This window comes from Anastrepha ludens, chromosome X (genome assembly GCF_028408465.1).
Source record: "Anastrepha ludens isolate Willacy chromosome X, idAnaLude1.1, whole genome shotgun sequence".
NCBI lineage: Eukaryota > Metazoa > Arthropoda > Insecta > Diptera > Tephritidae > Anastrepha > Anastrepha ludens.
In genome coordinates this window covers 96827116-96893403 of record NC_071503.1, presented here as the reverse complement: position 1 = coordinate 96893403, position 66288 = coordinate 96827116, and the positions used below count along the sequence as shown (strand labels likewise).

The window sequence follows — 66288 nt, the reverse complement described above, 5'->3', positions numbered from 1 at the left end:
GTCTATATAAACGTATTTATCCATTATGCCTGGAATATGTTGAAGATTTCCAGTTCCACCACCTGCCATGCAGCCCCAAACCATGACGGAGCCACCGCCGTGCTTCATACTGGGAGTTAGGTTTTTCGGCTGAAACTCAGTGTTTTTTTGTCGCCATACCATCTTCTTACCGTCAGAGCCAAATAAGTTAAATTTACTTTCGTCTGTAAAGAGAACCTACAAAAATATTATTATAGCCTCTACGTTGCATTATACCGTTATGAACCTTTTGCCAGAAACTCATATCCTTGTAGACATATTTCAGCGCAAACTCCAACCTTTTTTTTCGATTTTTGCTGCTAATAAATGGCTTGTTTCTGGCCGTACGACCATTATAACCATGCTTTCTGAGAACTCTTCTTACAGTTTCGGGGTAACGTGGATATTTAGCTGCTCCTCAACCATCTTCGTCAATTTCGGAGCACTAAGATGAGGATTTTTCTTCACTTCCCGCAAAATAAATGCCTCGTCCCTTTCTGAAAACGCCTTTTTTTTTGCTTTCTTTCTGCTTCTTTCCTACTCTTCCTCCTCTAGTAAAGCGATGTGTGATGTGCTGGACAGTTCCTCGACTTTTATTCACATATTCCGCAATTTTTCTTTGGGATTTTCCTTTTTTAAAAATATCAATTACTAACTGTCTAATTTCAGCACTTGTTTGTCGACCCATCTTTATAACCCGCTTGATAATAAACAACTAAAACACTAAGAATAAGATGCAAGCGAAAATTAATATCCAAAAATACATATACCGTTATTTTAAAAGAAACAATGTTAGGTGGCTCACTTTGAGTGTGACGTTAGTTTGTGCGTTTGTTTTTGTTCTTCATTATTACTCTTACTTCGGCGGCAAACAAACAGAAAAAATACAGTTAGATTACACAACCATGCTCACTTGATAAAGTTGACAAAAAATAATGGGTGTTTGAAAGTATTTACAAAAATTGTTTAAACAAATATCTTCAAGGAATTGGTGGCTCACTTTGACTGTGACTCACTGTATGTATTTGTGCAAATCGAAGTGTGAAACTAAAGAGAAGTATACCACAATGCAACAAATCTCAAGGCAACAGCATGCTATTGGTTATGGTTACGCCGAAAAACCAAAATTCAATTGGTCTCTATGGCTATGGTTAGAACTACGGAATTATGGCATGGCTCCTCTAATCGATTACAGTGTTGCTCATATCGTCCCCTTAGTATAACAATAGCCTATGTGCTCATAGGCTATTATTTTTTTATTGAATTTTTGGATTCTCCATCGTCGATTTTATATGAGGTCGAAATTGTATCAAATTCTAGTTCCACAAAGTGGGTCAAAACGTCAGTCAAAAAATAATAAATATTTACAGACATAACGAGATTTGAGTGAGAGCTACTCTCGACAAAAAGTTTGAAATTCATTTTCTCAAAACATCAAAAAATTTATAGGCTATTTTAATACTAAGGGGACGATATGTTGGTTAGATCAAGAAATTTATGACACCTCTACTTTGGGCTTAAGATTGAAGAAATCAAATCAAAATAGTCAATACTGGAATATATGTTACAGAAATATTTATCAATATTTGGGGAATCGTGTATTTTTGTCATGTCGAATGGTCGCTGCTCCGTATATGTGTTTGCACCCGTATACATACTATGGACCTTATTATGAGCAACATTCGATCTTCGACTATAGTCGAAAGTGCTGATCGAACGAATTTTCATTTGGTATTATGGTGCTCATTCGTTGAAGAATAGGACTATTGTGAATTTCGATCGCTCAACGCATTTACAATAGATAATTTTTATCAGCTGATGCTTTCCTTTTCAATTCAACCGGGCTATTCGGGTCATGTTCTTCGATTTCGATGTAACTTAAATATGTTGCTCTCTGGTCAAAATAATGAGAGACGTATTTTTTTGTTCGCCCGAAAAAAAATTTTTTCAAGAGTTATCGGCAATTTTGTTTTTCGCCTCAAACTCGATTTTTTTTAATTATATAAGACAATTTTTTTTTAAATTCCCATAACATAGTCAAAAATGAACCGATTTTAATAATTCTGGGTTCAAAATGATCGTAATTACTTACACAAGCGACTTCATGTAGAAACAATTGCAAAAAAGTAGTTGAAAATTTTTTATTTAGCAAAAAAAAAAAAATTGAAATTTTTTCAAAATTCAATATTTCAAAAAGTGTATTTTTTTTTTTTTATAACTTTTTCCAAATCAAAAAAACATCTCAAACTTTAATTGAGCTGCATGCCTAGTAGCTAAAATAAGTTGTTTTTGAGTAATGAATTTTTGAGCAAACACCCTGTTTCGCACTTTTTGTTTTTTGCAAAATAAAAAATTTTCAACTACTTTTTTGCCACTATTTCTAAATGAAGTCGCTCGTGTAAGTAATTACGATTATTTTGAACCCAGAATCATTCAAATCGGCGTATTTTTGACTTAAATATAAATTATTGCTAGAGACCTGTGCAACAATTACAATTTTTGAAAAAATTGATTTCGAAAATTTTTCTGGTACTTAGGAAGCAAAATGTTGGAAAAATTATTTTTCTTTCATGTTTTTTGAAAATATTTTCCACAAAACTAAGTGTTTTTTACTTTTTTTGTGGTCTATAATATTCTTCTCAGTTTCTTTATTGAATTTCATTTGAAAAAAAATTGTCTTAGTCGATAATTTGCGCTTTAGGCATACAGTCATAATACAAAACTTGCGTTTTTTGAGCTTAATATTAATTTATTTCTCATTTTTTATTTACCAATTTTGTTCAGTGTTGGTTTTGAAGAAACATAGAAAAAGAAAATATAAAAATATGGAAAAAAATATAATTTTGAAATGTTAATAATGAAAAGTTTTAAGTAGAAAAATAAAATAAATCAAATTAATAATTTGGCCAGCTGCCGTTTAGCAGACGGCTGTGGATCAACATCACTGCTCTCTCTAATGTCTTGGCCATCGTCATCATCATCAGAGAGATCGATTATTTCGTCCAACAGATATTCTGGATTTTGATCTGTGTCTTCCCCTTCTTCCTCTGTTTCCTCGTCTTCCTCTTCTTCAAAGGTGTTTTTATACCACCAACAAATTTCAGCGAGTATCGCATCTGGAGATTTCTTTCCTCTGTACCTGAAACGAAAATAGTTTTCAATCGTTAACATGTTAAATTGTGCACTCTGACCAAGATATTAGAAAAATCTAGGAATTCAAAATATGCACACTCTATAGTTACCTTATTTCAAATGGAAGCGCAGTTTGGTGATGACGTTCGCCTTGCTCATCAGATTCAGTTGGCAACTGTTGAGCGAGTTTTTCAAGATGCTGATGCAAGAGATGAATTTTGTATGACATATTAACCCCAATTTCAGCGAAAGCTGCCAACATGTTTGCAACAGATTGCCTGTAGTTTTCTTCGCGTTCTTTACCCAAAAGTCCTTTGATGACTGCTTTCAATGCGAGCCATGCATTTAATTCTCGGTCTGTCAGAACTTGCTCAAAATCTTGACGACTCATTAGTTTCCGTATGTCGGGACCATTAACAACCCCTGATTATGATCATGGCAAGGGCAAGTAGTAAACAATTCGCCGAAATACCTGTACCGGACTATTTGGACCCCCTCTCCTGTCGGTATGAATATTGTGTGGGTCATAGTATGGGAAATGGAATTTTGTTTTTTTCAGTTGTCTGCCGACTTTTGCTAAGAGCACTGCGTGCTTCTTTTCTAATACATTATAACCGTTATTTAGTCAATAAATATTACACTTAATTAAACTGTTGTTTTAATCATTGAGATTTCAACACAAATGTTTACAAATATTATTTTAATAGCTATTGATTGTTCCTGGAAATTCCCTTTCTTAATTGTATTCTGGGAATTTCCTTTTCCTTAATTATTTTTGGAACATGCTTTCTTCTCGGAAAATCCCTTTTTTAATCCATACTTAGCATTTCCTTTTCTTTAATTGTTTTTGGAATGTTCCTAATTCTTGAAACTTCCCTTTTTAATTACTTCTGCCGAAATCGATATTTATTTAATGGTTTTGGGGATTTTTAATTACTATGTGTTTACCAGGAATTTTGGGTTTTTTTACATTAGTTTTATGTAATGAATGTGTGTATATCGAACAAATTTTCGACTGATACTATATTTTTTTCCATGATATTTATGTGATGGATTGAAAACTATATTTTAGATAAGAAAAAAAGCGAAAAACAATGAGTTGCTTGCCAGATATTAAGAAATAATAAGGAAAACGTTAATTTTTCGAACATTTTGTGACTTTCGTCTAAGTAGCTGCCAAAGTATTTAAACCCGTAATTTTCTTTTCAAATTACATTTATTTAAGAAACTGAGAAGCATATTATAGACCACACAAAATGCAAAAAAGACTTAGTTTTGTTGAAAATATTTTCAAAAAACATAAAAAAAAAATAATTTTTCCAACATTTTGCTTCATAAGTACCACAAAAATTTTCGAAATCAATTTTTTCGAAAATTGTAATTGTTGCACAGGTCTCTAGCAATAATTTGGCTTTAACAGATTGAAAAAATATCAATTAGTCGACGAGTTATAGCCAAAAAACCATATAAACAATATACTGAAAATCGGCATTTGACTGCAAACTTCGAAGGCCGATTAAAAAAAAATTCGAACTAACATAAACAAACGGCGCGATACGGGTCTTCTAATTTCGCCTCTATTTTCACCCGCCACTCTCAGAATGGACCTATTTTTTGCTCACCCGAATTCATTCCACAGTGTTATTAATGTGTGTGCAGCTTTGCACAACATTTGCTTGTTTTATAATGTTCAACTTCCGGATGAAGAGTTATCCGATGAGACCCTCAACGATGATGCTGAAGATATTGAAGTGGAGCCAAATAACGGAGAAGCAGAAAACATAAGAAATGCAATTCTAAGAATATTATAGAAAAATCTAAAGAGTATTAAATAGAAACCTTTACGCCACAGTTTCTGTTTTATTTTTGTTATAAATTTTCTTTATTCAATTATTCGTCATTCGAAAAAAATATGTATTTCAGTTCCTCTACGTATTTCCTGCCAAGGGAAAATAAAAATGTATTTCTATAAACATCACAAAAAAAACCATTATTAACCTTAATCCATTTTGCTGCCGTCTAACTGGTGGTCCCAAGCAATTCAGCTCCGTTGTAAATTCCTCCCATTTTTTTGCTGCTTGAACTTTGGTGGAAATCCCTTTTGCGAATTGTGAATTCTCTTCCATTAATGAAACTAGCCTTTCTAATTGCTGTTTGGCACTCACGACTTTCGACCTGCATAATATTAACAAAATTAGTATATATTTATTATTTGGTTACTATAAAACAATAAATAATCGCAAACAACTTACATTTTAACAAGTTTTCCCACAATACGCTACACAATCGAAAGCAAAATTGCATTCGACTCTAAATTCGGTATACAACGAAAATTTCGACAGCGTTGCACCGCTCATAATACCAAATTGACATTCGATTTTCGATCTTCGACAACCAACGAATATCGAAGATCGAATGCAACTCATAATAGGGGCCTATGTATGTAAATATTTCTACTAAATACTCGCCGCAACTGCTGTGCGTTAAATGCGCGCATGAGCGTACAGTAAAATGTAGAAAACAGCAACAAGTAGCTTACAAAAAAGCTCTACCCCGGACATTTCGATACTAGAGAACATTTCCAAACAACTAGTTTTTGAAGTGAAAACTTCTTTAGAATCGTTGGAAGTGATATGAGACTCGATGAAACGAAAAAGCGACACTAAAAAGAGACATACATATAGATCTTACAGTATATAGCCTGCGAGAGAATGAGATAGAACACAGTTATACAGCGCTCCCTATTCTCCGTCTCCTCTTTGTGCGGTGCTTCGTAGCCTCCCCACTCTTGGCAACGAAGCGTTATATGTTGATATACGTATATGTGTGTGGCTGCGTACTGCTGAGCCACGCTAGTATAGTGAGTATTGTAGTATGTATACTACACTGCCTATTACTTGCTTTGGTGTTTAGTTCAAGCGTCATACGTATGTATGTTTGTATGTATGCTAGTACGTATGTGTGCGCGCCTGTTTGTTTTACGGAAGGTTTCACTTCTATCGCGCCTAACCGTTAGACTGGTATTTTTTTGTTCTCTGATGGTAGGTAAATAATTATTATTTTACTTCGCGTATGTAGTTCTCCAACTGATAAAAAGTGCACAAAAACGTATGTATATAGCCTCAAGGTTAGAAACTTACTCTGAAATCAGAGTGCGGCTTATTTGGAGGTTACTGTACATACATTCAGCCTTCGAATGAAGCCCAGGGTGCCAAATATTAATATTGAAGCTTCTGTGCGCTGTGCAGAGCTGTTCCTAACAACAGGGACCAAAGCCAAAAATTGTTAACTAATATTTTCCAATCAATATGGACTTTTTGTTTCTGTATTACATACTTTCCTCTTGAACATTAAAACTCACATATTGAATCATAATGTACTATTTCATAGTAAAGACCTAAAAAGTTGCTTAAGTAAATTATGAAACAATTTGGTTGACTCTTCATAATTCATAATTTTTGGCACAATGCTGTGTCTCTGAATGTGCGCTGGCTTTCTTGAGAATATTTAGCGAATTTTTCCTGCGGCAAGTGCACGCAGCCGCATATGTATACAAATTCACATATTTGAAATTGAGATAGCGAGCGGGGAAATGGCGAATAGAAGAGGCCCTATATGTCTGTGGTGAACCACGTGGGCAAAACAAGTACCTCTCACAATTTCATGCGTTCCTGTCATTGAGACTTCTCTACATATACATTAACGTTCTCTGCTGCTACTGCTCTACCGCTGCTACGCTCTTGCTGCCTTCAACTGGATTATTGCTTTCTCCTGTCGGAGAGAACTGAGAAGGAGAGAGTGACAAGCAAATATGAAAAAATGTAGTTCACATTAGCTTACATTTGCTTGCGTACATAATAGATTTCTTCATTTGATATGTCCTTATGCTTAGATATTAGTTTTGTTCTTTTTGGTTTTTTATGAAAATTGCATCAAATATAGGAAAAATGTGTGACTGTATGTACAAATGTTTATATAAATATTAGCATAATTTCATATATAAGATAAATGCTGATTATTTAATTACTTTGAGCAAATCAAAGCCTTTATAGAGAAATGACTCATTACCCGGCACCATTGAATAAGTAAATAATATAGAGTCCCAATCTCGAACAAAATTTATTTTGTTTCGCGGGTGCCAGTATTGGCACCCCCTTTCCACTCAAACATGTTGCGTCACTCGTTTTTGCAAAGTATGACCAAAATTCGGCATCATGTGGAATGATCAGGGAATTGAAAAATATGGCATGTTGTGGTGCAGTTCCAGGATATGCTTTACGGTTGGTGTTTGAGTTCGATATGTGAGTTTGATGTGTAACCTCCTTCTTATACTTGTAGCGCGCTGGTAACTACAATGTTTTCATTGAATTACATAATGATTGCTTTTGCAACTACAGTAGAGCGCCGATTATCCGAAACAATTGGTGCAGAGGGTGTTCGGATAATCGATTTTTCGGATAAACGAACATTTGCGAAATTCCAGTTCTTTGTTGAGGGTAGGGTAATAAAACATGTCACTGGATTAGGAATACATATTATGTATGTAATGCTTTTTAATGATACACTAGAGTACAGTACATATTATGAATAGTCACATTTAAGTAGGGATTGCGCACACGGTACATAAATACATATGTCTAAATATTTTTTAATAGTACAAAACTAATCTAAAAAAAAAGTCGAGCATATTTGTTTGCTTAAGTTTTTAGGCTCGTTTTTTTGCCGCCAAATCTCTTAGGCGTTTTAAAGACTGCACAGAATCGCATTCGCCTTGGTGTCCCAACCATTTAATAGCAGTCTCAAATCATTTAAAGGCTTCTTCATTGGACGGACATTTTTCAGCTGAGACGATGTCATCACTAATTTCGACTTCATCGTCGTCATCTTCAGGAAATTGAACCTGTGCTATTATATCGTCGTCTGTCAACAATTCGTAGCTAGGATCATCCTCGTCAAATTCTAGCCATTCATGTACGTTTTTTTGGTCACATTTTTCAAATCATGAAACATCTTTCATCAACTCAACCATTTCTGAAACAAAGTTTTCATTTGTTGGTTCTTCAGATATAAGGCTAGCTTCGGATTCAACTGCTGGACAAAGCTTATTCCAGGATTTCTTTAGAGTAGTCGCTTTGACATTAGCCCACGCCTCTGCTGCCATGTAAACAGCATCCTTCAAGTTAATACCTTTGTAGATTTCAAGTATTGTTTTATCTTCCTCTTGGCCGATTAGTACACTACGCAGCAACACTTTTCTGTTGTAACGTTGGAAGGCTTCGATCACCCCCTGGTCCATAGGTTGAACGACTGAGGTAACATTGGGTGGCAAAAAAATCGCCTTAAATTTTCCATCTTCTCTCTCAAGTGAGAGGTTTGAGGGATGACTTGGAGAATTATCAATCACTAATAAAACAATTCCAGTGTCTCCAGTTTCTATCTTATGTTTTTTAACCTCTGGAATGAATACAGTGTCATACCACTCGATAAATACTTGAGTGTCCATCCTGAAATTAATGAGAGATTGCCCAAACAAAACTGTCGGCGTCGGATGCGCGTTCGATGCGCGTTCGTTTCGCGGCACTATAACACCACCGACGCTGTTATATTTAGGAACTGCGATACTAACTTAAATTCATAAAGCGCGTGACAGAAAGCAAGTATGTACATATGTACAACGCTGTCAATACCTATAAATCATGTTCTAAATTTAACATGCTATTGATGAAGACACGGAAAATGCCAAAATCATGACGTTCCCTTGCGTCGCTCTCTGAGTCATTTCTATTAAACGTTTCTATTTCATTAGTACATACTTTTTTTATTCTTTAAATCCGAAAAAGGCGACATGTTACCTTTCGGTTAACCGACGTTTCGGAGGTCCTTCCCAATTCTGACGGCGCTGCTGGTGTTGAGCAACGTCATCTTACATAGCCGTATTAGTTTTGCGGGGATACCAAATTCAGACATAGCGGCATACAGGTAACTCCTTTCCGTACTGTCGAATGCAGCTTTGAAGTCGACGAAAAGATGGTGTGTGTCGATTCTCCTTTCGTGGGTCTTTTCCAAGATTTGGCGTATTGTGAATATTTGGTCGATGGTAGACTTTCCAGGTCTGAAGCCACACTGATAAGGTCCAATCAGTTGGTTGACGGTGGGCTTCAGCCTTTCACACAATACGCTCGCTAGAACCTTATAGGCGATATTTAGAAGACTAATCCCGCGGTAATTGGCACAAATTGCAGGATCGCCCTTCTTATGGATTGGGCAGAGCACACTTAAATTCCAATCGCCAGGCATGCTTTCATCCGACCATATTTTGCATAGGAGCTGATGCATGCACCTTACCAGCTCCTCGCCGCCATGTTTGAATAGCTCCGCCGGCAGTCCGTCGGCGCCCGCGGCTTTGTTGTTCTTTAGCCGTGATATTGCTATTCTCACCTCGTCATGGTCGGGTAACGGAACTACAATTCCGTCGTCAACGATTGGGGTATCGGGATCTTCACATTCTCTATGACATGCGCAGCTGTCACTGTTTAACAGGTTCGAGAAGTGTTCCCTCCATAATTTAAGATTGCTCTGTACGTCAGTCACCAGATCGCCGTCTTTGTTCTTACAGGAAAACGCCCCGGTCTTAAAACCTTCTGTAAGCCGCCGAACTTTCTGGTAGAATTTTCGGGCGTTGTTCCTATTGGCCAGCATCTCAAGCTCCTCGCACTCACGTATTTCGGCCTCTCGTTTCTTCTTTCGGATAATACGTCTCTCTTCCTTTTTCAGCTATCTGTAGCGATCCCACATGGCTCGCGTTGCGCCCGATCGCAGCGTGGCTCTATAGGCGGCATCCTTTCTTTCTGCGGCAGCATGACATTCCTCGTCGTACCAATTGTTTTTTCGGGCTCGCCGGAATCCGATTTCTTCTTCGGCGGCGGGACGTAGGGAACGAGAAATGTTGCTCCATTGCTCGCGCATGCCGATTTGTTGGGCAGTGCTTTCGGAGAGCAGGAGTGAGAGTCGAGTGGCGAATCTTCTGGCTGTCTGTTGTGATTGCAGCTTTTCGATGTCGAACATTCTTTGCGTAGGTAGATGTACATTTTTTGCTGCACAGAGGCGGGTGCGCAGTTTGGCTGCAACAACGTAATGATCCGAGTCGACGTTGGGTCCTCGGATCGTGCGTACATCTAATACACTAGAAGCGTGTCTTCCATCTATCACAACATGATCGATCTGGTTTCGCGTTTTTCGATCAGGAGACAGCCAGGTGGCTTGGTGAATCTTTTTATGCTGGAATCTGGTGCTGCAGACTACCATGTTTCGGGCCCCGGCGAAGTCGATCTGCCTCTGTCCGTTACCGGATGTTTCGTTGTGCAGGCTGAATTTTCCGACTGTGGGACCAAAAATTCCCTCCTTGCCCACCCTGGCGTTGAAGTCGCCAAGCACGATTTTTATGTCGTGGCGGGGGCAGCGCTCATAGGAACGTTCCAAGCGCTTATAGAAGGAATCTTTGGTCGCATCGTCCTTCTCTTCCGTCGGGGCGTGGGCGCAAATTAGCGAGATGTTAAAAAATCGCGCTTTGATGCGGATTATTGCGAGACGCTCGTCCACCGGAGTGAACGACAGTACTTGGCGACGAAGTCTCTCTCCCACAACAAATTCAACACCGAATTTGCGTTTCGGATGACCGGCTTTCGGATAATCGACGCTCTACTGTAGTTAGATCCGTAGATGCTTAGCACCAGATTTAAATTCTACAACAGGCAACTGTACATTCACTTTTTATTTTTAATTTTAATTTTATTTGTTTGATAATTACTTTTTCAAAAATCTTCATAAAAAATATAAACGTTGCTTTTAATTATGTTATCAAATTATTTATTAAAATATACGCATTTATGTAGATCACATACATATACGTACACATACAGTGTTATAATACGTTCACATATAAGTATATGATCTACTTTTTCGTAATTAAAAAGCGAGATTTCCCTTACAAAATTAATCTCCCAAAATCTGAGATTATAAAATAATCCTAGATTATAACCATGCTTTTTGACACACAACCGTGTGTTTTCTGTGTAATAGATCGTTATTTTTACGTTCAAAGTAAAAACGAAATAAATTGGATGCCGGCAAAGAAAACAGGTTCGTCGACATAATTCTAATAAAATGTTTGTTAGGTATTATTAACTATGTATTCATATAACAGAAAAAAAAGTGTGTCCATAAAAGAGTTTCCCCTTATTACTTATTATAAAGTTCAATATCGAATTTCGAATGCGTATTGCTACCTTAATTTTTTGAAACCACGGTAAACGTCGTTTACGGATTTCCTACAACTTTTTATTATTAGCATACAATTGCGCAATTTAATTAGCTATTCCTTCTCCTTCTAAAAAAATCAAAATATTCCATCACAATAATTTCTATGAAGAAAAACCTTCCACAACAGTATTGACAGCTGATAGTCAATTTTGCAGGCCATATGTGAACTGGTAGATTAGTTTTGTGGATTTATTGATAATTAATATATATGTGAACGTACTTTTAACTTCGCTATATATTGTAGAATTGTTTCGAATTTGGCAAATGGTGATATTTTTGCTGTGGCGAGTGCGTGCCGTTGTATATACATATATATATGCATGCAGACTTATATGTACAACGTACACATGTATGGATTCGGGATAGGGGAATATTGTCGCAGGGAATAGTGTACGCTTTTCTGTGTGTTTGTTTTTCTACGTTCACATAAGAATAATATTGCGTATGCACGTACATAAATAAACATGTACATATCTATTTATAACGACAATAATGGGAAATGGTGAAAATTATGAATTTTGTTTAAATCTGAACCAAAATAACTTGGAATTAAGAGACTGATAATGATTTACTGGTAAGTGTTCAAAACACAGGATTCAATTATTAGACCTTTTCGTCCTAGTGCTTCTGCGAAAGCACTGCTCCTGGGTCGTTGGAAAGTTCGATGGACCAAGTATTGGATCGTATTTAATTCGTCATATAAAACACATAACAGCCATCAAAATAAACGATACCCAATGGGCAAAAACCAATGAGCAAAAAGCAAATTTATTCGCAGAGAATATTCGTAAAACCTTCTCTGCCAATGATGGATCTGAAGATATTGACATCGCGTCAAATTGGAGTGAAAGTGATGTCAGCATTGAGCCTGTTAGTAGCGAGGAAGTAATGAGCGAAATTTTCAAAATGAAAGCCAAAAAATCACCTGGTTTCGACCTCATAACTGCATAAATTCTTCAGAGATTGCCCAATAATTGTCTGACTTGTCTGTCACAATTGACCGATTTTTGTTTTTTGTTAAAATATGTTCCAATGTACTGGAAGACAGTATAAGTAATTATGATTCTATTTGTTTGCTACCAATGCTATCCAAACTCTTTGAACGACTGTTACTGACTCGAATGTTGCCGTTTATTGAGTTTGCCCAAGAATTATTGCGAAATCCTTTCTTCCTACCTTGATGTCATATACTTTCGTGTTAGACTTGACAACGCCTATTTTTCATTACATTAAGCAAGCGCAGAGGTACCTCAAGGACGCATCGTAGGCCGTCTCCTATACCTCTTGTGTGGCTTACCGGTCCATGAGAAACACGTTACCGCAACCTTTGCTGATGACTATCCTAGCAGTTGGAGAATTAATCGAGACTACAACAACGAAATTACAATCAGCAGTGAATTTGATTGCAACATGCGCCAAAAAATGGCGTATCAAACTAAATAATTCAAAATCGGTGCACATTGTATTCGGCAAATTTACAAGCCAGTCTACAAACTCGTAAACAGCGTAAACAAAGAACGTTAATGTATAGAGAAGTCTCAATGACAGGAGCGTATGGAATTTTGAGGGGTACTCGTCTTGCGAAGACTAACCACCACAGACATATTTTTCACCAAAAGTTAATAGTGAGGGACTGAATTATGTAAATTTAGCAGCAGTCGATTAGAATTTGTTGGTGATTAGAAATAAAGAATGTGAACGTTGTAGGCTAGTAATGACATATGTAAGTATGTATTTACATTTTTTCTAAAACAAGTATGCTAAATTCAAGGGGCAAATCATCCAAAAACATATACATACATATATTATCTCTGAGTTGAATTCCCTTCAACCAAATCAAAAGAAAGAAGAATTTTAAAATTAATTATTTGCTGATACGCAACTTTGCAATGTAATTAATTTCTTTTAGTGACCTAAATTTGGCAGTAGTTTCGAAATTGTCATTTGACACCTTTGTTTACCTGAATTTGGCATATTATATTTAATAAATGCCAAGTCAGAATTAATATTAAATCACTCCACCTTCCTTTTAATTTGTTAACCAAATTATATAAAATAACAATTTTGTAAATTTAGTTTTAGTTTGAAGTTATAACTAAATATAGCTGGTCGTAAAGACCCTTAAAAAAAAACAATTTTTTCTTTAGCCTTTGCAACTTGCAAAAGCTTAACTGGCGCCCGAGCAGTGTAATTAGCCTTTTAAATTCGGTTTCGGTTCCGTAGTAGCGTAAAGCAAAACGGTGGTATTACGAGCCTGCCTTACCGAAGGCTAAAAGTGAAAAAAAGCAAATCCATAAGTTAAAAAAGGAAGCCATAAAAAAAGGACCCTAAATAATTATTTAAAAGTAAGAAGTGACTTTACTTAAGAGAAAAATTTAAGAATGAAGAAAAAGTGACTATATTTGAAAGAAATATTTTTGAAAAAAGGAAAAAAAGTGACTTCACTAAAAAGAAATAGAAATAGCAGAGGCGGTGGCAGTCTCCACCCCACTCAACACATTAAAAGCATCCATTACTTCACACTATCATGCTTTAGCCGAACGAAGATGGAAGCAACTTACTACATGTATAGGGTTTTTCAGTAAGAGCGCTTCAACTTTTGAACTTTTTTGAATAAAACATAAACGGTTTGACTTTTTTAACTAATTTTTTTTTTTATTATCGAGTTTGAACATATACATTTAAGTATGAAATTCGATTTCTTTTGCATGACAACCGCGTGCACGTTTTACGAAGTCCAATCGTTGAACCCAATTTTCGACCACTCTTTTGCATAAATCGGCCAAAATTCCAGCAATTTCGCGTTCAATATTGGCTCTGAGCTCACAAATCGTCGCCGGCTTGTTACTGTAGACCAATGACTTCACATAACCCCAAAACGGGACGGCTTGTTAAATGGACCGTAAAATGGCCGTAATGCTCTTAAAGTAGCACCAACAGAACGATTATTTTCATAAAAAATTTGCACGATTTGCAATCGTTGCTCAAGTGTGTAGCGTTCCATGATGAAATCTATACTAATGAAGTTTACAAATGACAAGGGAAAAATAAAAAATATTGCGTCGTTCGCCCTCCCTATCGGAAAAAAATTGAAGCGCACCTATTGAAAAACCCTATATTACAACAAAAAACACATGACCGTGATACAAAATCCAAAGGACGAATGATCTGTTAGGATGTTCTCGGCCAAACATCTCATGCATCACTGCAACCCTTACAGGCCATTAGAAAGTAGAGGATCATGCAGCTAGACTCAATGTACCCTTCAATACTATCTGCAGAAGCTGTCAAGCGGAAGGAGCGAAGGAAAGTCTTTTCCACTACTTATGTGAATGTCCAGGGCTAGCTAGGGCACGACTCCGCTCCTTTGGTAAGCCTTTCTTCCAGCAAAATATTGAGACCTCAGCCATCGAGATAAAGAATTTGCTGCTATACTTGGACCTCACTAAATGGATTTGACTTAGAACAAAAAATACGAGGACGGTGGTAGTAAAATGGTGCTGGTCACTAATTAGGATTATTTCAGTGGAAATACTCAACCACTTCAACAACAACAACAACAAAAGAAAAATTGACTTTACTTAAAAGAAAAACTGAAGAAAAAAAAAATACTTAAGTTGAAAGAAAATTTAAGAAAGAAGAAGTGACTCATCAAAAATCTACAGGAGCCTTGAAACCTCACCAACAACTTGAGCTAAATACATCCGAAGAAGAAAATCTAAAGTAGTAAAGAAAAAGTAAAGCCAATCAACAGAAATGCTGAAACTTCATCAGCAAACCTAGCCAAAAATATCCTAAAGGAAAAATCTAAGAAGGAAGGAAAAGTAAAAGCCAACCAACAGAAGTCATCAAACTCAATCGACAAAAAAAAATAGGGTAAACCCTAAGATTTATTTCCAAAAATTAAAAACGTTTTTCCCACAAAAGGAAAAAAACACAAGATTTAAAAATTTTCAATAAAATTTATTAGTACGAAGTTTTCGAATAAACCAATCGCCTTTTTAAAATAAAACATTTAAAGTGAAAGAAAAAAAAACAAACAAAAACTTAAAAAATAAAAAATGGCAAATCAAAACAAATTAATTAGGCTGCCTGTGCTCCCTCAGAATCCTAATCCTGGACAGATAAATGGTCAGTTAAGAAATTATTTAATTGGCATGGACAAAGTTCCAGACATAGTATGCTTGAAGAAATTTTCAGGTCAGCCGGGGGAATATAATTCATGGAAGAAAAGAGTGGACAGAATATTCTAAATATACGAACCGAGTATTATTATTATTATTAGAAGGCCATTACGCACTGCGACCAGAGCTGATCTATTGTGAAAGGTCTATTTTGTAACCCTAGAGTTTTAGGCTTCTACTCTGTTTAGTGAGAGAAGTTTGTCAGATATTCCTTTGTTGGGACTTAGGAATAGTTTGGCTTGACGCTGACCGGCACAGTTTAGCCAGTGTGCGGCAAGTTTTCTTTCCTCCCATTTCCTGAGGAATTCATTAAGGTGGCCTTTTGTCAGTCCACAGAAAGGCTCAGGACCAGTAAGTTGCTTATTTGCTCCTTGTTTTGCAAGGTCGTCAGCCATTTCATTTCCCTCATGTCCTTCATGTCCCGGAATCCAACATAGTGTTACTGTGTTGAGGTTTCCTAACGTGTTTAGGAGGTTTAGGCAATCATTTACCAATTTAGAGGTGATAGTTGTTGATAGAAGGGCTTTTAGAGCCGCTTGGCTATCTGAAAGTATGTAGATGTGAGTACCTCTCATTTTCCTTCTAAGGCATTCTCTCTCACATATTTCAATGGCATGTATTTCTTCCTGGAATATTGTTGGGTAGGATCCCATCGGAATCGATTTTTTGAATTTGGGCCCATTGATTCCTGCCCCTGTTCTACCATTTTCCAATTTGGACCCATCAGTAAACCATAGCTGGGAGCCAGGTTTGAAAGTGATAGAGTTAGTCCTCCAGTCTGTTCGTTCATTGATTATAACTTGGAAGTTCCTGAAGAGTATTGGTTTGGGTGATAGTATATCATCCCTATGAAGAATGGGACTATGTAGGAAGTATTCTAAGATCTTTAAATGTCCTTTCATATCCCCACTTTTAAGTTCAGATATACCTTTTAGTCTTAAGGCACTCGAGCGAGCTTCCCTTTCAATTAGAATTGGAAGCGGTGGTATGTTCAGGAGCACACCCAATGCATCCGTGGGACATGTTTTCATAGCCCCTGTAATACCAACACATACCAGGCGATGCAGTTTGCTTAATTCGTTTGCCGCCTTTCTTTGCTTGATGTTTTACAACTGTGGTGAATGTCCAGAAGGTCATTCTAGGGCTTAGTCCCCATGTCTTACCAAAAAGCCTTGTACAGGCAAAGAATGCCCTTGTGGCTTTTGAAGTAACTCTCTCAATATGGGAATTCCACGTAAGCGTTTTGAAAAGGTGGTTAGTGTCGTGCGGGGTGCCTTCACATGCCGGACACATGTTTGGTATGTCAGGCTCGATTCTGGATAGGTAGGAGTTTAACCTGCTACAATATCCAGCACGTAATTGTGCCAGTGTTACACGAGTCTCACGAGGAAGCTGGAGCTCTTTATCTGCTGTAGGTGGTGGTTGGACTCCGATTACGGCATTCACAGGACGGGAGCTTAAGAAGGTGGTGACGGTCTCCCGGTGAATGTCGTTTATTGACTGTCTAAATAATGTCAGGTCCAGTAGATTGCGGTCAGTTTTGTCCTGGATTTCGTCAGCGTAGTCTAAGAGATGTCTCCTGACGTGCCTGGAAGGCGGCTCAGGCTCAAGCAGGTGTCTGCAGGGGTGAAACCTGCGGTAACATCCCAGCAAGAACTGCTTGCTGAGCAGTTTGTTATGCTCCATTACTGGGAGCATTTGTGCCTCGTTGTGTAGGTGTTGAACCGAAGGCAACCGGTCGCTGTCCGAATGACAGTATTTTGGCATGTCTGAAGCTTTGTCCACTGCATGCCACTAGTTCCAGGCGACCAGACAGGCGCTGCATAATTTAGAACCGGCCGACCAATTGCCTTAAATGTCGATAGCAACAGTTCCTTGTCTTTGCCCAAGTGCTGCCGGCAAGCCATTTGAGGACCTTGTTGGAACACAGGTCATCCATGTCATTGCCCGACGCCATTATCGTACAGCCGTCAACGTCAGGTCCAAGTCCAGGGAAACTCCCGCTGGTGGTTGGGGGAGCTTCGATATATAGAAGTTGAACAGCAAGGGAGAAAGGACACTACCCTGCGGTACACCTTGCCTTATCTTGCTCTGCTTTGAGTTTGATCTCGAAAAGTCACTGACGAGTGACGACCGCTCAGATAGTTTACGGACCACCTCTTCAGCCCTGGCGGGAGTGTCGACTGATAAATATCATCTAGTGGCGTGGAATGGCTGACTGTGTTGAAAGCCTTCCTCAGGTCCAACGGTACTAGGACAGTCCTCTCGCAGGGGCGGTTTTGGTTAAGCCCGCGATTTATCTGGGCGTTTATGGCGGTGAGTGCGGTGAGTGCGGTGGGGGTGATATGCACTCGTCGGAAGCCGTGCTGATGTGGGGCTGGGGTCAGGTGTTTCGTGAAGAGTGGGAGTAGGAGTAGGAGGCCTTCAAGTGTCTTCACTACTGGGGAAAGGAGAGTTATCGGACGATAAGATTCCCCTTGGTTGGCGGGTTTCCCAGGTTTCAGTAGTGGGACCATTCTCCCTGCTTTCCACTTGTCAGGGATGATGAGAGTGGCCAGGGGCAGATTGAAGACCCTTGTGAAAAATCCTCCTCCCAAAGGTCCCAAGTGCTTCAGCATCAGCGCGTTTAGTCCGTCAGGGCCAATGGCTTTTGTTGATGGCCCCTGAACCTCATCGCCGGAGAAAGTAAGTGGCGCACTGTCGCTCGTCAGTTTGTGCAGCCTTCTGGTAGCACGACGCTTGGATCTGTCGGCCGGAGGATGCAGTATAAAAAGCCGGCTAAAATAGCTCGCGCATCTATTCGGGTCCACCGAAGTACAACCGTTGAAGGTGATGGCCACCTTGTCGTTGTGCTTCGTCGGGTTCGACAGGGACCTAACGGTGGACCAGAGCTTACTCACCCCAGAGGTGAGATTACGGGTCTTCAAGTGCTCAACCCATTTAGTCCGCTTGTGTTGGTCTACCAGTTGGCGGATCTCCAAATTGAGATCCCTTATGCGGGGATCCCCGGGATCGGTCTGGCGTAGGTGGTCACGCTCGTTTACCAAGCTGGCTGCTTCGGCTGGGAAATGAGGACGGATGTCTTTAAAGCTTCAAGCTGAGATGAAGCGAGTCGCAGCAGCTGTGAGCACCTTGCGGAATGCGCACATCGGTGGGGATGGGAAGAGCGGCGATGGTGTCCTGGGTGAATTCCGTGAAGTCGGCCCAATTAGCTTTTTTAAAGTTGAAATAGGACCGGTGGTTCGCGGAAACAAAGTCGGCAGGTCTCTCAATCGAGACGATGATGGGCAAGTGGTCTGATGCAAGCGATAGCATAGGTCGCCACGTTATGCTGTTCATCAGACCCGCGCTAGCTATCTGGTCAGGCGAGCTGCTACAATTGCCCACTACCCTAGTAGGGGCTTCGTCGTTCACAGTGCTGAATGTCGAATCGTCTATTTGCTCTGCCAATTACTGTCCCCTACGATCATTTGGCAGGCTTGAATGCCAAAGATCGTGATGCGCATTAAAGTCACCTACAACCAATCGGTTTTCACCTCTGATGAGCGCACCTATACCAGGGTGATATCCTGCCGGGCAGCAGGTGACAGGGGGTATGTAAACGTTAAAAATTTCGAGCTCGAAATCGCCTGTCCGGACAGCTATGCCTTGATATTCTAAGGTGCTGTCCCTGCGGTCGACTCTTTCATCAATGAGACGATACTGCACTGTGTGGTGGACTATAAATGCTAGGCCACCACCATTGTCTCGCTCGCGATCATGTCTGTGCACATTATAGCCATCCCTGGTGATCAGAGAAGACCTAGCGTGCAGCTTGGTTTCCTGGACCGCAGCTATCTTGATACTGTGCCGGCTCATGAAGTCAACTATCTCGTCGACCTTGCTCGTGAGTCTTCTTCTTCTTAATTGGCGCTATAACCGCTTACGCGATTTTGGCCGAGTTTAACAAAGCGCGCCAGTCGTTTCTTTCTCGTGCTAACCGGCGCCAGTTGGACACACCAAGTGAAGCCAAGTCCTTCTCCACCTGATCTTTCCAACGCAGAGGAGGCCGCCCTCTTCCTCTGCTACCACCAGCTGGTACCGCATCGAATACTTTCAAAGCCGGAGCGTTTGTATCCATTCGGACGACATGACCCAGCCAACGTAGCCGCTGGATCTTTATTCGCTGCGCTATGTCTATGTCGTCGTAAAGCTCATACAGCTCATCGTTCCATCGTCTGCGATATTCGCTGTTGCCAACGTGCAAAGGTCCAAAAATCTTACGCAGAATCTTTCTCTCGAACACTCCAAGCGTCGCTTCATCGGATGTTGTCATCGTCCAAGCTTCTGCGCCATACGTTAGGACGGGCATGATGAGAGTCTTGTAGAGTGTTAGTTTGGTTCGTCGAGAGAGGACTTTACTACTCAATTGCCTACTTAGTCCAAAGTAGCACTTGTTGGCAAGAGAGATTCTACGTTGGATTTCAAGGCTGACATTGTTATCGGTGTTAATGCTGGTTCCTAAATAGACGAAGTCTTTTACAACCTCAAAATTATAACTGTCAACAGTGACGTGGGTGCCGATACGCGAGTGCGCCGACTGCTCGTGAGTCCGTTGCAGTTAAATTTAAGAAGCTTAAAGCTTCTGGGTGATGTCGTTGTAACTCGGGGGGTGAGGGACGCATGGGGTTGCCTACGTTGGGCCTGCTGTGCAATCCGCTGTTGTTGTTGCGGCCTGATGATGGTGGGCGGCCGCGCCATGGGTGGCGGTTGCGGGTGTAGGGCTCAACAGCAAGGGGCAACGTAGCCAGTTGTCCACTCATGAGTGGTGCGCAGGCCGGAACATCTCCGAAAATGGCACCAGGCATTGCAAGAATTGCACTTGACTGATGCCAGATTCCGAGGTATTACGGCCTGACACACGGAACAGACTGTGCGGGGACCGGGAGCTGCTGGTGTGTCCCCGCACTGGGGTTGGAGCAGGAGGGAAGGGGATAGGTTAAGTCAGGGGAGTGGTGTTGCTCCGATAGGCTCCTTACCGTAGAGATACTAGTTGTGGTGACGGTTGGTAGTGCCGGCCTATTAGGGGGGGTAGTAGCCGTGGAGGCATTAGACGCCTGCTGGCGGGAGCAACACGAGGCCACATACCGTGTGGTTCACTCCCTATGTGACTTAAGGCCTGAACAGGTCTCGTGAGGTAGGTCATGGTTGCTTCAGTGCATACATATGCGTTCAACTCTATATTTATTAAAGATGCAATTGAACTTAGTTGCCTCATATGTGCAAATACGTTTCTTTGAATTCTTCTTTTATTTCTTTTAAATTTCAAAGTTTCATACTATCCCTGTAATAAAATTTAAATTGAATAAAATTTTGTTTGCCAAAGGAACAAATAAATGCATATTCAAATGCCGTCGGCAATTTGAGTTTATACAGAAGCGACCATTCACACCAGAGAAAACGAGTCACAAATTAGTTCTTCAGCTAATTATGGCTATCATTACCTACTGTGAGGTGGTATACAGCAAACTTGACTCCACATCTTGCCATAAGCTTTATGCGGCATTTAATAACGCCACGCGGTATGTATGTTGTACGTATATGGAATTGGTAGATATGATCATATCTCTGCCTGGCGAACAAGGTTATTGGGCTTTTGCCTTAACGGTTAATTGTCTGCTAGAAATTGCATATTTATGTGCAAACTTACATTCTTCAAGTCACACCCCTACCTGACAGAGAAGTTTATACCAATAAGGTCTCGCAGACACAACAAATTCATCGTTTCAACACTTAATTATCTAGCATCATCTAGACTATTTTTCATTAACTCTGTTAAAGTGTGGAGCTCATTACCCGACACTGTGAAGACTGGGCTTAACAGATTTAACTACAGGGCACAAGTCTATAATTACTTTAAAAGTGGTTGATTGCATTGAATTAGGGCATTACATTTCTCTCTATATTCTCTAATTACTACTTTTGTTTTATCTTTTCTAAATCCTTATTTTCTTTTCCTACTACCAAGGCCTTATCTTCTTATTATTATATGTATGTAGTTTAGTTAAATATATTAGATTGATTTGCTAAAGTTAAAACCATTCTAGTTGTACCAGAATATACGAATGTTGAAGTACTATTAAGAGACCTTAGTCTTACTCTGTACTATTGATATAAATAAATAAATAAACCCTTGATGCTCAACTGCGTTGGAAGGCGCTTCTCAAGAAAAATCGTAAAGAGCCAGAACTGAAAACAAAAAACCTTCTTTATCTTATTGGCAGACACTATATTCTGTCAACTAACAACAAACTACTGCTATATAACAAGTTTCTTAAACCAGTCTGGACGTATGGCATTCAGCTATGGGGATGCTCAAGCGAATCTTGCATTACTATTATTCAAAGACTCCAAAATAAAGTGTTGCGAAACATATTCAATGCTCAATACTATGTGAGAAATCTCGACCTCCATCGTGATATTGGTATGCTGCTTTTCACTGACGTGGCCCATCAGACTAGATGGACACCCACTAGCAGCCTTATATATTTATACATTCAGAATCATGGCCGGTACGGCTGCGCCTATGAATGCATTTTGTTCTTGTAGTCGCAAGGCTTAGAGTTTTAGCTTTGGACGGCATACGCATTTAGATGAATAAAGTGAGTACCCTGTGTTTGCGTTTATACCTATGTGCATGTATATGTGTACGCTAATAAGCATTACATTTCTGGGAGTTCAGAATACAAATATTTACGACCATATGCTAGAGCATCAAGGGCGCATACGCATATACATATATTTATTGGGTTGGCAACTAAGTAATTGCGGATTTTTTTTTGAAAAATCAAAGACAATTTCCATGAAACTAAATAACTTTATTCTGTAATGTATTGCCTATTTTGATCAATGACATTTTGCCGTCTTTCAGGCAGCATCATAATCCCACGTTCATACAACTTCTGGCTTTTATTAGCAAAAAACTGAACCAGGTACGATTTGGCATTATTGAAATTTTTACCATTCAAGGAGTTTAGTAATGATCGAAACCAAATTATTTTTTAATAATTTTTTCCGAGTGGCCAAAGATGTGAGTGGCCTTGCGTTGTCAGAATGGAATACAATACCTTTTCGATTTGTCGATCCGGGCCACTTTTCTTCAACTCCGTTTAATTTCGTTAGTTATTCAATGTAGACATCAGAATGTATCGTTCGGTTGGGTGGTAAGAGTTCAAAGAAGACAATTCCTTTGTAATCTCACCAAACGGATAACAAAACCTTCTTTTGATGAATATAAGCTTTTGATGTTGCTTGAGTTAGTTCACCTGGCCTGTTGCACGATCTTTTCCGCTTGATATTGTTGTAAGCAACGCATTTTCCATCGCCAGTTATCAGTCGTTTCAAAAATGGATCATTTTCATTACTTTTCTTTAGCCAATCGCATCTCTAATGCGTTGCGTTAAATGCGTTTCTTTCAGTTCGTGAGGAACCCATGTATCGAGTTTTTGAGCATAGCCAAGTTCTTTTAAGCTTCTCTGCAATCTCACGTGTTGTACTGTGACGATCGGAATCGATTATTGCTTTTATTAGGGCGTCATTAACTTCAACTGGACGACCAGAGCGTTTTTCATCTTTGACTGAAAAATCACCAGAACGAAATTTAACAAACCCATTTGGCGGCCGCCGTAGCCGAATGGGTTGGTGCGTGATTACCATTCGGAATTCACCGAGAGGTCGTTAGTTCGAATCTCGGTGAAGGCAAAATTAATAAAAACATTTTTCTAATAGCGGTCGCCCCTCGGCAGGCAATGGCAAACCTCCGAGTGTATTTCTGCCATGAAAAAGCTCCTCATAAAAATATCTGCCGTTCGGAGTCGGCTTGAAACTGTAGGGCCCTCCATTTGTGGAACAACATCAAGACGCACACCACAAATAGGAGGAGGAGCTCGGCCAAACACCTAACAGAAGTGTACACGCCAATTAAAAAAAAAAAAAAAAAAAAAAAAAAAAAAAAATTTTGACACTACCGTTCTTTTAAGGCTTCGTCACCATAAATAGCACATAACTTTTTATGAGCTTGCGACGCTGTTTTTCCTTTGCGGAAATAAAAACGCAAAATACGACGAATAATACTTTTCAAGAACTGTGTTTTACATTTGTACTACGTCTGCAAACCTAAAAATTCAACTGAAGCCATCTATGAGTGAAATCCGAAATTACTTAGTTTGCCAACCTAATATATCCGTTAGCATTTGTTAGCATTTGACATTTAACTTGCCCATTCATTCCTGAGCCTTCATTATGTATCTACGTTCCCTATGTTTTCTACAAAAAAATGACCACTCGCACCAAAACAAATCGCCTCATATCTATTTATTTGGGTTTGAGTCCAACAACACAACAACATTTTAGCACACGTCAGATTTCACCTAGTGTTGCGTGGGTCGCGCAACTGGTTCAAAAATCAAGGACTCATCGAGAGAATCAGGTGAGCACATACTGCTACTCATAGGAGGGCTTATGCTGAAAACAGTGAACACGTAACCGCAATCCCGACTCAGCTGTTCCGATCAAACTAATGAGAACCCCATGTAAACGAAAAGTTCCTTCCTTCCGTATCGTAGCACCGTAGATTTTATTTCACAATTATTAAAAAAATCCCGTAATACCGACCCAGCTGATTGCTCTCTCACCACACAGTGTTGCCAAGCAGTACATTTCGAAATCATTTACAAAATAAACTTAGACAAATGATAATTTTTGTTAAAATAGCTTAAAAATACTGTTGAATAATGTTAAATATAGATAAATGAACTATTTGCATTTGCTGGTTTTTGGCTTTGGTTTATTAAACAATGAAAAATTGTAACTGATAAGCGGATGTGTGAAAAAGTGTGTAGGCAAAAATATCAATGGGAACATTGTGTAGATAAGTTAATAATTAAAATATTCATTTTAATAAAGTTCAATATCCCTTGTCGCAATTCAATTGCTGATACATTTCCGTAGTTAATAATTAATATTGTAAATTTATTTTAATAAAGTTCAATACCCCTTGTCGCAATTCAATTGCTGACACAGTTCCGCTTGTTCCAAATTTAAGTATTTACCTTTCTTACAATATTAACTCAAAGTGCTGACGACCTCAAATAAGCTCACGTTGCATTCAACGTGATGATTGCTGTTCGATAGTTAATATTAAGGGGGGGGGTAGGGTTTAGCGCTAAAAAAAAAACACTTTTTTTTTGAATTTTTTACAGAAATATGGCTTAAGATACTTTAATAAAATCAGTTGCATGTTATTGTACATCTTTTCAATAAGTTTTTAAAAAATATTAATAATAAAATATTGACAAATAAGCCCATGACAGAGTTTTTTTGGAGATATGTTTTTCGAGAGGTGCTCTGCGGTGCCAATCGGCATTCGTCGTAGAATCATCTGAATCTAAAAAAGTCGAATTTTTCAGTTAAAGTATGACGTAATGCTCCCCCCTACATTAATAAAATTTTTTTTTTTTTTCATTTTTGTAGTTTTGGTGGCAAAAAAACGTAAAACGAGCATTTTTGGCGAAAAATTTCGCCATATTTGTAAGTGAAAAACAACCTTAAAAAAAAAAAAATAAAAAAAAAACAGTGTAGGGGGGAGGTATTTTTGATTTAGAAAACGTGTGCCAAATTTGAAAAGAATCGGTTGAATAGTTTCGGAGTTGTGATTGGCACCGACTTTTAAGAAGTCGTTTCGGGAAAAACGCGTTTGAAAAAATGACTCTGAGAAATTATCGATGCTCCGCATTCGAGGTAGAGTGCCTACAAAGGCTATAACTTTGAGAGTTCTGCTCCGATCCACTTAAAATTTTGACACAACATTCTTGAAATGATTTACTATAAGATGAGTGAAGAAAAAAAATTTCGATTTTGTGACCCTACCCCCCCCTTAAGTAGCTAGTAAGAAAACAAAATATTAATAAATCAACAGTCCGACTAAGAAGACATAGTCTTCCAGCAAAAAGATAATAAAAAATAGTTTAAAAAACACGCTTTTATTGCTAATCGAACTAAAAAATAGAAAATAAATTTTAATGACAAAGAGACCTATAATGAAGTAATAGCAAATCGAACGATCAGTCATAGTCAACTACTTCAGAACAGAATTATATTATAACAAAAATTAAGATACAAATAGAATAATAAGCAAAATGCATCCCACGCTTTTAACTGTAATTTGAATTATTCTATTTGTATCTTAGTTTTTGTTATAATTCTGTTCTGAGGTAGTTGACTATGACTGATCGTTCGATTTGCTATTACTTCATTATACATAGGTCTCTTTGTCATTAAAATTTATTTTCTACTTTTTAGTTCGATTAGCAATAAAAGCGTGTTTTTTAGTTTTTTTAAACAATTTTTATTTTCTACTTTTTAGTTCGATTAGCAATAAAAGCGTGTTTTTTAGTTTTTGTTTTAAACAATTTTTTATTATGAATGAAAATTATTGTTATCATTGTAGTCAGTGAATTAATGATTCGATATACTCGAGTTATATTTAATTTCTTTCTTATCGACTGTGAGTCATAAAGAAGTAATCGGGATGAAGAACTTATTTCGTGGAGGGAGCCTGAGAAACTGATTTACAAGAATAAATAAAGATTTTTCATTTTACAACCAAATTCACCTTACTTTTTGCCCACAGGTAAAAAAAGAAAATATTAATCCTGGCAATCCTAATAAGGATAATGGAAAACTTTTATGAAATTATTGCATTGTCATCGGTCCTTGATAGGTGTGCAAAATTCCAAGTCGATCCGATTTTTAGAAGCCAGTGAAAATTAAGCTCGAAGATTCCGTTACATACATACAAACATACAACCCAAGCTAATAAAAGTGTGTTAAAAAGAGATTATATCAAATGAGTTTGCGGCAATCTCTGGTTTTCCTAACGTATTAGGCTGCATTGACGGAACTTACATTTCGATAAGGGCGCCGAAAAAAAAAATTCGTTCAACTTATATAAATTGGCATGACACAATTTCCGTGACTATGCAGGGTATATGTGATTCAAATTTAAAATTTTTAGATGTTTTCACTGGCGTGGCGAGTAAAGTGCATGACTCGCGTGTCTTGAAGTTATCTTTCATTGGTAAAGAACTTCCAAAGCTATGTTTACCAAAATATCATGTGTTAGGGGATTCTGGATATCCGATCCGAAATTATTTGTTAACGCCGTATATGGATTACGGGAATTTAACTGAGCAGAGAGAGATACAATTACAAATTTAGTCAAACACGGGTCCGAATTGAAAACGCCTTTGGGTTCTTAAAATGTCGTTTCCGGCAACTTATGCGATTAGATTTTCATGAAGTTGAGACTACAGCGAAATTTATAGTAGCATGCTGCGTACTTCATAATATTTGCATAGAGAAACAAGATTTTATAGAGAAAAAAGAATACTGCGTTGATCCTGCTTCCGTTCAGGAACAACATTTTCCTTTCGAAGTAAGCGACACTGTTCTTACTGAGCTGGACGAAATAAAAAGAAGCCAAATAAAGTCACTTTTTTGACATGTTTTTTTTAAGTACCTAAATTTGGAAATTTTCTACTTAGCAACATTGAATAGGTTAGCTCAAAAACAGTAAATGTTCAAAATTAACGTTCCGAGGAAATCAAAAAAATTATTTTTAACTTCGTTTGGCATTTCCCCTTATTTGTACAATATTAACAGCTAAGGAACGTTTTAAGGCCAGTCAATGAAGAGACCAAATATGTAAAATTTTGGACTAGCACAGTTTTCGAACGCACTAATTGCATTAACGAGATGTACCTTGAAAGAAACTTCAATAAATATTAAAAAACTACTTTTTCTTTTGTTTTATATATTGTATTTATTGAAAATAAGGGAGATCATATTTATTTGCTTCAAGCAGGTACAAAGTAAAAAATAAATAGGCGAAACGTTGGACCAGGAACGAAAGGCACTTCCTCCCATTTTATACTAAATTGCAGAAGCCTGCAAAACCAAAATATTTCAATTAACATTTAATGGATCATAAGCAGCATACACAATTCAAACCGGCTTTAATAACTTACCTCACACGCCCACAGCTTCAAGCTGGTTTGTTTTCACTGATGCACTTTTCCAAAAGGCTTTCGATTCTTGCAGCTTTCTCCATTCTTTCCTTGTGTCGCTTCTCTCTGGCACCCTCCTGCCTAGCAGCAATTTCTAACATAGTGTCTGGGAGCGTTTTCCTCTTTCTTTGCTTTTCTTTTGCTGCGACCTCTTTTTTTATCATACATTGGCTACTTATTTTAACTGCCGGCTCAATGGAATCATCTATTTTGCATATTTTTTCGAGCTCTTCTTCAAACTGTAGCTTTTGGGGTTTTGCACCTGAGGTCCTGCTATTTCCCACCGCCACTTTTTTACGTTTCATGATGGTCTTATACCTTTTTTCACACTGCTTCCAACTTTTCCCATTGAACTCTGCGCCAATTTTCATCCACATGTCCTTTTTTGTCTTTAACTGCTTGAAGGGACCAATGCCCGGTAAATAGGAGGCGTATTTATCCAGCAGAAGTCTCGTTTCGCCTTCCGTCCATGCTACCAAAAAAGACCGTTTAAATAATTAGCATTTTCACTTTTTCACAGTTGATAGAAAAGTCAAGACATTCTCATTTTACCTGTAACTGTTTTGCTGCTAATAGGACTTTCTTCATTAGCTAGCATTCTTTTATTTTTTTATTTTAAACTGTCCACCAAAAATTTCTGCAATTCGTTGTCCGATTAGCGCGCGAAAAAACAGCTGATTGCATTTCAGGGTTACAGTTTGTGTTCTTTTATAAATGTGAAGGGCTGCACTGAACCTTAAAAATGGTTGCAGTTTCACAGGCTGAAGTGCGACATTGAATAACTTTTGTACGTCGGCATGGCAACATTTTTGTGTAGAAACGAAAACGCTATAAGTTTTCGGGTCGAAATTAATTTTAAATGAGAATTCATACAGCATACATAAGAGTGTTGCTCAATATATACATATGTATGTATGTATGTATATTATTAGAGTTATGTTTGTGGAAAAGTTCGATTGCATCTTCAATTCTTATAATGTTACATAGTATGTGCACTGCAGCAACGATGCACTATATTTTTTTTCAATCTACATTGTACTACAGAGAATCATATATGTATGCATTTTCTAAATAGTATAAAACTTCAAATTTAATTTAAATAAATAAAAGAAAACTTCAAAGAAACGTATTTGCATATATGGGACAACTAAGTTCAATTGCATCTTTAATAAATATAGTGTTGCATAAATATGTATGTACATATATGCACTGAAGCAACAATGACCTACATACCTCACGAGCTTCGCACTTTTATTCCCGGAGCGGAGAACAACGAAAAAAAATAAAACACATGGGTTTAAGGTTGAATCAATAATGAACTGTCTTTCTTTATTTTACACTTTCTTAAATACTATTGTAAAATTTATGTTTTGATTATTTTATTGTAAGTAACATAATTACATCTTATATGAAAATTAGTTCATCTTATTTATTTGTCAAAGTTCGCGGGATTAAAATTTCGCTCTAGTTATTTTTTTCATGAGTTGGCAGCACTGTTAATAAGATCTGGGCCTACTTTCATGTGAATGTCATTATCAGTAATATATTTACGCTTGTGTTTACCAAACGACCAAGAGTGCATTTTTCGATTTTTACAATGCCTGATTTGATTGAGCAGAGAAGTGCCATCAAATTTTGTTTGCGGAATGAAATTTCGGCTGCGGAAATGTTTAGAACGTTGCAGAAGGCATTTGGTGATTCGACCATGTTGCAGAAAAATGTTTATAAGTGGTACAAGGACTTCAAAGAGGGTCGAGAACGTGTTGATGACTTGGAGCGCTCCGGACGACCATCGACGTCAACAGATGACCAACACGTCAATAAAGTGAAGGAGTTAGTGCTCAAAAATCGTCGGTTAACTGTTAAAGACCTTACTGATATGATCGGAATATCAGAAGAATCTGTGAAAACCATTTTGAAAGACCATTTGGGCCTACGAAAAGTCAAATCTCGTTTGGTACCGAAAACTCTCAATTTCTTGGAAAAAGTCGTCGCGTTGATGTGTGTGAAACAATGCTTGCAGACTATCAGGACAAGCTCAAATGCATCATTACGGGAGATGAGACTTGGATTTATGCTTACGACCCTGAAACAACCGACCAATCAAGTGAATATCGTGCTAGAGGCGAGGCCAGACCGAAAAGAGCACGTCAAAGTCGTTAAAAAATAAAGGTCATTATGACAGTTTTTTTCGATTTTCGTGGTATGGTGCACTATGAATTCCTTCCACCTGGCCAAACTGTTAATAAGGAATATTATTTGAGCGTTATGCTTCGTTTACGTGAAGCAATTCGTCTAAAAAGACCAGAATTATGGGCCAACAACTCTTGGTTTTTGCATCACGATAATGCACCGTCTCACACTGCACTCGTTCTTCGCAACCACCGCAACCACCGTATTCGCCTGATTTGGCTCCGTGTGACTTCTGGCAATTCCCAAAACTCAAGAAACCACTCCGGGGAACGCGTTTCGAGTCGATTGAGGAGATAAAAGCTGAATCGAAGAAGGTGTTGATGGCTATACCGGAAATGGACTATTTGGCATGTTCCGGGGATTGGAAAAATCGTTGGTGTATTTCATCAAGAGGGGATTATTTTGAATGGGACGAAATTGATTTACACGAATAAATAAAGATTTTTCATTTTACAACCAAATTCCCCTTACTTTTTGCCCACAATAAAAAAAAGAGAATATTAATCCTGGCAATCCTAATTAGGATCGCAATCCCTTACCGTGCACAAAAACTCACCCCCGAGAACAACTGCTTTCTTTTAATTACATATTTACACAATACATCGGTTTGCGTGTGTATGTGTTTGGTTGTATCTACACAATTTTGCCATTGATATTTTTGCTTACACACTTTTTCACACATCCGCTTTATCAGTTACAATTTTTCATTGTTTAATAAACCAAAGCCAAAAACCAACAAATGCAAATAATTCATTTATCTATATTTAACATTATTCAACAGTATTTTTAAGCTATTTTAACAAAAATTATAATTTTTCTAAGTTTATTTTGTAAATGGTTTCGAAATGTGCTGCTTGGCAACACTGTGTGGTGAGAGAGCAATCAGCTGAGTCGGTATCACGGGAATTTTTGAAATATCGTGAAATAAAATCTACGGTACTACCATACGGAAGGAAGGAACTTTTCATTTACATGGGGTTCTCATTAGTTTGATCGGAACAACTGAGTCGGGATTGCGTTTGCGGTGTTCACTGTTTTCAGCATTAAATCTCTTCAAGAAAGAGTAGAGACAATGAAACGTGACTGTGCCGAATTAGAGAAGTTGCACAATGACGTTTGTGTTCTTAAAACGAAGATATGCGTTGAAGTCTGCTCACTGTGAAGCCAGCTTAATCCCAGAGCTGAAATGGCCTCTGATACTTGTTTACACGGCATACCAGCATAAAAGGGAGAAGATTTAAGGTGAACGCTGAACAATATCTGCAGCTCAACTACCTACAGTGCTATAGTACTACGTTACCTGAGGTCAAGAGCCTTTTTCGAATGCACAAATCTACCAGCACAAAAAACTGACGCTTCGATTATTGTAAAGTTCAGCTCTCCTAAGAAGAAGGCAGCATTTCTCAAATCGATTTTTTCAATCGCAACAACCACAAATTGTGCCTAAGGCCTGCAGGCTTCAACTCCAATATGTTAGTTTATGCAAATGAATGCTTGACTAAAGCAAATCCTACATTGCTGAAAACTGCGTTGCGCTTATAAAAACAGAAACAAATTTTGTCAGATTTCACAAGGCACGGGAACATTTTTGTGAAGCGCTCTCTTAGCGACGCACCTGTTTGTGTGCCATCTATGCAAACACTGAGAAACTTAGTGGGAACCGACGAAGAGTATTTTCTTTTTCGTGGCGATTCTTAGATTGATGATACTTCAAATTGTAAATATCTCTTTTGTTGTGCAATTTAAATGTGTTAATGTTACTTTTAGATCTATTAATGATTTTACTTTTCATTTCAATGACACTTTTGACTGAGTTTGTCATTGAAGGGAATAGTCAAAGTATAAATCACTGAGCAATATTACGGGTGCTTTGTAAGAGAAGAAAAGGGCTAAAAATACACCATATAAATGCGCAGAGCATTGTCTGTAATAATTTTGAAGTTCTTATTGGTATTGTGTTTCGTTTCCTGCAATGTCCTTATATCCGTGTACCCAATAGATATGCAACCGTCTGTCTGCGACTAATCTCTCTATGGCTTTCCTGATTTTTAGAGCATTTTGAGATGATATTTCATATGAGTTTATTGCTTTTATTGCAGCTTGGCTGTGAACGTATATATTTATTTTGGAGTTGCTTGATGTCTTTGCGGAAGCTATATCCGCAGTTTTACCTACAGCAAAGGCTTCTGCTTGAAAGATACTGCAGCGATCAGGAAGCTTAAATGCGCAAGAGATCCCTGCCCCTACTCCGTCTAGCATTTTCGAGCCATCAGTAAATATATCAAGAGTATTTGGGTTAGGTTTCATTCCTTTTTTCCATCCCTCTTCTTCTATTGTTGTTCGGAATTTCTTCACCCAATTGCATTTCGGAGACATATAGTCTGTTTGGACCCTGTAACTTATGCCTATTGAGCTATGTCCGAATGTTTTACAGGTAAATTCGCCTGTCGCGCTGAATCTTACGGCGGATTTAGCTGCTAAACACATTCCGCCGCAATATCAATCGGTGACAAGCTCAGTATTCTTTCAAGCGCTGCCGTTGGAGTAGTTCTCAATGCACCTGTTGTGCAGAGTGCACCAGGACGTTGAATACTTTCCATAGGCTTTATATATGTCGGTTTTCTGAGCGCAGTCCACCACACCAGAGCACCGTATAGTAATATTGGCTTTACTATAGCTGAATAGCACCAATACATTATAGCAGGAGATAGACCCCATGCAACTCCCAGCATCTTTTTACATGCGTATAGTGCGTTGCTGGCCTTTTTCTTCCTCTCTAATATATTGTACTTCCATGATAGATTACTATGAGAAACTACTCCAAGGTTCTTTGTATGCTTTTTAAGAGTTAGTTCCTTGTCGTTTAGCTTCGGGGGTTGCCAATAGGGGATCTTGTACCTTCTAGCAAAAAGTATCATATCCGTTTTATCAGCATTTATGCCAGCCTGTGTTGTCCATTGGTGCACTGCTGCGAGTGTGTTATTCATTATGTCACTCATGGTGCGTAGGTATTTGCCTGTCACTACTATGGCTATGTCATCTGCGTATGCTACTAGTTTCGATGCCCTTACCTTCAAATTTCTTTAGTAGGTCATTAACTGCGAGTAGCCAGAGTATTCGTTTTATTTAAGCCCCTTAAAATGGCTTCTCTCGACGCATTGTTGAATGCACCACTAATGTCTAGAAATACTCCAAAAGCATATTCCTTGTACTCTAGAGATTTCTCTATAACTAATATTCGTGAGCGTAACGCAATCTCTGTGGGTTTGCCTTTAGTATATGCGTGTTGTGCCTTAGCCATAAAGTCTGACATCCTATTTTCTCTGATGTGTGCGTCAAGGATTTTCTCAAGCGTTTTCAGAAGAAATGAGGTTAAACTAATGGGCCTCTCCATTGAGAGTATCGGGTTGTTCTTACCCGCTTTCGGTATAAATACAACCCTTGCTTCTCTCCAGATAACAGGTATGTAGTTAAGCCTCAAACATCCTGTGTAGATTGCTTTTAGCCATGGTACCAAAAGATAGCTCATTATTTGGAGCATGGCTGGGAAAATTCCGTCTATGCCTGGCGATTTAAATGGGTCAAAAGCGTTTAATGGCCATTCTATTTTTTGGATTGTAATAAACTCTTCTGTGATGTTTACTACGTTATCGCTCAAGGGATCGTGATTCTTCACAACTATCAGACCAGTCTCCGTTAGTTTTGCGAATTAAATTGGGCGTGGTGGAATGTTTCGATAACTGTTTCCTGAGCCAAGCCGCTTCGTTTATACTTTCTATACTGCCACAGAAGTCTTTAAATGATTCTCTTTTGGCCCTACGTATCTCTTTCTTATATGTTCGTCATAAATCGTTATATTCCTCACAGTAGGATTCATTGTCGGCTGCCCGTGCCAACTTAGAGAATTCTAATACACTTCGCCTTTTTGATTCCAGCTCCTTGTTTCACCAAGGTGTCTTTGATCTGCGTTTTAAGCGTAGGGGAGTGCATGCTGCGTGATATGCTATTCTAACACTCTCTTCCAGTTCAACACTAGAGCTAAACCTGCGAGGTCTCACAGGTTTTTACATTAGCAATTTTCTAAACAGATCCCAGTTTTTATATCTAAGATTTCCAAAGGTATTGCCCTTTAGCTTAAAAGGTATTGCCCTTTTGCAGTCCTGGATTGTCACCAGGTTTCCCGAACCAATCCATTTTTCTTGTGTCAGAGCCTCATCGTTGGCTCCTCTCCTAGATTCTGAAGGAGCTCAACTGAGGCTTTCTTTACTCGCGAAGATTTATTTGAAGGACCGTCTGCCTCAGGCTTTGGTTCCTTCACGGTGGATGCCTCACCCTCCTTCACTTCTTGTAGATTTAGGGCGGTTTCCAGCGTGTTTTGATAAATATCTGTTGAGATGCGTTTTTTTGCGTAGGTACACGCTACCAATACTCCACGCCATTTCCCTAAACCTTGCATATAAGATGTTCTCCGCTGATTAATTAATTTGGATGATGTAGTTTTGGCCTCCATGCTCACTTGCTGATTTAGCCACCTTCAACACCTTCCAATTATCGGAAGAAACATCCATATTTTGTCGTTGCAGGATCTTCAAAGCATACTCTTTATTGACCGTGCGTGGTTTCAGCAACTTAGCTTTCGGTATCGTTGGTATGCAACTCCGATCCACGGTTTCGAGAGATGCCCTTCCCATAGGTTTTGGAGTTTTTTCACTGCTTCCTTAACCCATGTGAGAGTGGGATCGTCTTTACATTTTATTATCTTGACGCCACTTAACCAATCTGCTCGATCAAATGTAGGCATTGTTGCTCTCGTATCAGAGTCAATATTTTCGAACAGAGCCTCCAGTAGTTTCATCTCAACTACCTTCTATTGCTCCTGCGTTATTCGTCCCAACGGATTACTGCGATCAGTAAGCGCCACGGTCAAGTGCTTCTGGGCTCACTGACTGCCGCCGCTGCTTTAGATGTGGATGGTTTTTCACCGTCTCTCGTTGAGTGCTTTGCGATTGGCTTTATAGCGTCGCCTTTACACCTTCTTTTTGTGTTAGGCATCTTCCCTTCACTTTCTGTAGATCGCTGCCTCTTTACGGCCATTTGCTCCTCTAACTTGTTGGCGGATTTTGGGTTCGATGCGGCACATCCAGCACGTGTTCCAAAATATGCGCGGTCTTTTTCTACTTCCTCCGTAGCCCATGCCAGTCTTTCCGCTTCTGCTTGCGTCAGATTGGCGTTGCCAACAACTCGGTCGCCAATCTTGACCGCTGCTTTGTATCGCGACTTAGCTTTCAACCCCTTCTACTTGGCTTTACTCTAGGCATTTTCGTACTGCCCGAAATGGCACCATGGAGTTGTACTGGAGAGTTTAGTAAAGCATCTTAAAACGAATTTTATTATATGACCAATTTCTATGCCTTTTTTTCCAAAACATGACTTAATTTTCGTGACGTTTGACTTCTGTGTCACTACAACTGGTGACGTTCAGTACTTTAGCTTAAGGGATTTTAAAAATATAGACTATGTTAAGCTTAACAATGACGTAAATAAATCTTAGTGGCACTCTGTAATGAACATGTTATCAACCGACGACCAAATTCAATATTTGCAGAAGAACTTAGTAAATAAATTTAACACTTACGTCCCAATCAAGACAATGACTAAGCGAGATTATGCCATTATTTGGTTCAATTCAGAAATTAAAAAAGCTATCAACCAAAATTTATGCCACATAAACTAATCTGACAATGCACTAACTCTCTTCCCTAAGAAGTCTCAAGTGCTTGTTATCTCGAGAAAGCCCCTCGACACATCAACTTTTCTAATCTGAGTCTTCTTCAACCAGAGATTAACTTGAGATAGTCACGTAAATTTACATAGTTGTAGGTAAAATGTACGGAATGCGCATTCGCATCTTAATTGTTAAAACATATGCCATCATTATTTTATGATTGTCTTTGTAAATTGTGGCTATCCGTGTAAACATAAACTAAATGGATTGTTCAATAATATTACTCGTTATGTGTTCGGCATCAAGGCAAGAAAAACCACGTTTATCATCTTTCTGACACAATCTTTCTCCATGTCATTGGAGAAGCTTTTTCAGTTCACTTACTTTTTTCACAAAATCTACTATTTGAGAGTACCTGGGTACCTCGCCCTCGGAAAAACTGCCACGAAGTCAATGAGAAACTCAAAATTTCTTGCTGCAAGTGTTATCTATCGCTACCGAGAGATTTTTTATGGCTGGAATTGGATGGTATTGATCTGGAGAACGTTTATTTTCAACAAAACGGCGCTACGAGCCAAACAAGCAACGAAACCATTGATCTTTTACGGGAAAAGTTTCCGGACCGTGCTATCTCTCGAACAGATGATCACAATTGGCCACCGAGATCTTGTGATTTAACACCTTGTGACTTTTTTCTTTAGGGCCACGTGAAAGAGAAATCTACGCCAACAGCTCAGGGTCGATTCAAGACGTCGTGAGGCTATCGAGGACGAGGACATATGGCAGCCACTTTACAATTCGGTTATGGAAAATTTTATGAAAAGGATATTGTCCTGTAAGCGTGGTCGAGGTGGTCATTTGCCTCATGTTATTTTTCACTATTCACGGCATACCTTCCTCTTTATAATGAAATAAACATCCGATCATTTATATTAAAAAATAGCATTTTTCTTTGAATATCAAAATAAAACCTCTGATTGGAAAACCCTATACATACAAAACACAAGCGTCGGAAAGACAGTTCTTGGTGCATTTGGCTTGACTTGTTTTTCTGTTGTTCTATTGCTGTTCCTCTCGAACTAATTCTTAATAAATCTCTATCTTTTGGTGTTTTTATCAACGATCGGAAAATCACAATTATCACCCCTATTTTTAAAAGTACAGGGTGGCTGATGAAAGCCGCTACCAAAAAAAAATTGAATAACTTTTTTTCTTTTTAAGTTATCTGTTCCATTTTTGTTTTAGTTTGCAGATTGATCTTTAAAATTTGTTAAAATGGATAACTGGGACACGCAAACAAGAATTTGGATAGTCCGCCGCTATCACGCACTGGAGTCCGTAGTTTTGGTACAGAGAGAGTACAGGCGGATGTTTGGCGGCGATCCCCCGAGCAGATGGACCATAATGAGACAGATACTCCACGAGACGGAATTGCATCCTCTTCGCGTGACAGTGTGGTGTGCGGTTTCTTCACGCTGTATTGTCGGACCTTATTTTTTTGAAGAAAATGGTCACACCGTTACGGTTACTGGAGACCGTTATTTGAAAATGCTGAAAGAATTTTTCTATCCAGAACTACGCCGAAAGAGAATTCCTTTCAACTCTGTGTGGTTTCAACAAGATGGGGCAACGTCTCACATAGCCCAGACTGTTATGACAGAGTTGCGACGAAAATTTCCCAATAAACTGATTTCAAGAAACTCCGAATTTCGTTGGCCCCCCAGGTCGCCTGACCTTACTGCACCTGACTTTTTCTTGTGGGGTTTATGTAAACAAGAAGTTTATAAAACAAAGCCAACAAATTTGGATGAACTAAAACAATCCATTCGGGCAACAATTGCGGCTATTCCTGTCGCAACTCTCAAAGCAGCAATGAACAACTTTTTACTAAGATGCCGCACTTGTGTCAACGAGCATGGGGGGCATTTAAATTCAATTATTTCTAAAACTAGTTAAGCTACATTTAATAAAATTTAATGACCTTCAACTTGAGAAAAAAATAAATGAATTCCATACACTAAAAAAAAAGTTATTTGAGTTTCATAATGTAGCAAAATTCATCAGCCACACTGTAGCAAAAAGAAAATTATGTGCGCAACTATAGGCCGATCTTGAAGCTTTCTATTATATCCAAACTTTTCGAAGGAATTGTAAAAGAAAAAGTGTACTTTGCGGACACGAGCTTAATCTCGCCCAATTAGCATGGATTTATCTCGGGTAGGTCTAGAGTTTCCAACCTGGCTGCTTTGGTGGATATTGATTTTCAACTTTTGAAGGTCTTTAAGTCGATTGTGGACTTTTCTAAAGCATTTGATAGAGTTTCTCATACAATTCTATTACCCTCGCTTGGTTTTCATTGTGTTTGTTTTTTCAATGGTTGAAATCGTATTTAACCAATAAACGATGTGCAACGATTGAGGGAAATATTCGGGGCCTTTCATTACAACTTCAGATGTGCCACAGGCAGTATTTTAGGGCCTCTTCTATTCGTTCTATTTATTAATGATATTAGTACCTGCTTCTCATTTGTCACCTCTTTTCTGTATGTTGATGATTTGAAAATTTGTGGAACAACGTCAAAGTGCATGCCGGTTTGTTGGGCAGTGCTCTCTGAGAGCAGGAGTGAGAGTCGAGTGGCGAATCTTCTGGCTAACTGTTGTAATTGCAGCTTTTCGATGTTGAACATTCTTTGCGTAGGTAGATGTACGTTGTTTGCTGTACAGAGGCGTGGGCGCAGTTTGGCTGCAACAATGTAGTGAACCGTGTCGATGTTGGGTCCTCGGATCGTACGTACATCTAATAAACTAGAAGCGGGTCTTCCATCTATCACAAAATGATCGATCTGGTTTCGTGTTTTTCGATCAGGAGACAGCCAGGTGGCTTGGTGAATGATCTTATGCTGGAATATGGAGACTACCATGTTTTTAACCCCGACGTAGTCAATCCGCCCCTGTCCGTTACCGGATGTTTCATTGTGTAGGCTGAATTTGTGGGACCGAAAATTCCCTCCTTGCCCACCCTGGCGTTGAAGTCGGATAGCACGATTTGTTGTTGGTGTTTAAGTGGCGGGTCCTAAACCCAGCGCACAACCAGCTATCCTGGAATGTTTCGCCTTCTCACGTTAGCTCACTCCCGAACGGTTGTTCGGAAGCTACCCAGAGGATACGTGGGCTAATCCCGGACGGTGTGCTTGAACCATATGCAGAAAAATCGTCCTGGCCACTCCCAAGTGAATGGCGATCATAACTTTCCCCACTTACGTGGACCTCTACATATGGAACCATCCTCCATGTTTTGATGTCACTTTTGCCAAAACTAAAAATGTTTTCCAGTCATCTTATGGCATTGATAAGACTTTACTTCAATCTGTTCATGAATTCAAAGATCTAGGTATGATCATTGACTTACATTTTTTATTCAATAGTTATATTAACTTTATTGTATCCACATGCTACTCAATCTTAGGTTTTATATGACGTAATAGTACAATGTTCTCGGAGTATGCAGCATTTATCTGGAGGCCTTGCCACCAATTTGCAATTGAGAGAATTGAACGTGTATAGTAGGTGTTCCTTAAATATGCTCTCAGGTCGTTAAAATTCTCAAATCCTATCCCTTGCTATAATTATCGTTTGTTTCATTTTAATTTATTTAAAGTCTCTAGAGAGGAGAAAGTCTTTTGTTTTTAGTGTAATTAAAGGTGCAGTCGATTGTTTATCCCTATTACGTAGCATTCACTTTCATATCCCTACTAGATCTCTACGCAATACTTACCCATTTAATCTTAAATTTCTAAACACGAATTAATGGTCCTATTGCCCGCGATCTAAGAGAATTCAATGAGATCTCGAATTCTATTCCGCTTGACTTTTTGGTTTCAAAGGATGAATTTTATATTATATAAATTTTATAATTCATTCTTGTTTTTTAAATTTATTTAGTATTATAATTATCTGTAGTAATTTAGCAGCTTTATTCGCTCTAATGCATTTGCTTACTGATGTTAGTGAAATTGACGGTGGAAACATGGTAAAAGATCGGCACCTTATTTCTTAAAACACTGTAAGCTGCTGAAAGGTGGAAAGCTCATCACTGAGGAGTGATAGCTTTCGCTATTTCCTTGTGCCAGTATATTCACTAGTTCGTGTGACCAATGAATCGTCCCAAAACTTAACTGGACGACCCAGGCAGGTCTAATGCTTCGTTGTAATTGGCGTCATAGATCTTTGAGCCGTTTTTGAAGTGAAAACTTTTTTAGAATCGTTGGGAGTGATTTGAGACTCGATGAAACGAAAAAGCGACTCTACGAAGCGTTATATGTTGATATACGTATATGTGTGTGACTGCGTACTGCTGAGCCACGCTAGTATAGCGAGTATTGTAGTATGTATACTACACTGCCTATTACTTGCTTTGGTGTTTAGTTCAAGCGTCATACGTATGTATGTTTATATGTATGCTAGTACGTATGTGTGCGCGCCTGCGTATTACGGAGCCACAGTGAGCGAGAAGGCATTATGTATACCTATACTACACTACCTAATACTTGCTTAGACCAAGCGTCCTACGAATGTTTGTGTGTATGTTAGTACGTCTGTGTAATATACGCGTTACGACGCTCATAATAGCAACCGCGTGTGCTGTATTGCGTCCGTATTTTTATATTCGTAAATATTTTCATTTTTAAATATTTACCGCAATTGCAGGCGGTGTTGCAATATACCACAATCAAAATGCCGGTGCTCGTATTGTAACTCCACAGAGAGATCTAAATGCACAGCAACTAGAATCACTGTCTGTTCAGCTCTCTAAAGTGGGAGAAATATGTGCATGCGAAACCAGATTGAGCAATGGAAAAACAGTTTTAATTGTGGCAATTTATATTTCACCGAATCAATCGATAAATAGCATCACGGAATTCATTCCCGAAAATTTAATAAAGTATCAGTATCAGAAGTATCGCGGATTACGATTCTCATTCATTTTTCGAAAGTGATGTACAATTGCACCTAGTAAAATATTGGGTATGGGAATAAGTTTCAGTTCTTTCTTAGCAAAAGGTACGATACACAATTAAATAATGAATATTTTTTTTCGCTGTCGATAGACCAGGTTCACCTAGCAGAATCCAACATTTTCGACGATTAGGGTTATCATAGTAGATCCACTTTTCATCTCCAGTGACGATGCGATGCACAAAACCTTCTCCTTTCTGCCATTCAAGAAGCATCTCACACGTCACGAAACGTCTCTCGATATCCCTCGACTTCAATTGATGTGGCCCAGTTACCTACTTTCTAGACCATTCCCATCGCGTGCAAACGTTTACCGACCGTTAATCTGTCAACATCTAACTCTTTCACTCACGTCGAAATTCCGACTTTGGAAGCATTGAAACCACTTTTTGCTACTTGTATTTGATGGAGCGTGATTACCATAAATATTGATCAATATTCGTCTCGTATCAGCGGCACTTTTCTTTAAAAGGTAGTAATGAAGCATGACTTCCCGCAAATGCTGTATTTTTGGGACGAACGTTAACATTTTTGACGTCAGATGAAAAGGATCTTAACGCTTCAAACGAAGGTCAACTACTAAGATCGATACCTCACATATATACCTTCAATCAGTATATTACTAGAGCGAACACAAAAATAAAATCAGCAGCGACACCTCTTTTACGATGACGGAAACTTATTTCCATACCCCATATAGTATATAAAAAGATACTAATAACCAACTTGTTTTAAGAAGAATTTTACGATAAAATTCCTATTCTCTATTCACGCTATTTGTTATTGCGTAGATATTGCAGCACCTTTTCCGTCCGACCAAGCAACATTGACGGCCACTAACGAGGAGAAAGCGTAGTAGATACTTTTCTCACTTCATAAAATCACCAGAAAATGTTGGTAGCTTTATCTTCGGTAATCGTGTGGCAAGCCGCTCCGAGCGATATTTCCGAAATTCGGCAAAGCTGTGAAGTACATACCACGTTCCGGGCTGAATACAGTCATTATCTACTACCTCAGCATTGTCTCATTCACAAGAAATTTTAACAGGAATTTAGACAAATGCGACATCACAACCATCATCGTTCTTTATATGTGCTGCTGTGGCAGTTACCTCAACTTAATTAACTGAATTGAAAAGAATTAAAAATAAAAAATTGAATACATTAAATACGAGTATCTACCACTGCTGTTAATCGAATATAATTCCGTATGGTAATATAGAAAATATGTAAAAAGTTTTCTCTGTATTAAAAAAATCTCCAAAGTTTTTCAAAGTCAGAACGTACAATTATGATTTCAATATTTCTTCTATTTCTATTTCACTATTTGGAAATGGTGCTTACAATATTTTAATTTCGCACTGAGTATGATTTCTCACATAAACGTATTGAATGCAAGAAAAAAAACTTGCTGAAATGAACATTTTTAACATTGAATAGACATTCATTCAATCAATCTTAATCATTCAGTACAAAATGATTAATATCACACTCAAACTTACGGATTTCGGGTGCATGGTGTCTCAAAGCATATAGACCAAAACGATGTTTTATTATCTACGGCAATTAATTTTTTCATTATATTGATTTATACAGCATTAGTAGGTAGGTAGGTAGGTGAAATGGTTGAAGTGCACCTGGCACTCCTCAAGTAGCACTAAAACACCGTTTTGATACCATTATGAGATCTCCAACAGATATCTTGGCAGATATCTACAGCCAACCAGAGCTGTTGATATAATGGAGAAGATTGATTGGATTTAGGTTGGCGCACTGCCACAGGCTGTCGAAGAAAGGAGCTCCCAGTTAGTCTTCTAGCTGCCAAACTCGGACATTAACAGCGAAAATTCTCTACAGTCTCCTTCTCTGAAAGGTCCCCACAGCTTCTGCAATGAGGGTTAAATGGTTACCCTAGCTTTTCCGAGTGTGTGCCAATCATCCAGTGACCGGTAAACACAGCTACGAGTTTGGAAATTGAACGGCGAGGAGTCCAAAGGATTTTCTGAGTCCTTCGTATATCGTATTGGGGCAAAAAGGTTTACGAAATAGCACATGAAGAAATGGAGCTCCATCTTTTCTGCGTTTTCCTGAGAAATAATTTGTGCAGTTCCCCTTAAACAACTGTCAAGGGGATGCCGATGACCGGGTAGGAGGTCTCTGAGGCCAATTCAGTCCCCTTCCTGGCAAGCTCATCAGCAATTTCATTTCCCTTTATGTTCCTATGTCCTGGAACCCAGATCAGAGAAATGTTACCTGCACACCCAAGAGATTTGATCTCTACTTTACATGAGTTTACTAATTTCGTTCTGCACCATGGTGTCGTAAGAGCCTTAATCGCGGCTTGACTATCGGAGAAAATGTTAATATCTCCTCCGCTCCCGCGTTCCTCAAGCATTTTGCATGCCTGCAAGATCGCAAAGACTTCTGCTTGAAAAACCCTAGCAGTGTTCGGCAGTTTAAAGGGGATAGATAAATTGGCTGATTTAGGGAAAACCCCGGCTCCGACTCCTGATTCCATTTGAGAACTGTCAGTGAAGACAGAGGTGCAAGCTTCGGTGCAGATTTTCCCCTCGATCCAATCTTGCCTATTTGGAAAGATTGTTCTAGCACGATCCTCAAACTCTAGTTTGCGGATAGAGAGATCTGTTCGAAGTTCGGAGAAATACGGTGTTAACTGCCCGAAAATGCTACCATGTCCCTTGAGAGTTTGTCTCCAGAGGCCAAACTCCTTTAACCTCATTGCACTTTGAGCTGCGATGGAAATGATGGAAAAATCGATGCGAAGTAAGTTCAAAAAGAGATTCAGTTCAAGTTTTACATGCTCCGGTGATGCCAATGCATGCAGTCCTCTGCACCCTCCCCGTTTTAGTGATATCATAGCCCTTCCGAAGAACTTCCCACCAAACCAGGCACCCATACGTTAAAATTGGCAAACCCCTGCGTTGTGCATCCACAGCACGACCTGTGGCTTGAGTCGCCATTTTTTACCGAACATAGATTTGCAGAAGTAGAAGGCTATACTGGCTTTGTTTACCCGATTTTCAATGTGTAGCCTCCAATGGAGGTGGAGTCAAGTATCACTCCAAGATACCTAACTTCCGATCAGAGCAGGAGAATGTGGTTGTTTTATTTGGGAAGTCAAAAGGGTGGAGGTTTATATTTTCTGGTAAATCGCACCAGCTCCGTTTTGTCAGAGTTGACTCGGAGGCCACAAGTGGCAGCCCAGTGACTGAGTACAGCCAGTGACCTTTCCAAAATCTTAGTCATGACTGAGGGAAACGGTCCCGATACCATCAGGGCCAAGTCATCGGCGGGAACTTCCTATTACCTCCCACCCCTATTTACCATTTTCAGAACGTCGTCAATTACAACTAGCCATAGTAGGGGCGAAAGGACACCTCCCTGCTGCGTCCTCCTGTGAACGAATCTAGTCACTTTAGCCCCTCTTGCGACCCCATTATTTCCCTGCATCCAAGCAGGGAGGAGATCCAGAGGCAGATAGGTCTTTCCACCTCTAGTCTATCTAACGCAGTGATAATCGACTCCGCCCTGATGTTATTAAAAGCACCTTCTATATCTATGAAGGCCATAGGACAGGAACCACCGAGATACTTGTTTATTGAAGCATCACAGCCAAGATATCGTCAGAACCAGGATATTTAAAGGGGGGGATAACTATTAATTGCGCAAGGGATTCTGTCAACTGACAGAATAGATTCCAGGGAAACATCGAGTAGCCCTTCCTGTCGACTCGTGTCGACAATGTCACGTGGGGTAATAGAATTTTCCGGTATTTTCCGGAAAGTGATTATTCACAAGGATAGTCAAAGATTCTTCTGTAGATTCAGCCCACTCCCCGTCCTCTCTTTTACAAGAGTTCTGCAGAAGGGGTCTCTCGATTCACGGATTCAATAGACTCGTAGTACTCCTTCCAGGAGTTGCGTTTCGCATATTTAATGGCTTTTTTGTATTCATTGAAAATTACACGGTAATTTTTAAAGTTTTTAGTTTGGTAGCATACGTTAAAAACCCTCCTAACCTACTTTTTCAAGTCAGTCAGCGTCTTGCTCCACCAGGGAGGAAAGTCTTTCATGATACTGGACAAGTCACTTTATAGGTGGTCTGATAGAATCGCTGCGAGTGTTTCACCTACTTGTCCAGTTGATCAATGGATGATGGAAAAATTTCGCCTGTTCAATTTATTATTGAAAACCCTACTGAACAGAGATCAGTCAGTTCTTTTAGGAGGAGATATGGTTTCCCGTGCGAAATTCATTGCGAAAAGGATCAACCTGTGATCCGAAAAGGAATTTCTCTGAGAAACCTTGCAATTATCCATCCTAATGGCCGGCGAATTAGTCGAAAGAGTGATATCAAGAACCTCCTCCCAACCGTTTGATGTTTCTGATGCTGGAAATACAAATAAGGAGATTTCGACTTATAATGAAATCAAAAAGAGACTCACCTCGATCATTTATCTCGCTACTTCCCCAAATGGTATGTCTCGCATTGGCGTCGCTTCCCCAGGAGGTGCTGCACTTTCATGGGTCATGTATGCAGAAATCAAATAGTAGCCGCAGCCACATGACACTCGGCTGAAATGAGAAGTCAGAAAGGCATTAATAGTATTCCTAGCAAGGATACAAGCCCTAGGCTTCACTTCCGACTGGACATAAAAGAGATCATAGTGTCTGCTCTGGAGGCCCATGATCTTAGACTGCCGAACCCTGGGTTTTTGGATCAGCCAGATATCTATGTCTTCCTCACTGTGGATGACACAGAGGTTATCAGTCGCTAAACTAGAGTGGCGAAGGTTAATTTGAGCTACCCTAACATTTCTTTGTTAAAGGATGCTCACCTGAGCCTGTTTTATGGCCGAGCTCCGAGGATTTCATGGAGCTCTTGGCTTCGGGTACATCGTCCGTGGCAGAAGTTCGCCGAGGTGATTTGCTACCTCCCCTATTCCGTCAAGTTCGCCATCGGGAGCACCAGACGCGGGCAAAGTCTTAAGTTTGGCCGTCCTGAGACCAAAGCGCAGTTTGTGCTTCCTTTTCTCGAGTACCTTTAAAGACTATTCAGAAATTAGCAGCAGTGCCGTGGAGCTTGAGGCCTTGGAGGATCTTCGGACCCGCCAGATTGACTCTCGGTAGCCAAATGCGGGCTCTGGGTCTTTTTGGGATATCCGAAGCTAGGATGAGCTTAAGTGAGAGCCCTTCCCATGCATTGCTGACCTCAGCAACGCACTTCTCCAGAAAAACGCTGGAGAACTCATCGGCACACTTTTTTCCCCTACAGCAATGGCAGATGTCTCCCGAGTCGAAAAGAGGTACTTGTCCTCGGTTTGCCACCGACGATAATTTCTGACAGCCGACCCTCAATGACACCCCAATTGGCCAGGACCTCCCTATCGCTATGGAATTTTGCGTCTACTAGGGCAACTTGGCCGCCGTAGCCGAATGGGTTGGTGCGTGATTACCATTCGGAATTCACAGAGACGTCGTTGGTTCGAATCTCGGTGAAAGCAAAATTTATAAAAACATTTTTCTAATAGCGGTCGCCCCTCGGCAGGCAATGGCAAACCTCCGAGTGTATTCCTGCCATGAAAAAGCTCCTCATAAAAATATCTGCCGTTCGGAGTCGGCTTGAAACTGTAGGTCCCTCCATTTGTGGAACAACATCAAAACGCACACCACAAATAGGAGGAGGAGCTCGGCCAAACACCTAACAGAAGTGTACGCGCCAATTATTTATTTTTGTTTTTTTTAGGGCAACTTGGAGGTGATCCGTGGACACCTCCCTATAAGCAACCCTCGTAGGCGCAACCACCGCTCTTGTTGTAGGGTCCTCAACTCCCTTAGTCGAGAAATTTTTGATTTTCTTGGCAGCTTGCTCGCTCACATTTTGTGATCGATTACGCTTAGCCGCTGGTTGGTTCTTAGGATTTTTGTGTGATTGAATGTCGGAAGTGTTCCTAGAGGCCATGGTTTCGTACTCCAAAACTACGGCCTCTTATCTGACTTTGTCCCCTGCGCGCTTTGAGCAGCGACCCAGAGGACTTTTTTTTTTCCTTTTGGCATCCCTACCAGAGGTCACCGGAGAAGAGGATTGCGTTTGTTGGTTTGTTGGCTGTAGTTGTTTTGTTGTTTCCGTAGTGGTTTTTGCTTTATGTACCATAATTCAAATTTTGGTCCCATTAGTATGCAAATAGCATTAGTAGTACGGAATGAAATAAGTGATTGCATTCATCAAATTCGCCTTCATGTATATTATGATTTTCTTTATTCAGTAACAAAAGGGTATTTTATATTTACAATGAAAACAAACATTTTAATTGAAATATTCGTGGCTTATGTAATATCTCCATTTATCGCATTATTTTATAGCTCTGATTACTGGCATATACTTGTACGGTATGTGTAATTGGTGACTACGTCCTCCGATTCAAGAACTGCGCTTTGCCCCACGTTTATGAGAAGCTTTTTATGGCACTACTTGAAAAAACAGACATTAAGGTCAAAAGATTTAGCAAGATTAATTTATATATTATTTAAATATTAAAATAATCTATATATTGTAATATTTTATATAAATGTTAGTATTTTTTATTTTCTGGTTTTTAATAAAATTTCACGTGTTATATACTCGTACATAGGTTAATGTATAGCCACAACGTAACTTGAATTTTCTGCTTGAAAGGGAATAATACCAATCTTGTAAGATACTTCTCAATTATTTAAATCGTGGGGTTATAACTTAATAAAGGGTTAAATTTCAAGGGCCGATGTTGAATGCGAACCACACCTAAACGTCAAGTTTTTTCTGCATTTCATTCGAAATTTTTCAATCTCAGATTAGTTCAATTTGAATCATGGAAAGATACATAATCGAACAACGCGTTGAAGTTATTCAGGCTTATTATGAAAACGGGCGTTCAAATCAAAATGCATATCGCGCATTTCGTGATTTTTTCGGTCAGTTTAATCGTCCAAATGTGCGTACAATTGGAAAAATTGTGGAAAAATTTGAGTAAACCGGGTCTGTAAGAGATGTGAAAGCACCAGTGCATGCTCGTACAGTTCGTACTGCAGAAAATATTGCTGCTGTTCGCGATAGTGTGGTTGAAAAGCCGTCCACCTGAACTCGTCGTCGTGTCCAACAATTGCACCTCTCACGCTCGTCGTTGATGAACATTATGCATAAAAACTTGCATTTATATGCTTACAAGGTGCAATTGACTCAAGAACTAAAGCCTCTTGACCATTTCAAGCGTCGTCAATGGTCAGATTGGTGGCAGGAAATTGCAACAGTGAATGACCAATTTTCGAAGAAAATCATTTTCAGTGATGAAGCACATTTTCCCCTCAGTGGATTCGTCAATAAGCAGAATTGCCACATTTAGGCGAATGATAATCCAAGACTGATTGCCGAAAGAGCAATGCACCCATAAAGAGTGACTGTTTGGTACGGTTTATGGGCCGTATTTTTTCCAAAATGAGGCCGGTCAGGCAGTTACTGTGAATAATGTTCGCTATCGTGAGATGATAACGAACTTTTTATGGCCCGAATTGGAAGATATGGATGTGGACTATATGTGGTTTCAACAGGATGGTGCCACTTGTCACACAGCTAACGAAACAATGGCTCTTTTGCGCGCAAAATTTGATGGCCGAATAATCTCACGTCGCGGCGATGTCAATTGGCCGCCAAGATCATGTGATTTGACAACGTTGGACTTCTTTCTTTGTAGTTATTTGAAAGAAAGGGTGTATGTCGATAAGCCAGCAACAATTCAAGAGCTAAAGGATGAGCTAATTCGGCACATTAACGGCATAGAACATCAATTATGCCTCAGCGTCATCGAAAATTTGGATTATCGGACGGAGGTGTGCCGCCGAGGCCGCGGCGGCTATTTGGCCGATATTATCATAATAAAGAGAAATAACAATAATTTCTTTAAAAAATTGTTTTTTATTCAAAATCAACACCGGCCCTTAAAACTTAACCACCCTTTACAATGTTACGTAGATTAATGTTTCCCTTACATAATGCAAGTATACAATATTTTTCAACTTTTTCTTCTTGATTAGTGTAGTAAACGTCTAAGAAATTTGGACGAGTTTAACAACTTAACCGATATCAATTGAAAGCACCAAGTTAAGCTAAATGCTTTTTTATTTGGCCTTTCCAACACACAGGGGACCATCCTTTTTCTCTACCCTCGCCAGTAGATTTTTATTCGCTGACGTATGCCTACGGCCCTGAAAAGATCATACAGCATATTGGCAAGCCACACTGACCAGGACCAATTTGATCACTGCCATTTTCTGGTTACAAGTTAATACGGGTTGTCCCCGACCCATTTGAATCGTTCAGGTGTCCGTTTAGTTCAAGGTCTTCATCTTCTCTGATTTCAGCTGCTATTAGTTTAAACAGATTCGAAAAATGTTCCCTCCATAATTTAAACGTACTCTAGACATCCAGAAGACCGTTGCCTTTATTCTTACATGAAATCAACCCGGTCGTCGTAAAACTTATTGTAAGTCGCCGAATTTTGGGAAAAACTTTCGAACGTTTTTTTATCGACAAGCAACTCAATATTTTCCCACTTTCGGCCCACCTCTCCTTTCTTTGAATAATATGCCTCTTTTCCTTTCTGAACTCGCGGTAGCGATATTACACGGCTCCTGTGGTCTTTTCGTTCTGCGATTATGTAGCAGTTATACCAAAAACCCGATTGCTTGCGCGGCTTGATTTTCAGCAGAGAGAACTTTGAGCAGAAGCGATTGCAGCTTTTCGACGTCGAGTTATCCTTGTGATTGTAGACACAGAGTTTACGTTATACTAGGCCGTGTGTGAATCTAAGTTGCCGGTTATGAGTCAATGATGGCTCTGGGATTTTACGTACATCTAAACCATTGTAGACGTGCCTTGCGTCTATCGCAAAGCGATTGATTTGTTTTGAGTTTTCGATCAAGAGGCAACCATTTAGCTTAATAGATCTTTTTATACTGAATCCAGGTGCTATTTATGCTTCAGGTAATGCATAGCCTAAAAAAAATATATTATCTGGTTTATATGTATGTCATACAGGTAGGTGAAATATGAACACCCTCAACGTGAGGAATCGCACTTTTAACCAAAGTTCTTTAATGACCTCACCTCGAGGCAGACAAAATAAAAGAAATAAAAAATAGATTTGAGAATACATAAACATTTGCGTTTCCAAACTATCGTTTCCAACAATTATTTGTTGGGAATAATCATCTTGAGAGATGAAGGTGCTTTAAGAATCAGGTGCATAATAAATTCCTTCTCCAATTTGCTTGAAATATGTTTTGAATAATTTAACTTGAACATTCTTATTTATGCACAATTCATACCAAAATTCTATTTCCGCAGATCCTCTCCTGGGTTATCGTTGCACCCTTACAATAATGGTAAGACGTTGCAGAAGGGTATTTTCTTTTAAATATGGCATAATCTATTTTTTCAGTTTATTCGCTTTGTTCAAAAACTAAACCCCCAAATATCGTTAAGTTTTGGCGTGCAAGTACAAAATTTAATTAAAGTACTATTTATCTAACCATGAATTCTACTAATATTTGTTATGGTGATTACAGAAAATTTTTTTTTTCCAAGACTTATGAAAATAATAGAACCAAAACTTTAAATATTAACTCCATTTAGTATAGGCTGTAGTATATTATTTAAAAAAATCAAGTTACTACAACATTTTATAGAGGACTCCACATTTTTCTTAACTAAATCAAATGTTATAATTAAACTTCAATGCTCAAAAATTATTTGGTATTCTTACTAAAATAATTTTGCATTATAAATGCTTAACCACTACCAATATTTTATGTTATCTGATACAAAAACAGGTAAGTGCATATATAACCGACTTTACATACTCCGTGCAAGTTCTAGTGATAAATAATACAGGTAATGTCCAGCTAATCAGCTTCAACAAAAATCATATAACTTATTTTTTTTACATATTGGCTCGTGATATCAAGTTTTATTTATGACGGATAGAGGGACTTAAAATTGCAACTACTCCTTACGTCGAAATATTCGTAATCAATTTTCGGTTGTTTGTTGTAGTTTTCGTTTTTGTTGCATTTCTCTTTTTATAATTTTTTTATACGGGGTAAGCGTACGGTATTTGAGAACAACTTGAAGTAAAACTTCACGTTTTTTGAACATTATTTGCAATAACCTCCGGCGATCCGGGTTCGGAAACGATTGCATGCCCGAAACAAAGGTTCTTTATTCATATTGGCCATAACGGTATTAATTGCAGCTTTCAGATAAGTACTCGTGTTATGAGGATGCTTATTGGTTTCACGCTCGAATATCTGGTTGTGCGCTGTGTTTGGGAAACGCCACGTACAAAGCCGACGTAGTTAAACATGTGCAAGTTATAAGTATTGGTTCACTTTCCCTCTGGAGCAGTGATGATGCCTTGGTCCAGCGGCGGGTGTTGCTGACACGTCTCAGCTACTTCTTGATTCTAATTAGCTTTAGGATGTTTAGGTTGGGAGACTTGACTTCGTCCCCTTTGTTGGACTATTGGCCTTGTGGCTCAACAGTGTAAATCAATACATCAAATATTAACGGCGGCGTGCCGGAGTAAAGTCAATCGTTCTTTATTAAACAATTGTCTGGACAAAACTGATTATAAGAATGGAATGAATAAAAGACTAAAGCTAAGTACATAAATGGAAATATGAATCTAAACCTAAATACATAATAAGTACATAAAGATCATGCCATGGGTTTGTGGTCTGTAAAACCGACTCAGCATATTTCCGATCAGAATTCCAACGCTTGCGACACAACGGAAACGGCTGGCCGTTGCTCCGACTCACATTATTTTGTTTATGTTGCATATGTGGTCGGGTTCAGCGACATTGTTTGCGCGCGGGTTGCTCGGTGAATTCATTGCGAGGGACGTTCGATGATTTGGCTGTTAACTAGCCCCCCTTTAAGATTGTTGCCGTCCTCGGTGACACTTAACTCCTTTACCAGTTCTTGCAATTTGATGGAAGATCTTCTCCGGTACCAACACTGATAGATGATGCCAATACAGCCAAAGGCAAGGCTGAGTGTTACACCAACCATGAACCAGACTCTGGGAGTCCCTCCGGAAAACATATCGTCTCTTAACTTCTGAATTATATGCAGATTGTGCTCATTCATCCTTTGTAACATTGGTAGGCTGAGCACTTGGTTGTGTCCTGTAATATTCAGCAATGGTGACGCCGCGATGCCTGGACTCTTGTTTACAACACCATTGTAGTTAATGTACGTGGTCTCGTTTATAGTCGCAATACGCTCAAATGTGATGAGATGTGTGCCTTCAATTGTCATCACTGGGCCGTCATCTACTCTTACTCTTGCTGATAGTTCGTTGACAACGATTATTCCTTCGTCTAATAGGGTAATCGGTTCCAAGTGGCTTGGCTGTGTGTGGCATAACGCTGAACCTCCGGAATGTAATCCGCTGGCGCATGTGTCATAAGCAGATTTCTTGCAGAACGTCGCAAAGTTGGTTGTAGCGCATTCTGTCACAGCTAGGACTCCATCGTCGCATTCAGCTACTATGTCATCATGTACTTGCAGAATGGTGTTATTGTGGGCAACAGGATATATCATAACCTTCTTACAAATAGTCTTAATATTAGGATATTCAATTATTATGTGGATTACTCTATTTGATTGAAATATTTTTATATTTGATACTGCCATTAAACTAACTATTGGGACCTCTGCGAGCTGTTCGGTAAAAATTGATTTTAAATCTTCGTGGTCGAGAATTGCGGGGTTTATGATGTTAGATTTGGCGAGCGTTATAGTGAGCATAAGGTTTTGGATTTCAGTGGTTAACATTCTATTTCGTGCAAGTAAAGTTTCATACAAATGAGGAGAGTCTACGAACTCGCCTTTTTTTTCTTTAATTAATTTATTTACTGCATCAGTTAAAAGGTTAATTTGTTTCTGTGCTTCAGTGATTACTATTACTTGTCTGTTGTTTGATTCTATGAGCTCGGCTTCGGTAAGTTTAATCTTTTCTAAGTCTGATGCATCAGGCGTACCTGCAACGATTTTTAAAGCTGTTCCTAGAAAGTCTAAACTTCTGGCCATTCTATGGTGTACCGTTAAGCTAGATAAAATATTCTTAATATGGTCGATATCTACATCTAACAATTTTCGCATGTGCGACTGAGGGAAAAGTTTGATAATTTAATTGTATCATCTATAATGCTCACGAAATTAGATAAATTTGTAGAATGTCTCACGTAACTATGTTGTTCCCATACAAAAACGTTTCCGTCCAATATCGGAATGTAGCTTGCGTGCGAGAAATCGGTGATGCGTGCGTGAGTTGTGGATAAGAGTATGAGGGTCACTCCGATGAACCTGTATGAAATGATTAAACTGAATTGTAGTAACTATCTGTAAGAATCTTATGCGTTATGACCTATGTTTACCTCACATTGTCCTTATGGACCACCCTCCCCTTAACAAGTATAGACGTTCCCAGGTCTGCTTGTACGGCGCCCTCTGTGCACAAGGGAGATAGTTTGTTACCTAATCTTTTGTTATTTTTGAGGTAAACTTTTTCTCCTACATCAAACATCCTGTTCTGTCTGTTCGGGTTGCATCTAGCTAATTGATCTTGCTGAGCTTTTATTAGTCGATCTTTGATTTTTTGCTTAATTTCGTCCGGTATAGAGTGAATTACATCGAGTGGTTTTTGTTCTGTTACTGAATGTATGGTTTTATTATATTCTATTGTTGCTCTCATGATAGCCTGAACTGTATCGCTAACTTTTTTATCCAACTTTAAACACCTTGCGATTTCTATTAATGTAGTGTGGAAACGTTCCGCTTGCCCATTGGAACAGCTATGTAATGGGGGGGCGTTTACAACGTCAATGTTAAACTGATTTTTTAACAATGAAGTGATCGTTTCGGAATTAAACGCTGGCTCATTGTCGCAATAAACGGTTTTTGTGTTTGGAAATGTATTAATTATAAGTAAAATGGGGTTAACAATATCGACTATTGATCTAGAAGGTAAGGGCTGGACGACGGTGAATTTGGAAAATTTATCGATGCAAGTCAGGAAAAGTTTCTGATCGGTAGAAAATATGTCAATGTGTAACATTTCTCCGACAAATGAGGGAATTGGCGTCTTCCCGAGTTCTTGTTTTTTGGGGTGTCGGTCGTACTTGGCGATAGCGCAAACTTTGCAATTTAGTACAACCTCGTTAGCCAATTTAGTCATTTTTGGGAAGTAGTAGTCCCGAAGTATCTGTTTTACGTTTTCTTGTGCCGCTCTGTGCGCACGATTATGTTCGGTGTTGACTATTTCTACCTGTTCGTCTTTGTTAGTGATGTCTGACACTATTCTTTTGCAATGCCAAAATTTGGTTGTCGGGAAAATTGAAACCAGCTCATGTTGAAATGCAGCTAAAGTTGTGAGTTCGCAATAAAACGCGTTTACAACATCGGGGTTCACAGCAAGTTTTAATGTTTCTATGAGATTAATTTTATCTGTAAATTGAATTAAGTGACGGGTTTTTTTGCCAAATAGAATAAGTCTTCGATGCAACGAATAACGTGATTCTTCCAAAGTTATCTGATTTCTATAACAATTTGGGGGGTTATCAGTTGTTTGTATAGTTTATGTAAGGGATACCTCACTGTGAATAGTGGCTATGTCTGATTGCGTTTCGTCTTGGAGAGCGTTAAGCTCGTGCCTAGATAAGGCATCTGCGACAAAGTTTTCTTTCCCTGGCTTGTAATGCAATTGGGCGTTATGTTGTTCAATAAACGCCTTCCACCTCTTGATTTTCGCATTCGTATTTTTCTCAGACACTGCGAACGTGAGAGGTTGATGATCTGTAAATATATGTAGCTCTCTTGTACCGTAAAGGTAATTCTGCAGTTTGCCGAGGGCCCATACAATCGCCAACAACTCTCTTTCGTTGGTAGCATAGTGAGTTTCGCACGTTTTTAGCGTTCGGGAGATCATGGTGATGGGTCTACCGCCTTGAGATAATACTGCTCCAATGCCATTTGCAGAAGCATCTGTAGTCAAGTCAAAAGGTCTTTTGAAATCAGGGTACATGAGCATAACATCTTCTGATGCTAGTATGTTTCTCAATCGGTTAAAAGCGTCGCGTTGAGATTCGTCAAATTGGACTGCTACTTTCCTAGACATGTGTTTGCTTACAGTGCCGTTTTCGCCTTTTAGTATATTAGTCAAGGGTCTTGCTATGGCTGCAAAGTCTTTGATAAACACCCTATAGTAGCTGGCTAGGCCTAGAAAAGATCTCAGAGAGTATAATTTTTTTGGTTCAATGTACTCTTGGATCGCCTTGACTTTTTCTGGGTCTGTTTTTGCTCCCTCGCTAGTAACAATGAAGCCTAGATATTCGACACTTTCTTTAAAAAATTTCGACTTTTCCTTGGAGATTCTCATGTTAGCATCGCAAAGTTGCTGAAGTATTATATCGATATGGCGGACGTGGTCTGCGGCATTTTCAGAGAAGATAATTACGTCATCCACATAGACATAACATATCTTTCCGATCTGTTCTCGCAAGATATCGTCGATTGCTCTTTGAAAAATGCTTCCCGCATTTTTTAGACCAAAGGGCAAACGACAGAATTCGTATTTTCCGTCATTTATCGAGAAGGATGTCTTTTCACGATCGTCCTCCGCTAGGTAAATCTGGTGGTATCCGGATTTAAGATCCAGTGTGGTAAAAAACTTAGCCTTTCCGAGGTTAGCTAAGATTACCTGGATACTCGGCATCGGATATCGGTCGGCGATGGTCTTCTCATTTAGTTTTCTAAAGTCAATGACCAGCCGTTTATTCTTATTTCCGTTGGAATCTATTCCTTTCTTATCAACAACCCAGACTGGGCTATTATACGCAGATCTTGATGGCCTTATGATGCCATCTTTCAACAGCTGTGCGACTTCGTTGTTTACAAAATCTGACACGCCTACTGGGTATGGATAGGGCTTTGAATATACCTCCTTATTGTCTACAGTCCGGATCCTGGCGACGACTGAAGTATTGTAAGGCAGTGCCTCGTTAGAGGTCGCGAATGCACTAATTCTCTTCAGTATCATTTTCTTGAATTCGCCTTTTACGGAATTTGGGACTACGATATCATCGACACGTGTAAAGTTCACGTTATCGCACGGATGGTGATTGAGTATTTCCGAAGTATTACCGTAGTTTATGCTGTTTTCCATCAGGTCAATAGTTACCCCCGCCTGCGTGAGCAGATCGAAGCCTATTATAGCATCAAAGGTGTCAAGGGTATCTAATATGAAAAACGTGGCAACTTTCCCAAAAATTACTATTGAACATTTTTTTTGAATTTTACTGGGCCCATGAATGGAGTTCACAGTAAAAGGGGTGTCGACTGGTGTTACGTTTTTTAACTCCTTTACGGGTTTAATGTAACTTTTTGCCGCCCCGGTGTCGATAAGAATCTTTAATGTTTTGCCAGCCAATTGACGCTCGACGAACGGCAATCGGGAACGACCTCTAAAAAATTCAATAAATCGTTGTCCTCGGGTTCGCCACTTTCGTCATCTATTTCAGCACGCGCAGTTTCGGCCATTTCTTCGTATTCTTTCTCGTCTTGGGTAGGCGCTCGTTGCGTAATATTGTTAATCTTTTGGCGCCTATAGCCTGACGTGCGTTCTGAAGTGTTATGCCTTTTCCGAGCCCCGTCTTGTGTAGAATAGCCCTGTGGCTTTCCCCAATTGGTCTGTTGTCTTAACTTGGACATCGAAGGATCAACGTCCATGGGTTGAGCCTGATACTTTGATTGTGGCTCTTTGTGATTCGTTAGCGTTTTAGGGTCAGCTTGCTGTGCCCTGCTTTGGCCTTGATTTCCCACAAAATGTGGATTTCTTTCCTGGCCCCTGCCTTGTCTAGCTTGGTTACGATTGCCAAATCTAGTATTATCGCCGCTATGGTTTCTTTCTTCAATTACTTTAGCATAAGATGCAGCAAATGCGCTTCTTTCGATGCTATTTTCAGCCTCACGGGCCACTGCTAATGCAGATGGCAAATCCTTGGGCTTCGCTGGGATTACTAAAGATTTTAGGGGCCTCCTAAGTCCTGCCATGAAAGCGTGTAGTGCATCGTCTCTAATTTCTGCACAAAGAATGGACGCAGCTTGCTCGTCATGAGTCATTACTATTTTATTTGTGACCAGAGTGAGCTTCTTTTCTACCTCATCGTAATATTCCATTAAGTTTAGGTCACCCTGCCTAACCAGTTCTAGTTGCTGCCTAAGTACGCGCAAGGATGTTTTGTCTGCGTACGAGCAGTCGAGCCTAGCGATAATGGCGTCAAAATTAAGCACTGTATTGCGCGACGTAAGGATGGCACGAGCTGGACCAGTTACTTTGTTTTTTAAAATGGCCACAGCCTCGTAATGCGCCTCGCTGCCTACGTATCTTTTGAAAATCTCATATGCGTCTATAGCCGCCTGTCGCCACGACACGTATTCCTCATGATTTCCATTGAAGCTAGGCACTGATTTTACAATGTCTAACTTCACCTCACATCCCACACTAGGGTCAATTGTTACTCTCTGGTATGTTTCAACTTGTGGGGTCTATATTCTTAACGCATTAACCTGACCTCTAACTGTTTCAAGTTCCGCTCGGAACTCGTCTTTTAGTCTCCTCTCTTGTTCGAGGAGCGCACTGTTTACCGCACCTTCTACTAACGCTTTTAGTAATGCCGGCTCCATTCCTAATTGACCGTTTCTTCCTGGCCTAAATCCTATTTCTTGCTCTTCGTCACTGTCGTACTCTATCTTTATATTTCTATAAGCCCAAGTCATGAGCAGCCAATGAAGCGAAAATATCAACTTGTTTCTCTTTTTTTTTTTCAACAAAAAAACTGCACTTGCACGTCAATAATTTCGCGACTATACCGTAATGCTCACTTTCGCATTGCCAATTTATTCACAATTTTTTTTATTTAAAATAGTTTTTCATCAATACTTTTTCTAATTTTTACCGAACATTCACTTACATGTTCTTGTTTAGGGCCATGGTGTTCCTAACTTAATAGATATCGTAATTCCAGTTTTAACTCTGTTGGGCGCCAGTTATAAGTATTGGTTCACTTTCCCTCTGGAGCAGTGATGATGCCTTGGTCCAGCGGCGGGTGTTGCTGACACGTCTCAGCTACTTCTTGATTCTAATTAGCTTTAGGATGTTTAGGTTGGGAGACTTGACTTCGTCCCCTTTGTTGGACTATTGGCCTTGTGGCTCAACAGTGTAAATCAATGCATCAAATATTAACGGCGGCGTGCCGGAGTAAAGTCAATCGTTCTTTATTAAACAATTGTCTGGACAAAACTGATTATAAGAATGGAATGAATAAAAGACTAAAGCTAAGTACATAAATGGAAATATGAATCTAAACCTAAATACATAATAAGTACATAAAGATCATGCCATGGGTTTGTGGTCTGTAAAATCGACTCAGCATATTTCCGATCAGAGTTCCAACGCTTGCGACACAACGGAAACGGCTGGCCGTTGCTCCGACTCACATTATTTTGTTTATGTTGCATATGTGGTCGGGTTCAGTGACATTGTTTGCGCGCGGGTTGCTCGGTGAATTCATTGCGAGGGACGTTCGATGATTTGGCTGTTAACTTGCATACAGATGTACATATGAGTATTCAAATTAATGGCAAATACATAATAATTGTCAAATCACACATGCTTTAAGCTTTAGTTAAAATATAGGTTAAGCTAGCTAATAACGTATGATATTGTTGCAAGACGTGACTGTACACAAACCAATTGTGGTTATACCGCGCGAATGAGATACCAAAACAATTCAGATAGCGAGACCGTTAACAATTTAGATGGCGAGATACGTAGATGGCTAGACGGTGAGCCCGTGTATGTATGTATATACATAGGTATAGGTGCATGCGCATAAGAAAACAAACAGAAAGCGAAAACCAACAAATTGTTTTTACTAATTAACGAGCGAAATATAATTTTGGGTGCATTTTTACCTGCAGATAATGGATAACTCTTCCGCTTGTTTGTCCGCACACAATGCGACTAGTTATCGTAAAAGTACGAGTTGCCAATGTGTTGAGCGATGGAGAGGAATTTTTTTTGTTGTATTATCTTCTCTATAGGAGGAGAAATAAAAGAAAAAGGAGGCACTGGGTGCATCCGTACATTATGAATAACTCAAACAGCAGATTATTCATTCGAACAAGGGAGTTGATTACAAATACGGGGATGATTACAAATTTCAGACTTTTGGTTACACAAATGATTACAATGATTATACATTTCAGACATTTCACAGAATGTCTAAAAATGCTTTTAAGGAGCTTGAAGAAATGCTTAAACCGACTTACAAAAACAAATATTGACAATCAAAACCAAAATACAATCGAATAGGATATTTGACGGATCTGCTGTATGATAAGCATCATGCTGCATTCTTGGTATTGCTATGACGAGTACGAGTAGCTGACGACTCGGGTGTGGTTTCCCATTTGAACACAAGTGTGCGGCAACGAAGCGCATGCCACGCGTTCGTTTTGTCGCATACGCTATCACCGGATTTACACACGGAGACATCTGGAAGGAAGACACTGGAAATTCTCTTTTCTGGTTTCTTTCGCGGTCACACGGGCAAAATTGTTTTCGGCAACATTTTGACGTTTACAACTTTAGGATCTTCTGTTTCGGATATATTCTACAACGGAGAACGTTCGTCAACAGTTTCTTAAATATTTCAATAAAGAATCCAAGCTGGTTAAATAATAAATATATAATTTTTTTTTTTTTTTATTTACATAGATTTATATGTATATAAATTTTAGTACTTAATTAAAAAAAAATTTAATTAATACCTCATATGTATATAAAAAATATGCATATAAATAATGGGGGGGGAAAATTAGAATTTAGCATAAAAATGTCCCATAATTTTTTTAAATTATACCTAATTTACTAGCAAAAATAATCCTGCATTTCCCAAGCAGCGTTCGGATGTTTGTCACCGTTGATATCTTCCGTTTGATTGAAAACCAACATATAACTCAGAACTTTCTCCCACAAAAGAAGAAAACAAATGAATCAAGTTTTAATTAATTATTAATTTTAATTAATTTTAATTTTATTTGTTTGATAGATATTTTGTATGGATATAGAGAACGTAAAAAATTACGAAACATGTATTAAATTCATGAAAGATATGTCCAATTTCGATTGTGCATCAAACGTTAATAAGTCAACAACACTAAGAGGCCCCATCATCGATTTGACTTTTTCAAGACACATTACACTCGAAACACTCCCTTTCATTTCCTACTTTTCCTATCATCGTCCTATTCTCAACAGAGAAATGGTTCATTACCATGCACACAGGAAGAAGGCATATGCAAATACAAATATGTGAATTTATATACATATGTACATATGCTCATGCATTTTTTGGCTACATCGAATTATAAGACGTTATCACGTCAAAAATTCGTGAGGTGCTCGCAATTTCAACTTTAACTTTAAAGTTATTGCTCTTACTTGTCCAAATAAAGCAAATATATGCCCGGCAAATGTTGCGAAAGATTTCACTGGTACAAGTACATGTACACGCAATGAATGAATGAACGGCGAATTTGAGTAGTACGCTATTAAAATGCCATTGTCAAAGTCATTGTGTTTCATGCCTCCATATTAGAGGTGTGTTAATTCATAATTATTTTAATGATGTTAAGCACTAAATTTAAATGTATAATATTATTTCAGACAAGCCCAGCACTAAATTTAAATGTATAATATTATTTCAGACAAGCCCAGAAGTTATTCATCGCATAACTCCTTAATTTTTTCTGCTGTTCTTCTCTTAAGTTTTTGTTTATGCGAACAAATATCTTCTGTATTTTTAGAGCCAATTCACGAAAATAAAGGGTGATTTTTTTTAGGAAAGTTTTTCAAAAAACCGCACGTAAAATTCAGAAAAATGCATGACATTTTTATTTAAATCGATAGAACAGTCCATATAATTTAATGTTTGAAGATTATTTCATGCAATTGTTGACCGTGACTGCGCTTCAAATGGTCCATCCGCTTAGTCCAATTTTGGCATACTCTTTCCAATGTTTCGGCCGGTATCTCACATATAAATGGCTTTAATGTTGTCTCCCACTGCTTTAATTGAAGCAGGCTTGTCTGAATAGACATGCGCTTTAACATAGCCCCACAAAAAATAATCTAAAAGAGTTATATCGCACGATCTGGGTGGCCAATTGACAGGTCCCGGACGTGAAATGAAATGTTCTCCGAACTCGCCTCTCAACAAGTCCATTGTTACGCGTGCTGTGTGGTATGTGGCACTGTCTTGCTGAAACCACATGTCATGTAAGTCAAGCTCTTGCGTTTTGGGCAAAACAAAGTTGGATATCATTTCACTGTAGCGCTCACCATTCACAGTTACGTTACGATTCACAGCATCTTTGAAGAAGTACGGTCCAATGATACCTCCAGCCCATAAACCGCACCAAACTGTGACATTTTCTGGATACATTGGTAGCTCTTCCAATTCTTCTGGCTGATCATTACTCCAAAATCGACAATTCTGCTTATTTACGTACCCATTGATCCAAAAATGAGCTTCGCCGCTGAACTCAATTTTTCTATAAAAAAGTAGATCTTCGGCCAGCTTTCCAAAAGCCCATTCAGCAAAAATTCTGCGTTGCGGTAGGTCGTTCGGCTTCAATACTTGCACCAGCTGTATTTTGGAAGGATTCACACCTAAATCCTTTCGCAAAATTATCGACGTTGTTGAGTAACAGAGGCCGAATTGCTACGAACGGCGACGAATCGATAATTGATGGTCATCATTAACAGTGGCCGATACAGCTGCGATATTTTCTTCAGTTCGCACTTTACGTAAGCGTGTTGGTGGTTTGATGTGCTGATGAGCTCGAATAGCCGCTTCAGTGGGTCGATTAAACTGACCATAAAATGGAAGAAGTGAGGGATAAACTTTCTTAACAGAACACGCATTTTTATAATAAAATTCACTGATTTGCACGCGTTGTTCGTTTGTAAGAGGATTCATTGTTAAATTATAGATCAAACTGAAGATGTTTGACAGTGAAACAAAACAAGAAAAACGTGCGTCAGCTGGAACATATTTTACAACAACTGGATATTTTAGCTAATATTTAAATGAATATTTCGTTGTCACTTTTAGAACTAATAATAGCAATTTGTACAATGACAAAGATATGGTAGTACTGTGTCGAAAATTAAACGAATATGAAAGTACGCATTCAGAAAGTATTTATATAAAGCTTATTGTGTGCGAGAAAGAAAACACAATATTTGCCGTATATAAGCACTATCTAAAACGCACAAGATTCTATGCTTACATGCGGGACGCAATTATATATATAGAAATGCCGTCTATAAGCTTTGACTGTGCATACAGGGTCCGGCACTCGAAGTGTAACCAATTTCAGACCGCTCGCGCAGCTGATGCACGGGCGTCAGCTGTCTGTTAGTTGGCCTTATGAAAATACAGAATATTCTTTATATGTGCGCGGAGGCATTTTCCCGAGATTAAACGCGAAAAAAGAAAAGCAGTAATAGATTTATACGTAATAGTGTGATTGCATTATATTTGGCTGGAAAATCATAACCAGTGATTGTTCGTGAGCCCGAGCACCTTGAAGTAACTAAAGTTTTTGTTTATCGCACCATTACTCGTTACATTAGTACTGGTAGCATCACGAAACGTCATGGATGAGGTCACCAAAAGACCACAACGTCACGTGAAATGGTTCAAGATGTGAAGAAGTGACTTGAGCGAAATCCCCGACGAAGTGCCAATCAAATGCCTAAAGAACTGAAAATATCTCACCGCTATTGTTGTTGATGTATGTAGTGTCCGCACCATACTGAAAACTGATCTCAAAGTCAAGCCCTATAAGAACCCAAAAACGCATGATCTCACACCAAAACAGCAACAAGTCAGACTTGAGAGAGTGAAGGAATTACTTCCGACATTGTGTTTTCTGACGAGAAAATTTTTGAAATTGAGCAATTCGTTAACTCCCAAAACGATTGGGCTTAGTCGGTCAACCGTTCATACTTGAATCTGAGTAATCGATTGGCCACCAGGAGGCAGCACCCGTCACAGGTAATGGTTTGGGCTGCTGTAACCACAGATGGGCGCTCTCCAATCGTTTTCGTCGAGCCTGGCGTCAAGGTAAGTGCGAAATATTATCAAGAAAGTATTCTGGAGATTTCCTTGAAGCCGTGGGCAAAAAAACATTTCGGTGGCAGACTATGGACGTTTCAACAGAACTCGGCACCGTGTCACAAAGCTCGAGTGAATCAAGAATGGCTAGAAAACCACGTTCCGAACTTCATAGCGTTCACACAATGGCTCACAGCTTCAGCGGACGCGAATCTGATAGATCATTATATTTGGCCATTTTGGAGAGCAAGGTCCGAACTAAAAGATCCAACAGTCTCGAAGAGCTGAAGAAATCCAATGTCTGCGAGTGGGCCAAAATACCTACAAGTCACATTTGTTCAGCTTACGATTCGTTTCTGGATCGTCTCAAGGCCATAGTCAAGGCAAAAGGTGGTCACATCGAGCAAAAGTAAATTGATTCTTAATTTTGTATTATTTTCACACATTTTTTACTTTGAATTGAATAAAAAAAAATTTTCCAAACTAAATTGATGGCCATTTTAATTGGTTATATTACATTTCGATTGTCGGACCCTGTGTATTCCTCTCCTCGGTTATCACCACTTTGGTTGGTTGGTTAGAGTGGTGATTCATCCAGAATCCAACTTTATTAGGTTGTTGACGTCTAACCAATACAGTTGTTCGAGACTTTCGAATAGCGGTTTTCACAGGATTAGCATTCTGTCTTTCCATAGGGCAGGGCATTCACAGAGGAAGTGGAAGATTGTTTCCTTTTTCTCCAGTTGTTTACAACTGTGACAGTATGTGTTGTGAGGGATGCCCATTTTGGTTGCTTGTTCTCCATACAAAAAGCCCGTTATGAATGCCGTTAGTTTCCAGGCGTCCCGTCGCTTCATGTTTAACAATACTGACGATTGTTTGAGGTTGTACGTGGGCCATAACGTTCTGCTGATTTTGCATTTCGTCTGGTCTCTCCATTAACAATACGCAATTTGAAGGTATTTTAGGGAAATTGTACTCTTGACTGCACCTAATGGTGTGAATACCGATTCTGCAAGAGCGTTATTCATGGCAGATCCCCTTCTTACCAGTTCATCTGATTTTTCGTTTCCTTCAATATTCCGATGTCCCGGGACCCAGATTAACATTATGGTTTTCACTCAAGGTGAAAAAGCCATTCCTTCTTTGTTTCACTGCCATAGAGGTTGTTGTAGCTGAATCCAAGGCCTTGATAACTGCTTGGCTATCCGAAAGAATAGCGATGTTGTCCTTAGAGGAGAAATCGTCGATTAGTAGCCTACAAGCTTCCCCAATTGCAAGTAGTTCCGCCTGGAGGACACTGCAGACATTGGGAAGACGCCCAGGTTTTTCAATTTTAAGTCTATGAGAATATATACCAGCTCCAACACTACAATCCAGTGTAGGCTGTAGTGTCGAAGTTGTTTAGTGAGAATCTCTTATTCCACTCCATCTAAGATGGAAAGAGAGTAGCGAAGTGATATTAAATGTTAGCGTCAGGACATTATCTGAATGCACCGATCGTTATTGCACAGGCTGATCTTTGTATTCTGCGGAGTAGTCTGATTTTGTATTCTCTTTCAAGAGCTTTCCACTAAACCGCCTTATACAACCATAATGTATACTTCGGTTAAAGACCCCACCTTCTTCCAAACATACATTTACAGACATATAAAGCAATTTCTGCTTTCCTTACCCGTTCTTCGACGCTTAATCTCCAGATAAGTTTGGAGTCCAAAATTACCTCTAGGCACCTTGCACTGGGTGAAAGCGAAAGAGTTTATCAGTTAATATAATATTTGGTAGGATAAAGATTGGAGCCTTATATCTGGTCGTAAATAACATGAGTTCTGTTTTACACGCGTTTAAGCTTAGGCCAGAGTCTGTAGCCCAAGAGCTAAGCTCACCTAGCGTACTTCTAATGATCCCACTATCTTATTGGAACACGGTCCTGATGCCATTACCACCACAACATCAGCGCTCGCAACTACTTTTGACTCACCTCCATTAACTTTTATTAAGATTTTGCTAATCACACATATCCAAAGAAGTGAAGATAGTACTCCTCCATGTGGAGTATCCCTATGGACTCTTTTTGTTATGTTGATATTACCCATATTAGCTCTAATGATCCTGGTTTTTAGCAGAGAGATGATGCTGCTAGAGATCCCTTTATTGTTCGTATTACCTTGCGAAGCGCTGTCTGTCAAATGTTTTTAAAAGGAAGGACGACAGACGCTGATTCATGCCCTCTTCTACCTAGCTTTGGTATGAAGACGACTTTAACAAGTTTCCAACTATTTGGAATATAGCCTAGGTTTAGACATGCTTTACAAATTTCCATTAGCCATGGTAGAATATTGTCAAGAGTTTCCTGTAACATCTTGGGAAAAATCCCGTCAGGGCTTGGAGATTTGAAAGGTGACAGTGATTTGATTGCCCTTGCTACCTTTTCTTTCGTAACTATTACATCTAAAAGATGCTGTGGGTCATATCGGCTCCGCCGGACTCTCCCAATATCGCTATCGTGAGTGCTACATCCCGGAAAATGAGTGTTTAAGAGAAGTTCTAGAGACTCTTCTGCCGTAAAAGTCTAAGTGCCATCTGGGCTCTTGACCCAAGAATCCATTGATTGATATTTCGGCAAAATATGGCTGAGACTCGCAAAATCTCTGGTAGATTCGATCGAAGAACAAAAATCTCTCCAGCTCTCCTTCTTGGCGGCACTAGTTGCCTTTTTGTACTGTCTCCGACTTTCTCTGTATAATTGCCAATTACCTCTTGAGTAGCTGAGATTAAAATTTGATTAGACTTCTTTCCTTAATTTCGAGAGCTCACTGCTCCACCAGTGAGGATAAGATTTTTTGCTATATTTAATTGGACTCGACGTTTTGTAGACCTTACTGATTGTCTTCTCCAATGTCGTAACCCTACTCTCAAAGTTATCCGTGCGAGTGATTTGGCTGATAGGAACTCTTCTTAACTTATTATTCACTACATTTTTGAACTTTTTCCAATTAGTTCTTAGCGGGTTTCGATACGGTAAGGGTATATCCACTCTCAGATCCAGCTCGAAAGGATCAAGCTGTGATCCGAAAAAGAATTTTTGTTGATACCCTCCATTTGTCTGCCCTTACTGAAGTGATTTCGGACAGTAAAGTAACATCAATCACTTCCGCCCATCCTCTAAAGTACTCCGTACCAGGAAAGGTGAAAGTGTTACATACCGTCAGGTTAGTATTAATAATAAAATCGTAAAAAGACTCACCTCGCTCATTCGTCTCCGAGCTGCCCCATAGAGAGTGTCTTGCGG

General features: G+C 39.2%; 1 protein-coding gene and 1 pseudogene across 1 annotated transcript; one reads left to right on the top strand and one right to left on the bottom strand.

Moving 5' to 3' along the window:
* The first annotated feature begins 23967 nt into the window (after window positions 1–23967).
* Window positions 23968–27514, top strand: LOC128870398 (uncharacterized; annotated as a pseudogene).
* Window positions 27488–28446, bottom strand: LOC128869306 (uncharacterized). Its single transcript, XM_054111835.1, has 3 exons — window positions 28310–28446; window positions 27719–28229; window positions 27488–27638 (listed from the first exon to the last, which is right to left on the bottom strand). The coding sequence occupies exons 1-2, from the start codon at window positions 28353–28355 to the stop codon at window positions 27736–27738; spliced, it is 540 nt and encodes a 179-aa protein (XP_053967810.1). The 5' UTR covers window positions 28356–28446; the 3' UTR covers window positions 27488–27638; window positions 27719–27735.
* Between the last annotated feature and the right edge of the window lie 37842 nt (window positions 28447–66288).

What these genes read in the sequence shown, in the direction of transcription:
- LOC128869306 (XM_054111835.1), bottom strand. Translation starts at nt 28,355, where the DNA reads ATGCTAGCTAATGAAGAAAGTCCTATTAGCAGCAAAACAGTTACAG. An exon ending in TAGCAGCAAAACAGTTACAG is followed by an intron (nt 28,230 to 28,309) that starts GTAAAATGAGAA and finishes CTTTTTTGGTAG; the next exon opens with CATGGACGGAAGGCGAAACG.